Genomic DNA, 72,089 nt, shown 5'->3' on the forward strand with positions numbered 1-72,089 from the left:
AAAGGTGGTGTTTGGGCAACCCCTGATCCCTACATGGGGAAAAAGGCGAATGCCGAAGACGTGGGGGTTGCAATTGAGTACTACACACGCGACGACCTCGCATGCTCTGTTCAGAGCCCCGACAAAAAGGACGCCGTCAAAGCCATGATCAACGACATGTTCAAAGTCGTAAAACGGTTTATGACCCGCTCTATTAAGGAAGCTTACCAGCTGTTTAGGAAGGACCATCCCCATTCCGAACTAGGCATCTCCAAATTTTATTCCCTACGGCCAAAATGGGTAAAAAAAAAAGTCCCGAGAACGAGGTGTGCGCATGCATATATTGCGTCAATTTTCGGTTGCTTTTAACGGCAATAACAAATGCCCCAAAGAAGACATTTACTGAAGACGACCTCAAGCGCATCTACCTCTTCTGCGCTCCACAGAACGATTGCTTTCTGCGCCGTTGCGAAAAGTGCCCAAAAATGCAGAGCATCTCGCTGCAGTCGCTTCATCTCGACGAAGATGAAGAGATGTTCTGTTTCGCGTTATGGGACGCTCGCGAACTCGTCAAAAAGGAGTTTTCATTGAAAAAAAACTCAAGTGTCTCTCTCCACCAGTGTGGTTACGTCCACGCAAGGCACGCAAAGCTTTGCCGTTGTCACCGATGGTACACGACACATGACACATCTCACGCTCTTCTAGCCACATAGGCCATAAAAGAGTATGTTAATGTTCATTTCCCAGTCTTTTCTGAACTAATTTTTGTATCAGACGGAGCGGCGGCGCATTTCAAGAATCGCTTCCAATTCCACGAATTCTCTCGGAAGCCGCACTCTTCGGCAATATGGATCTTTTCAGCCACTGGACACGGAGAAAGCGCTTGTGATGAAGTAGGTGGAAGAACCAACGCTCACCAAGTTGAGATCTTCGCTCAACTCAACGATTGCCACCGCTAAAGACTTTGTGGAAGTGCTACGTAAAAAAGTAACAAATCTCTGCATGTTCCACCTGTCTGTGGAACGGGTTCGATAGTTTCGTGCGGTAAAGCAAGCAGAGTGGACCACCATAAAACCTGTGAGAGGAATCCAGGCTTCTCATCTGTGGAAGTCATCATATGCCGAGAGGCCGGATGTATACATGGCCACTCGCATAACTGAGAGTTTTAAGCTTATCTATGCATAGTTAGCGAATTCGCACAGTGGGGCCGTTTTGTTCCTGTGAATTGTAAGCTAATTAATGGTATTCCAGCTCAAAGTCCATTTTCGCGTCACTAATACTCAGCCCTTATGAAAAAAAGAAGTTTAATAATATAAAATACATGCCATAACTAACGCTCAAAACGTTTGGTGCTGTGCGGCAAAGCCGCTATGACGAAGACGTCGGCTCGCTCCGAGTGAAGGTTTGTCGTAGCTTTTCCCGCTTGGAGGTCATATGTTACTCAATCTTTTGCCATCACTGGTTAGTTCAAGTCACTGCAAAGTGCCAAGGGGAGTTTAAAGGGGTAGTGAAACGAAAGTTTAGCGCCGATCTTGTTGCATAAATATGGGCTAGGGACAGGCACCACCTCGGAAATATAAATATTGCGCTGTAAAACACAGGAGAACTAATTTTAAACATAATTAAACGATTTCAAATTCTCATCTGGTGGATGGGGGGAAGTTCTCGTGACATCACTTGTGCCAAAATAGCAGCGCCGTTCTGCGGCAATACGGCGTGCCGGCAGAATTCGCCTAGGCCTGAACGCGTTTGCAAAGCCTTGGCGGAGAAAGCCAAAGCGTAGTTGGCCACAGTGAGCTCGTTCTCGTTGCGGCTCTTTGCACGACACGGCCCGAGCATGCTTCTGGCACGGCCGGTATTAGTTGCTGCGAGTCGCGAGCTGCAAGCCGACGTTAAAAAGGATATGTTTGAACTACGAGGGTGTCAGCAAGAGCCACGCAAATGCCAAATACCTGTTCACACTCGGAGCGGACACGCGCGTTTGATCGAAGTGCTGGATTCGCTCTGTTAGACCACGTTTCGGTAAGCGCTTCTGGACCGATCTTTTACGATTGCAACTCGATACTGACATGACACTCGGCAAAGAAAGGTTAGACCGACATCGCGTAGCTCCCACGAACTGCTATAGCTCGACACTGACGTAGCGTCGAGTCAGAATAAAAATGGCATACTAATAACAGAGTGTACATACCGAGTTGCCAAGGTAATCCGTATGGCGTTTATTTGAGCTCTATATCACACAAAACAAGGAGATAGAATCAATGAGAGTCCCTTTTCGACGACAGCGTTCGTCACCGCTGTCTCGGAAAACAAGGAGATCGAGATGACAAGGGGAAAATATTGACCTCTGAAATTTAGTTCAGGGATCAAACTACTCATCCGGTAAGGGTCCACAAGGGTCGAGCGGGCATATTCCATTCAGCAGGCCAGACGGTCTTGGCCAAGGACCGTCGGAGCAACGGTGCGCCGAGTCGATGTTGCTGCTAGGCCTACTATAATCTGCCGAGCTCGCTCGGTCGGCACAATCGTGGCTGTTGTAGCTCTTCTCGTGTGTTTGTGGATCCTGCGTTCTTGATCGTCGTGGTCTTTTTGAAGTACTCCTTCCTTTTTTCTTGCTGGTTGAAGTCGGGACTCACGAGAAGAGCACGATGAAAAATAAATGTCCGTTGGTGGCCGATACCAAGTAACTGAGCGACGCCGTCGGCCTTGTTGATTTGATCGTAAAAAGTGCGTAAGACAGCTTCGGAGCTGTCGTAGGATTCTGTCGTAACCTGCGCAAAGGTTACGACTATTTCGTTTCGAGAGCACGGGTTTTCTCTCAAATTTGTCGTACGCACTTTTTTCGTCGTGATTTCGCTTTGAGAATCCGGCCTCAGAGCTGGTTTTGTCAGTGCTGCCGTGGTTGCCGACTTGCCGTGGTCCCGTCGTCCCGTGGTGCAGCGTGCGTGCAGCCCTTGCACATCTCAAACGGCCACGTTGTCACAGGTCGAAAATCGTCGACGCGCCACCAAGTGGCAACGCTCGTAACCACAACATTCACGCCGTAGCCTTTCCCGACTGGCACAAGTGACGTCACGAATGCCCCCAATATCCCAAGACGCATCGCGCTCTCCGATGGCCGATTTTTGAGCGCGCGCCCAATCGGGCCCATTAGGGTGAAAAATATAGCCATCCGTTCAAAATGCAAACGCGCGATTATGATTTATGAATATCATTGATCATATTGAACCTATTTCTGACCATAATAGGTGTATTTCAAGTTTCGCTTCAGTATCCCTTTAAAGAAAATAAAAGATGGAGTTTTTTAAATATCGACGCCCAATCTTGCCACATTTTGAGAAGTCAGCCGAATTTCCGCGTTGATAACAAAAATATGTTTAAGGGTGGGCATATTATCTTTATATATTCGTAAAAAATATTTAAATACGCGCATTTTGATATGTTTTGTGAAGTATTATGAAATATGGTTTATTTGCAAAAAAATTGTGAATATGTCTCTAAAACGCGTTTTTGTGCCATGTTTGATATTTTTGTTTGCATTGAAATATTTTATGTATATTTTTAATTTTTTATGTATGTGTTGTATAACCTTTGTAAAACCTATTAAAAAAGTTATGGTGCCGTGAAGGGTTCCATAAGGAAATGACGACTGTGCAAAGTAGCATTGTGAAATCTTCTCAATTTCCACGCCTCAAGCTTCCTTATTTTATATCTCAGCGAAACAAATTGTTACGGCGTTCATATCTAGCTGAATGTTCCTCCCAAAAACATGGCCTTCATATATATTTTTAACAAAAATATCTAAAATATGACCCGGACCATCATTGCATGAATTGACGTGGAATCACCCTGATATTCACGCCATTCTCGCCTCAATTCGATTCTCCCGTGCGTGATCCGTACTACGACTACGAGGAGCCGTGGACGATCCTGGTGACTGGGACACCCTATATATAGGATGTCCCTAGTTACCACACTGTTAGCAAGTCCCGTGTATTTGGCGAATATTTGGGGTGGAAAACACGCTATTTACACAAATTACCATAAATTTACACGATGAGTAACGGATAATTCGTTCAGAAATCATGCGAGGTTGTAAAAAACGGGTTTTGGTTCGGTCATACACGCATGACCGTGTAGCCGATCTCGATAACACGCGTCGCCCCCGGCGACGACCGCGGCATTGCCGGCTATCGGAGCACCGGAATGCTTGGGGATACACTTAGAAAGGACCGTCGAGACAAATGCCGCGGAAAGAAACATGTCTCGGAGACAGATATGCACCAAAAGCAATTGCGCCATGTCGCAGGACGTTGGCGAAACCCACGCTTACGACGCTTACCGTGCTCGCCGCCATCTTCTGGTCGATGGCAATGCGGCTTCCCTCATGTCGCCTAGAGCACTATATAGCTCCTACGGAGCAGAGTAGCGCAATCCTTTGAACCCCGTGTTTTGCCGACAACATGGCCGACAGAGCGGCTCGGCGCGAGTCACGTGGTACTCAGGGTTCCAGGAGGCGGCCCGCCCTATGGGATAATACATGGAGATCGACATAACGCGGCTGATTAAAAAACTAACGGCGAGTTCACATTTTTCAAAACTAGCCTGTCGTGAAGTTAGTAAAGCGCTAAACACTTTATCAAAGTTTTAATAATATCGGATGCGTGTGCAAATTTTGAGAAGGCAATTTCCAAGGCAATGGCGTTTGGAGCAGACGATTTTTGCTCGCAGCGGAGATGGGCTTTTCGGATTGGCCGGAGCGGGTCACGTGAATGGTGTGACGTCGCCGTGTCGTCTGCTGCATGACGCCGCTCGGGCAATTTTTTAAAAAAAGTTACGTCTTTGTATGGCACGAAACTTATCGCATATTATTCTAAAATGTTTCATTATTATGTCAAAAATGATTTCCATTCCGCATATCCCCACAAAACTGAAGAAACAACGATTTTCTCACGTTCTCCATGCATTTCTGACCGCAGTTGGAACCTCCGGGCGTTCGCCGCTAGTCGCCGAGAGACGGCGTTCTAGATTGCGCTACTCTGCTCCGAAGGAGCTATATGGTGCTCTAATGTCGCCCATGTTTGTATTTAGTTTAGGGGTCCTGATAACAGTTTCTTAGACACCACAAATAAAGTTATGGGTCTAATTATTCGTTCCAAACAGTTCAAATGGATATAAAAAGCGTGTCCTCGATGTGAACACGTGACATTGCAGTTGGTTTCGTTTTTGCTTTAACCTTCAACTGCAAGCGATCTGGCCACGGCGCAAGCGCGACGCCTATGTACGCTGGAAGCAAGCGCCGGTTGGCTTTCGTTGTTTTTGTTTGACCGGAGAAAATCTGGCAAGTACGCATGGCGCCGCTACTGTTTTGGTTTGACGGGACGCGAGAAGCTTCGCATAGAGCTTCGGAGTTTGCGAGCACATAGTGAAGACGTGACCGGAGAAGTGCCCCTGTGATGTTCCTGGAAGACAGAAAGTAGCATTCGTAATCGGCGTGTGTGCTTTCAAAGCGAAGGGAGTCACAGGGTCCACGAGTTCGCAACCACAAGCCAAGGTTCACGACAGCGCGGCGTTGACTTCGGCGATCTCGTTCTGTTTGGTGCAACCCGGCGATGCGAAAAAGAGCTGAAACATTCGTCGTGTGTGGTGCGGTGCTTTGTATTCCGGGTCTGTTTGAACCACGTTTTTAACACGGAGCGCAAATTGTTTGTTGCGTGGTGGAGGTTCAACAGTCCCGTCGTCGTCGGCTGATCCGGTCCAGCTGGTCCGGGAGGACGCAGCGAACGTTTTTAAAAGTAAATCTTCCTTCGTTCCGTTTCAAACTGTGGAAGTATCCCGACACAAACCGTGAGTAAGAAGCAGCGGGCGTTTTCAACAAAATTACGTTGTTTTAATTGAATAATGAACTCCGGATTGTTGTCTTAAATCTGCCGTTAATTTATGCTTCGTGTTGGACTGCGTTTGCATAGCGACGCACACCGCTCGAGTAGATGATTCGGTCCTGCAACGAGTTTGTTGCGCCAATCATGCGGCGTGAATAAATTAGGGAAAGGTTTCCTACCTGCCCACAGATGCATGTACTGGGACCATTTTTTATGTTGTGAACGTAGTGCTCTTTCTTTATTTTGGAAGACGCGTTGGTGCATTTATTATGGTACAATCACTTGAGAGTTGAGAAATTGGAGAGCGAGCAAGCTTTCTCAACTTTGTCTCTTTCTCTCTGGCACTGCCCTGTTTCAATTTCAGTAGGCATATCTACTAGCAGGTACAAACTGCTCTAAAGCAGGTAAAAAACGGGAAGCTTAGGACGGTGCGGACTCCGTGTTTCGCGCTTTTCGCAAGGTGACAGGGTAAATGCTTTTGTGAGATATGCGGAATATGCAAGCGATTTTGTTATGCCCGTCGTTTGCGTCTCTCCAGCAAAACGAATAAGATGATCTACTACAAAGGCGCATTCACAAGCCAAGATTTAAGATAGCAGTCGTTTGCTTCGGTGATCCGTGTAGCTGTATTTTACCCTGCTCTCTGCAACACCGTGTAATGACGAAGAGCTGGAACGGTCACGGTTTGTGCTGGCCTCCCGGTTGACAGAAACCCGCGTCGCCCGCATCGGCACCGAGTGCGCTTGGGCTGTTGATGCTCAAGCCTTTCATCCGCGGCTTGTCGCCAGCTCATCCTGCTGCTCAACGGTGAGGAAGCGGCAAAAGTAACCTCGGAAGTGAATGTAAATTCTCGTTCATTCAGTTATCCGGTGTCAAAGTGTGGAAGATGTCCAACGTGTACTGAGGGCGGGAACTACGAGCGTTTTGCCTTGCTTTTATAACCGAAACCACACCAACGAGATAACTGCCTTGCGTACTCTAAAATGACGGAAGCAATAAGTTTCAACAGGTCGAGTACGTCACCGGGGATGTAGGCGAGACGGTGCACACTGTTTAAACGCTTGCAGTATCCACGAGTGGTACCAGGAAAGCGACGTCAACAGAGAAGGAGCTCGCGATTCAGCATAATGCACTGCTGCGGGCCCGTGTATCTTCAAAGTTCGGGGTGGTGGCAGTATAAAAAAAGACGAATCAGCACCCCACACCAGTGTTCACGAATAACACCGGTCACAAACTCCCAAGCCCCACCGCTCTTCTCGACACCGACACGACATACGACAACAAACTGCATCAAAACGCCCCAAAAGTGAAAGCGTCTGCTCCCGTACTGCAACTGCTGCAACTAGCGGAAGTGAAGTGTTGGGCGGATGTCCGGATGTCCTTCACAAAAATATATAAAAAATGCTTTGCGCAAGGATCATTTTCATTTATTATTGTATACGTAATGACAAAATCCCAATAATTTGTTTTCCTATCTGATTCAAGCTAGTCGGACTGCTCATAACACTGGTCAAGCAAGACAATAACAAAAATTTGAACTTTTTCATGACCGGTTTAAGATTTATTGTTAACATATCGTTATTTATTGCAACGGACTAACATTATAGATTTTGCCTCCATACTTTTTAAATGCAAACAGTTCTAACACACGACTGTCCATTGCGCCGTGTTTTGTGTATTCTTCTATAAATCTGTAATGGTCAGCGACCAAAGAGCTCACCCGCACATGTCAAGCTTATATGCGCCGCGGGGAGAAATAGATATCGAGTAGGAAGTGTCGGGCGTAGTGTCGGTTGTTGTGTTTGTGTACATGTCGGTGCTATGTAGCTGTGTGCTGTGTTGCCTGCGTTGTATGTAGGGTTGCTGTGTAGTCGTGGTCGTTCGCAGTGTTAATAGACTATAGTCGGATGCAACCTAAGAACAATCTTTTAGCTCCACCCACAAGCGCATTGCGCCCATCTGAAGTGCGTCCGCCGTCGAGAAAGTAGTTCGCTAGCAACGTTGCTTCTTCTTCCTCCAGGAAACGTGTCTTAAACTACTACAATATTTATTTAATTCATTCAAGACATTTAAATAATTTAGAATACGTTTTTGTCAACGAAATAGCTGTTTAGTAAAGAAAGAAAGTCATGTCCAATGTACCGTCTTCCCAATTCATTTTCTGTCCAAGATACTGTCTAACATACCGTCTAACATACCTCTCAGCAGTGCTAAGCCTCGCGCCCGCTTCGAAATTTTCGTTGGCGATAGCGTCGCTGGATTCTCACGTTGTCGCGCAAAAACTGCTGCAAACGCAAGCCGATACCATTAAGATTTCGTGGCGTAACCTCGGGCACGTAAAACACGGTGCAAAAAAGCAGAATAATTGTCATGAGAAACTAGCGTCGCGTTGCTAAGGCCAGCAGCCATGTTGGGCTTTTCTTTTTTTTTTCAAAAGGATCGCGATTGGTCCACGGAATCGTGACGTCATGAAAACGATTGGCTGGCGTTTCTCGGCGTAGGATTACATTTTCCTCTGAGAGGCATTTCCGGTTTTTTGTTAGCTTGCAACCGACTATAGTCTTTTTTTTTTAAACAGGCTGCTAGAAATCTCGATAGGTGGCGCAAGTTACGATTCTAAATAGTTTGCTCAAGTTATTTATCCATGTACGTTCGGCATTCGTTTTTTTTTTTTTTTTTTTTTTTTTTTTTGTCTAGCGGCTTGTTGAAGTTACCGACGCCGCCGACCGCCGACAACGCACGTACGTACCTGTGGCTACGTTTCCATGGATGCGACCATGGCGCATCGAATCGAGATGTGACCAGTCACGCGCCCGCAATCCTCCTTTCCCTTCCTCGTCTACCCAATCATAGGCGGTTAATCTCGATTCGATTCGCTACGATCGCATCCATGTAAACTCAGCCTTTGCAAGTAGCTGCGTCCGCCGCTTGGAGACTTTACTGTGTATAAAAGACATCGAACGAGAACTAACGCGCCCTGTGTGATTTCAATTCGGCTGAAAGGCGCGCGGCTCGCTGGGCTCGTCTCTCGCCTGTTCTCGGCCGCTGGCCGCCATGTTTCATAAGGAGCACGCTCGAAACGGTTTTGCGGAAGGCAGACACGGTGTAGCGTGTTAAGTTTACACAGCACCTCATGTGTAGACGAAAAACACAGATGGCCTCGTGTAAAACGAACACGTTTCGACGTGTCCGCTATGGGACAACGGTTTACACGTCTGGGCGTGTTATTTTTGCTAACAGTGTAGCTAAGCATGCATTCTCTCACTATGGGTCGGTCGAGCAGCAGTCATTTCCCGAGGCAATCGTCCTGTCGTGGCCGACGTAATCGGATTTGTTCTATACACCAACTCATGTTTACAAACAAACCGGAGCGCCCGGAGCGCCCCTAGCGGACGCCACCGGCGCCGCTAGGGGCGGTGGCTCGCCGTCGCCCATAAACAAACCATTGAAATGTGGTGTTTTCGGTGTCGGTGCGAGTCCCCGCGCTCTTTTTGGCGTTGGAATTGTTGATTCTACGTCCTCCTACCGATATCTGACTACTTGAGCGGCGTCAGCGAAATCACAGAGGCTCGTTACACCGGAAAACTTCGCGTGAATCATCTGACATGCGGCGATTCATTCCGCGTGGACGCCGCAGAATGTACGCTAAAGCCTGATTCACATGGTGAGATTTCGCTCGCAATTTTCAGTAGCGACGTCGCTCATACTTCAAAAGCGTGAACCGTAGCTGAGATGTCGACGTCTATACTGAAAATCGCAAGCAGAATCTAACCAAGTGAATCAGGCATAACAAGTCGGTGATGGCCACTGGTAACAATGATCAACATTTCCTTGTATCTACTGTTTGCGTCCAGCCTGCTTACCAACCTTCAAACTTAACTTTTTTTAGGCCTGCGCTTACTTCTTATCGCAAGTACCAGGCCCACGTTTGGTCTACGGGCCGGTGCCCTCTAAAAGAGCAGACGACAAGGAGAAACGTTCGAAAAAGCAGACGACAGTTCGAACGATCAGGCGGCCGTTCGAACTTGAAGACGCACTGAACGTAGTCCCCAGGTGGTCCGTACAACTTGACGGTTGTCCGGCGTTCATTTTGGAACAAAACATAAATTTGATGATCAGAAGTATCCATGAATTCAACCCAAAATGCTTCCCGCCCACGCAATCGTGGTCCGACGGCCAGTGCCGGCCCTACATCAAGCGCCCTGGGCAAACTGCGACCGTGGCGCCCCCCCCCCCCCCCCCCCCAACTCCCTCTTTATACACCCCTAGCTATCGACATCACGCTGTTCGTAAACATGTGAGTATGGCCCACCGTGGTATGGCCAACACGAGCATTTTGTCAGACGAGAACCGATTCCCAAAAACGAACGACGACGGAGCATATAGCGTCCTTTCGGGCGCCATGTTCAAATAAATCAGAAAAAAAAGGTTCGAAAAAAGGGGGGGGGGGGGGCGGCGGCGCCCCCCTTTTGATGGCACCCTGGGCGACCGCCCAGGTCGCCCATCCCTAAGGCCGGCCCTGCCGACGGCGTCTGGTTTTCTCTTTTCACGGCACATATCCACGTTCTCGGACGAACCGAGCACATGAAAACTGACCTTCAAACCTTTATCGACACTTTTGGTACAGCCCCAGTCGCAGCATTTTGACCAGAAGGCAGGGTTTTGTCTGGTTCCTTTCAAAACAACGAAGGAATACACGTCTCACATGGGCACTTCCGCCCACAGCCCCGGACCGGAAGTGCGTCCGACGCGCCACCACCGCGGCGTGACGTAGCAGAGATGAGTTCGTGTATAGGAGCGAAGTCCGAAAGTACAAGGACGGTACGTTCGTCCCACGAAGCGGCCGCCATCCCGGCGGCGCGAAAAACCACTCGCTTTGTCCGTGCACCTACGATTAGCAGCTCTCGTCGCCCGACAGTCCCCGGGCTGTAAATCGTCTCACTTCACAGAAGAAACAGGCACCACTCCTCCAGAGGCCCTTGCCGTACCGCCATGCCAAGCGTCTTTTACCCAAAGAGGATAGAAGGGTAGGAGAGGGCATGACGTCGGCCGCGTAGCCTCCACAAGCCAAGCTCCCTTGACGCCTCGCCTCTTTCTCATTTTCCTTCTTACTCTCCTCACTTACCATGCCAACGTGACCACATTACGTGACCGTAGCTATACTCTGTTTCACCTTATGATGTACCGCAGGAAAGGCTACAAGCGCGAGCTCCTTGCTCTAGGGCACACCTCGGCGGCACAAGCTCTCGTGCGTTAAAGGGGCACTGACACCCCAAAGGTCGTATTTATTTTTATTGTCTAAAACGATGCAAGTTGCAGTCATAGACACGCAAAAAAAACCGCATCGCAAAAAAAAAATTTCCCGCGCGCGCGCGCGCCTTTTTATTTTTGGCGTTTGATTTTCCCGCGTCTCGCCTCCTCGCTTCTTTTGATCGGTGACGTCAAAAATCAGGAAATTTAGAAGCTTTGTAGGCGACATCTCTATAACATTTAATTACGGCAATCCTAAAACATGTTTTTTAACGCAATTGCGAACGCACTACGGCCCTTCTTTTTGAAATACCAAAAACCGGGAGTTCGTTGTGGTGCCGTCTCCTGGATTTGTATCCTCCAACGGAAAACAGGCGACACCGCTCAAAACCGGTCCGCCGCAACGCCGGGCGCTCGCTCCTTTCCTCCTCGCTTTGGGTCGCCATGGCAACAGCAGGGAGTGGTGAAAGGAAGTCGACTCTCAGGTCTCCGCGATTTTTGACGTCAAGGCACCGGCGCCGATCGCGCGGGAACTTCGAATTCGGCATTTGGAAATTGTTTTTTTACTTCACGGATACTGAATTCCCAAATCTCAAATTTTGAGGGTAATGTCCCGGCATCGTTTTCAATCGTTTCGGATAATAAAAAAAAATATGATTTTGATGTGTCAGTGCCCCTTTAAGAGCAGCCCCCAACGCTATGAGCTCGCGCTTCTAGCCTTCTCTGCGGTACAACATAAGGTAAAACGGAGTATATCCTTCGGCTTCCTATAGGGTACTAGAATACACCACAGTCTAGCCTTCGATCTGATAAAACCTACCGGACGGAGCGCGCGCACGTGACATGTCTCGCGCACCAATCACCAGAGAGATCTGCGGTCACGCTGGGCACAAAATCGTTTAAACTTTTTATGACTAGGCTTTACCAATATTGCAACGTGCCCCATCCTAGTACTTATAACCTCCTTGCTACAGTGTTTCCTTGCTTTTACCACTTTTGAATGAACGAATGGAGATATCAACTAGAAAAAGCTTGCCGCACGGCGTCGCTAGAAGTACGGTTACCATGGCAACCTCCCACGCCCAAGATGGCCATCACCAGGGTATTGAACCGAACCGTGAACCGAAAACCGGAAAAAAAAAACCTATTTTCGTTCGAACCGGAGTTGAACCGGAACGAAATAATATTTTTCGCTCCGGAGAGGAACCGATGTGTTTTTCATGCGGTTTTCGGTTCATACGCGAAGTCAGGTCGCGTGAAAAGTGCGTGGCGAAAAGCACAGTAGCCGAAAAAAATAAACCAAAAGTGTAAAGAAAAAAAAATCTTATTTTCGCGCAAACCGGGGAAAGCGGTGCGCTTGTTTAGAGACTACGTGTCCAATGTGTTCTGCCCCTGATCAGAAATCTATAGTTTTGCAGAAACCAATGCTTGATTGTCGAACGCGGTGGATGTCCACGCTGCATATGCCTGCAGGCTACTTGAACTAGGAGGCTTCGCTGGAGGGTTGCTCTCAAAAGAAGAAAGCTCCGGGTCGACTGAAGACGTATGGGCGGAAGTCGAAAAACTCGCAGTATCGCTTCGCCCGGCAGAAGTGGCGACGACGACATCGCAGAAGGAACAGATCTCTGATTTCTACGGAGAATGGCTGACATATTCTATGGACACATCCAAGATATCCTCGCCGTTAGGAAAGGCCTTCGTCCAGTCAATGAAAAAGAGGGAGCGACTGCTATTGACGCAGATGTCTTCTGTGCTGCACTGTACATGGATCCCCGCTATCGCCTTCGTCTCACCCCTGAGCAAAAGTACCGGGCCATGTTCCATTTGACAAAGACTTGGACGCGGATCACAGCTCTGCAATGCGAGCAAGATTCTACCCTGTCTTCTGAAACTGCGGCGGCTTCAGACGATCCGGAAGACGGAAGTGCTCCTCAAGGAAAGAAAGGTTCAGGCTGGCGTGCACATTCGCGGTACCAGTAGCCTACTTAATAGCTCTTGTCCTGTATACTTCTTGTTCTTGTCTTTTTTGCGTTATTTTATATGTTTAACTAAGCTGAACCACTTGATATTGCATAGCTCCTGGAAATGCTAGACAAGGAGCCGCGGCTTTCAAGGCACGCAACGTGTTACAGTTTTCGAAGGAATGACGGGAACGCCATCCAGAACTCTGCGGATTGGAGCAAGTAGCCCTGGGAGCGCCGGCTACCCAGGTCAGCGTGGAGCGAGCCTTTTCTGCACTGAAGTTCAATCTATCGTCTCGAAATTGCCGTCTTTCCCTGGATATGCTCGACGACGTCCTGCTTCTTCGGTCGGTTGCCTGACATTGAACTGCGCTTTTACCTACCGTCCCGAAATGCCCCAGCACTAGCGCGTTCGTTCCACACAGTAATGTGAGCCTTTGCTTTTTATATGTAACACTTGTATCAAATATTCATAGTTTATCGTTTGCTGCCGTCGAATGTTTTTGTAGCATAGGAGTACGAACCGGTTCGAACCCGTTTTAACCTTTATTTTTTCACTCCGGAGTGTAACCGGAGCTGAACCGTTTTTCCTGAACCGGGACGAAAACCGGAACAAAAAGCATTTCGGTTCGACACCCTGGCCATCACTATAGGTGCTTCTGACGTAGTGCATCTAGATAATTTTTCGTCGTGTCGCTACTCTGGCAGCTAGGCTGCCATATACTGTAGGGTGGAGATGTGTCCTTCTGTTTAGAGTGATGCCACCCTTTGTAGTACCCGATGCCGACAGCACGCGCTCACGGGGAAAATACAAAGGAATTGACGAAACCAAAATGTCGCCGTAGCATAGTTACCGCCACACACGCGTGCAGGGACACGTCCTTTCACGCGCTTCTGAAGAAAAAATAAAAATAAAAGTTAGGAACAAAATGGCGAGATGTCTCCACCCTAAGCAAAGCGCACATGAAGGCACCTATAATATACAATGGCTCAAGTGTGCGCTAGCCCACTCGGCCACCGATCCCCCTATTTTATTGGAGTGTTCACAAGACTCTCGATACAAAGAGATTGCGCCGCAAATATACTTACAAACATACACGCGTGCGCCCCGCAGTAACAGTCTCTACTGGCGAATACAATGACCTGAGGAGCGCGGCCAGCGCGCGAAAAATCTCTGGGGCCATTTCTAAAGATGCTTTGCGCGACACTATGCCGCTAAGGTCGCTTCGATCTTGCAAGAGGTTTATTGGGGTTTTGACGAAAATCCAACAGAGGACGACCCGGCGAATATGCTCCACGCGCGTCACGTGTGTCACGTGCACATGGATAACATATGGATCGATTTTCATGGCGACTTGCAGCTGCTGTTTTCTCTTCGTAGCTCACAAATCGGACCGGTTTATTATGAACATCTCAACCAACAGAAAAGTGCCAGCCACTGCTGAAACCGTCGAGAACAGTCGAATTTTGAGCGTCACCGTGATAGCGTGCCTGATAATGGCGTTTGCTTGCCTGACTCTCGCCTTAGTGATTCTCGTCGTGATGACCGACAGAAAAGGGACTGCCTCGAGAAACGACACCAGCTACTGCTGTCCCGACGTGGCATCACAGCTCATCGTGGCCGCCAATTTCACCTTGGACCCTTGTGGAGCTTACACCAAATACGCTTGCCACAACATGGACGCCCTCAGCAGAAAGAAAGTAGACAACCAATCCTTAGAGGTGCTTCATATATCCGCCAACATTGGTCTATTTCGAAGTCCCGCCGGAAAATATATCGCCACGTTTCATCGAAGCTGCCTGTTTACCCTAGGCCAGGGCTCCGATCTGCCCGAGAAAGCCATGACTGCACTCGTAGAGACCACCGGAGTTACGAAAACCATGAGTCCGACGGACGTTCTTCGCGTTCTGATTCAGCTGTCCGTGCTGCACGGCCTTCACACACTGGTCAATATAATGGTGATCCAACTTTACGAAGAAAGCAACGTTTTCACCATGACCCCCGATGTGCACTCAACCTTCGCCGGAGGTAGATACGATTACGTGCAACAAAAAGTGCTCACTGCGTACAACGAAATATTGCGAGTCAACGTGTCGAAAGAAGACATTTTGAAACTGCACTGGTCGTCACCAAAAAACGAAGCTAGGGAGTATGACGTGTATTGATAGCTTTCAAGTCTTGCACACACTCGTTTCAGGCGTTTCTCAGCAAAAGTGGATCGCCATGGCAGCTCCATTTCACGTCGGGCCAACACCGAGTGTTATGTGTTACTCGGACATCGACTTCATCAGGGAAATATTGCACGCCCTAACCTCGGAATCCGAACGTCGGGAAGTTCAGCTTGCTCTTCTCTTGGTCTTGTGCAGCGTCGACCTCGTCTTGCGTCCATACGCGCATGAACCGAACACCAAGTCTCTAATTTCGAGGTGCGAGAGTTGGACCAACCAACTGACGCCCCTTTAAAGAATCATCGCCCTCGAACAACTAACGGATTCACAGAGGGACCGCGATGTGCGGGGCATTTTCATCGCCACGAAGAAGGCCGTCATTGGTGACGTGCTGGAGCTTTTGCATCCTGCAGACGCGTCATACGCTGAACACCTCCAGTCCACAGTACGCCTCGTTCTACCAAAGCAGCTCATCCCCGATAATCTGCCGTTCCCAGAAGCCGAACCCAACTACTATCTGAACGCCCTTACAAGGAAGCTCTACCGAGTCACTGTAGAGAAGCGGCTTGAGGCGTTTGTCCTAGATCCGCATGAGTTCAACCACGCGTCGCTGGAGACGACCATCAGGCGTCTCCATAACGACGTCATTCTGGTGCCTTCCTTAGCCTACCCCTTGTTCAGGTTCGGCGACGACGTGAATCCCGCCATCAACGCGGCTACGGTGGCGTGGAGATGGCTTTCGAGATGTAGAGTCTCGTGTTTGACTTCGGCAACTGGTCCGAGGAAAGTGCTTCCAGAATACGAGAGCACGTCGCTTGTTCTTCCGTCGGGATCTCGCGAGGCCACCCTTTGCACGCCAAAGCCCGCCTGTCCATCAAATCGGCGTCCGCATCCGTGCGAGCAGTTGGCAGACCCTGGCACCTGCCTCAATACGTCTGGGGCCACAACCGTCTGTCCAGGGCACAGATGTTCTACATGAAGTTCGCCACGCAAAACTGCGCCGGGTGGAGGGGAACGAATTCGGTAGACGACGTGCTTACGAGCCTTCGCGACTTCAGAGAAACCTACAACTGCCCTTTTTCTGCGAGCAAGGCCGTCAACTGTTCTTTCGATTACTAATTTTAGGGATTGCGTCCAACCTTTCAGTATGCATTTCCGATTGATCTGTTCGCTATACACCCATCTTGTTTGATGCAACGCTTCGGTTGTCTACTCTTGCCTAATGTACTTTCAAGAAAAACTCTGAAATCAAAATACTTGAATTTGAACGAAAGCTGGGAGTTTTACGCACACCAGCCAACGCAGCCGATGCTACGATCAATAGGGCCACTCAAACAGCTTCAGAAGTCAATCATCTGTGCTAATAATTTTTGTGCGTTTAAAACACAATTATAATCCATTCTATTATTTGAATATTTTTATAAGTGCTCCTATGTGTGTGTATGTGTGTTTTTTGTCTTTTGCGTTCAAGTGCCATGTTCTTAGTTATATAATATTTTTCCATAAGTCCGACAATTACAGTCTGTTTCATCATAAGTAAGAACCGCATAATCAAAGATGTAGACAAAAAAAAATGAACGCAAACACGTGAACACACATTAAAAATGCAATGTAACGGCGCATTCAAAATTAGTCGTTAGTTTTTTAGAGACCCAGAGTTTCGCAGGGCAACATTGTTACCCGTTGTAGATTATAAAAAATGAAGTACAATTGTTAGTTCAGGGTCTTTAACGTGCATTGCGCAGTATATGTGGTACACGATCGCACAACGGTAGGATGCAGATGGGCCACAGAACCCAGGGCCCCTGCTAAAGCCCCTTGAGACAGGCGTTTCTTACGATTACCCCCAACCATTGTATTGGAAACGCGGAAGACACGTGCCACGAGCGGGTGCTCTGCCGCCATTCGCTTTCAAGGGCCAGTTATTTTAGTGCTGCGCCGCCATTTATCTCCAAGGGCCCCTCGAAACACGAGCCTCGTGCACTGGCATATTTAAGGTTACTTGAAAGAGCAACGCAAACACATCGAGGGGATTTAGTCCCCACAGGCTCTGCAGGGTGAGCTTCGTGCTTTGAACGGAGCTTGCACTCGCGCATTTCTCAACGTGCTCTGGTCTGCGGTGCCACGACCCACCCGGCCAGCGATCCCCCGCACTTGGTTTAGCCTGTGAGCTACACCAAATGAGCTACATGTAAAGTATCGCTACCCTTTACCCTGATATTGTTGTGGGCGCTGCCATCTTGGAGGTTAGTAACAAATCAAACGCAACTGCCGATCGTCATGATTCAAAAGTGTGACTTCTTCAGCATTAGTTTCGATGTCAGGAAGCTCGCGTAATATGGCTTTGCTTTGTTGCGAACTGTTTAAACATTTGTGGAGGACGGGAAAGCGTTTCCTGTGATTTCAGATATATAGCTTCAGATAACTGACAATCATCGTTTTAAGCACAAATTTGTGTATGAAGCGTAGCTTATTTAGTGGCTCTAGTTTAGCCAGACCACGCAGGCGGAGAGAGAGAACGAACGGCTTGACCTGGCGCTCTTGGCGCTGCTTCAGTTGCTTCCTCAACCCGCAGCGTTGGCTGCGCTTCGAATTAAGGCAAAGTGAAACAAATATTTATATCTTAGGGTTTTACAAGCCAAATCAACAAAAATCAAGTAACACACCAAAAAAAAAAAAAAAAATTGCAGGTTTATTTTGATTAACTGGAGATCTTTTGATGTGCAGCCGAAATCTCAGATTGGCCTCTGTCAGATTGCGGGCCCAAATATGGATTCATGGGCTAGCGCGTTGGCTCAGAGACACCGAGTCGTTTTAATGTTTTGTTTTAATATCATTTCCAGTTAAAAGCCACCGAGGTGGTTTTTGAAACAAAATATAGTCGAACCATTCCGACAAATATAGTGGCGGAATGGTTCGGATACGTGGCGAAATCCGAAATGGTGGAATCAGTTTCATGGCACCTATTTCATTTGGATCAAGTCAAGGCCGGTTCACACCTTTGCAACGGTTGCGTTCGCATGCAACCGAAACGACCGTAACTGCCAAAACACCGTAAAAACCTGACTGATGGATGGCTTCGCGAAGCTACTAGGGTGCCTTCAAGTGCGCTTTGCTTAATGTGGAGCCATCTGGCCATTTTGTTCCCACTATTACATTTATTTTTTTGTTCAGAAGCGCATGAAAGAGCGTGTCCCTGCACGCGGCTGTGGCGCTGACTGTGCTATGGCGACATTTTGTTTTCGTCGATTTCTCTGGAGATATGGTGCTACCACTATGGGACTTGCATTCTTTTTCTTTGTTGTTCGCTCGATGCCTTCCTGTCCGCGCTTCAACTTCTGGGAGATCTTTTCACATATTGATACTAGTAGCGTTTCCGGATACCCAGCATTAAGTAGCCTGGATATCTGAGTGTCAAAACTCTTTTGGATCTGGTGTTCGCAAGACTTCTCCCATATCTCCATGGCATCACTCACCGGCTGAAAAAGATCGCAGGCCGGCAAGGGGTCCAAGTGATAAGCTCCGCGCCAAACAAAGTGTATTCAATGTGCGGCAGGGTAAACGAAAACCAACGTAGGCACGAAGAGGAATGTAACATCGCACACGAAACAAGGTACGCCCAATGTCAAAAAGAGGTCATTTATAACATTCCATTAACATGTGGAAGGTGTTATATTGGGCAGACAGGGCGCTGTATCAATGGCAGAACCAGAGAACATGCCACATCTCTACGAAACGTGACAGCAGCAGGACACCTTGCAGCCCATTGTCGCGCATGCTAATGCGGGGCAACCTTGTGCAACGTAAGCATCGTGGGGCGACATAAAAATCAACTCGCCCGTGAACTACTGGAAGCCCTAGCCATCGAAGAAAAAGGCGAGGACTGTGTTAGTGCCCCTTCCGTCGCACTACACAACTCCGAGAAGATTTTCCTGCGGAGTGACATGAGGTCCAGGCAAAGGTAGCAGAAGAGGAAGACCGTTTAAGGGAGACAGAAGAAAAGGGATGAGAACATTCCGAAGGCAGAAAGGACAATGCGTTTATGGAAGAGAAATTCCGAATTAAGTGTAAAAAAAAAGAAAACGTAAATCAAGTGCAAAGAATTTAAAAAAAATCTAAGTGTAAAGAAAAAGGAAACCGGAATCAAGGATTAGCAGAAAAGGAAAAAGAGGCATCATTAAATGTTGCTAGTCCATCGGTGCGAATGTTATATATTTTCTCTGTGTGTTTTCTATGTTCAGCTGGCCCCATTCACAAGCCCACGGGTCGACGAGTCATTTGCCGGCGCCGCTTGAAAGCATTGTGAGAAAGAGAGGAAAAAGCGAACTTTATCTGCACTGCTCGAGGGGCGCGGTGTCCTCACCTGAAGAGTGTTATCTTACACCGTGGTACCAGCGCACAGTAGAACGCCCGCAAAAGCAGCTGTGATGCACCCGCAGCCTCGTGCTTGTTGTTCTGTCATCTCAAAAATTTGCATATCGGGATATCTATTGGCGACGTGCGCGACCGAAAGCGTCGCTGTGGTCGGCCTTGCACGATTGCCCCAAAAGCTGACTATGACGTCGGAAAGATTATACCATCGACGGAAATAAGAGGAATGAAAGAACTGTAATTTCGACGGGGTTGGCAGTTTTGCTTTGAGAGCGCAATGATTTCAGGCTTCCACCATGCGGTTTACAAACACCGTCAAAATTGTTGTTCGCAAGGTAATGACGTCACAAGGGGGAACCATAGGAGGGCGCCACCAAAACATCTCGCCGCTAATACAGCGTGTGGTTGGTCAGCCATTAAGGTTACGACGAGTCACACGCTGTAGATGAGCAATTTAGCCAGTGCAGTACAACCGCTAGCCTGGGGTCTTTAACGTGCACCACGCAGTAGTGATACCCGACCGCACGCCGGTACGATGCTCATCCAGATCGAAACGGGCAGGGGTGGGGCTCGAACCCACGATCCCTGGGTTCGGCAGCGCGAGCTTTCGCTCCATGCGCGTCGAGCTGGGTGTGCGCTTTAGCCCACTCGGCCACCGATCCCCCTTCTGGCAGCCATGATGAAATGTAAGATTCTCACCTCTTTGCGACTGTCTTTTGGGTGGTTTGTCGAACAAATGAACACAAGAATGAGTGACTAGTGAAACGAGCTGATTAAGGTCAGAAAGAAGACGAGAAGAAAAGAAAAAAAAGAGAAGTTAACATACTAAAACAACCTCGGGCCTTAGTATATGCCTTTCGTTCCACAAAAAAAAAAAAAAAAAAAAAAAAAAAAAAGCTTGTTTTTGGGGTTTATGTTTTCCATCCTGTGACGAGCCGCAAAAGACGACTCGCGCGGCTCGTGCGAGCTCCGGTGCCGCGCGTGCGAGCGCGAGGAAGGAGATCAAAACAATAAAGAAAAAGAAGTTCTGCATGGTATCTCGGAGGTTGACGTGTCTTTCCTGAGCTCGGAGCCCTTTTCTCTTGACGACCAGAACGAATCGTCAAACCGCCAAATATCTAATGTTTGGCCCTTTGGTACGAAGGAAATGGGCATTTCATTTAAAGTGCTCACCAATCGATGAACTGAAAGCCGCAGCGAATTTTACGCTAAAACAGCTTGCAATCCGGTTCCTTAAAGTCGCAAATGTTTTGATGTGAAGGCAGAGTAATGTAGCTTGTACCGTCCTATACATTGAAGCATCATGTTGCCAACGGTCGTGCCGCAGCGTAATTGATGCCGCGGTACGACCGCTGGCAGGTCGTAGCTGTATCAGAAATCCCATATACACTCTCCTAAAGCGGCACCAAAAATTCATATTTTCGCGCCTGCAGCCACGCACGCCCACACCTCCTGGGTAATACGCCGGTGCCGACACTTGTCACGCCTCAGGCGAGCCGCTCCGATCCCAACACTACCCACGTATTCTCCGGATCGAAACGGGCAAGGGTGGGGATTGAACCCAGGATCCCTGGGTTCTCTAGCGCGAGCTTTCTCTCCACGTGCTCCGAGCTGGTGCGCGCTAGCCCACTCGTCCACCGATCCCTGCTCCACCGCCGGAGGACCAGAGTGACGTCATCCGCGGTACGAGTTGTCGCAAACCACGTGAACTTACCGCCGCGGTTGAGGGTTTTCGTACCCGTCGGGGTCGACGAGACTTTCTGCGGCGACGTTCTGCTCGAAGGAAGCCTCCAGTTTCTTCTATGAACAGGGATCGGCATCGCAAGAGGCGTCGCGGAGCTCCAAGACGGACACACAGTCGCACTTGTAACGAACTTCCGACAGGAGGCCCAGAGCCTTACGAAAGGCACCGCCGTGGGTCACGCCGAGGAACTCCCGGAGTCAGCCGCAATCGCCGGAATATCAGAAGACCTCTCTTCGTGGCCACCGAAGACAACGCCGCCTTCGCAGTTTGACATCGACCCAACCCTGCCTACCCCACAACGACGACAACTCTGTGACCTTCTCGCCGAGTTCAATGAGTGCTTCTCCACGTCGCCAAAGGTGCGCCAAACGAACGTTGCGGAACACCGAATTGTCACTGAAGACAACGAGCTTCTTGTTCATCGGTCGCCGTACCGTGTCTCTGTGAAAGAGAGATAAGTAATCCAGAGGCAGGTCCAAGAAGTGCTTGATGACGACATTGTCCAGCCCTCAAGCAGTCCGTGGGCTTCACCAGTAGTCCTGGAGAGAAAGAAAGTCGGGACTTTTCGGTTCTGTGTTGACTATCGCCGACTGAACGCCGTAACGAAAGAGGACGTCTTCCCGCTATCATGCATCGACGACACTCTGGACCGGCTGCGCCACGCCCAATACTTTTCGTCGATGGGCCTGAAGAGTGGGTACTGGCAGATTAAGGTGGACGAACGAGATCGTGAAAAAACTGCCGTTGTCACGCCGGACGGGCTGTACGGATTTAAAGTGATGCCGTTCGGACTGTGCACAGCACCGGCGACGTTCCAGCCCGTAATGGACACCCTTCTTTCCGGCTTGAAATAGCAAAGTTGTCTCGTCTATCTCGACGACGTCGTGGTATTCGCAAGCAACTTTGACGAGCACCTGACGCGTTTGCGAGCCGTGCTACAGGCTATCCAGGATGCCGGACTGACACTGAAGCCGTCAAAATGTCGGTTCGCTTACGGCGAGCTCAAATTCCTGGGCCATGTCATGAGTGCTCAAGGTGTAAGTCCTGACCCTGCAAAGACATCCGCTGTCGCCGAATCTCCGTAGCCATCAGACAAGAAAGCCGTACCAAGATTTCTTGGGCTGTGCGCCTATATACAGACGTTTCGTTTGCGATTTTGCCAAGATTTCTTCATTTCTCACGCATCTGACGAAGGACGAAGTGAACTTCCACTGGGGGAAGGAGCAAGAACAAGCGTTCAATGAATTGAAGGGAAGACTCCAGTCTCCCCCTATCATCCGCCACTTCGATCCATCAGCGGAAATGGAAGTTCACACAGACGCCAGCAACGCCGGGCTAGGCGCGGTGCTCGTCCAAACAGAAGACGGAGCAGAGAGGGTGATTGCTTACGCAAGCCGGGCACTGTCCAAGGCAGACAAAGTTACTTAACAACCGACAAGGAATGTCACGCTGTCGTCTGGGTGTTAACGAAGTTCCGCCCGTACCTTTACGGGATCCCGTTCCTCGTAGTCACGGACCACCACGCTCTCTGTTGGCTCGCCAACCTCAAGGACCCGTCAGGACGCCTTGCTCGCTGGAGCCTTCGACTGCAAGAATTCGACTTGATCATTGTGTACAAATCTGGCCTCAAGCAAAATGACGCCGATTGTTTGTCTAGGGCCCCAGTCGAAGCTCCTCCCGACAGCACCGACGACGACGATGACGCCCGTTTTCTTGGAGCTATTAGAGATACCGACATAGGAGCACTTCAACGAGACGACCCCGAACTTCGCGCCGTGATCGACCACCTCGAAGGTCAAGGAAGTTCCGTTCCACGATTCTTGGCCAGAGACTTTTCAAGCTTCGTTCTGCGGCGAGGCGTGCTCTTCAAGAACAACTTCGAAACCAGCAACCCTGCCTGGCTGCTCGTTGTTCCTGCCAGCCTGCGAGATGAAATCTTTCAAGCATGCCACGACGACCAGACGGCTGGGCACCTTGGCTATAGCAGGACGCTCGCCCGGATTCGTGAAAATTACTATTGGCCGAGACTCCCGAAAACCGTCCATTTGTGTACATGGTCGTGCCATGAGTGCCAGCGACGTAAGAAGCTTCCGACGAAGCCAGCAGGACTCCTGTAGACGATATCTGCTTCGACTACGCGCTTCCAGCAGGTTGGAATGGATTTACTTGGACCGTTCCCACATCGACGCAAAGAAACCGTTGGATTATCGTCGCGACCGATTATCTTACACGATACGCCGAGACGAAAGCCCTTCCGTCGGGAACAGCGGTGGAAGTTGCCAAGTTTTTCGTCGAATCTATTCTCCTTCGACATGGCGCCCCCGAAGTCTTGATAACCGACCGAGGGTCATCGTTGTTGGCTCAGCTCACGCAAGAGATCCTTTGGCTCAGCTACACCAACCACCGTCGGACCACCGCGTACCATCCGCAGACCAACGGGCTAACGGAACGGCTCAACAAGACGATCGCCGACATGATCTCCATGTACGTCAACGTAGAGCGCAAAACGTGGGACGTGCACACACGCCTTCCTCCGCGACGACACCGTCCGCATGCCTTTTCAGCCGCCTTACAACGGACCCTACCGGGTTACCCGTCGCGACGAGAAAGATTTCACTCTACACGTAAACGGGAAGGACATCCTGGTTTCTATCGACCGGCTGAAGCCAGCTGTAGTAATCTCCTCTACACGGCGGTACGAAAGGAGAGGACGCTAACAGCACTCATATGATGTGGCCGGGTAGGGAGCCGCGGCCCCGCGCGTTCGGGGCTTACGAAGAATGAGACAAAGACATGTTGCCTGCTGGGTGTCCCGTAGTTCTCTGACGTCGCTAACGGACGGCGGCTCTTTTATTAACATATGTCACGTGACATCATAGATGCATAAACACACATAACAACAAGGTAAGACAACCCGATAAACTCACCATCAAAGCATACTAAACAGAACACACGTTGCGCCATCTGGTGGCAAAATCACTCATCACAGATCACTATACACTTCCCTCCTTAAAATTTTTAAAAAGAAACGGAGGGAAACAAAGCACAAAACACAATTCGAATTTCACCACAATAAAGACAACGCTCTCCCCTTGTCTGTTAAAAAAATTGTAACATATGGAACCGGGTATCGGATCACAGCGGCGTTCCTGGCAATGAGACGGCAGATCGTCTGGTCGAAGCTGAGCAGTACCGTAGCTCTTTTCATCCATGTCACCACAGTATGACAAAAACCATAGACAGTTTCTACATCAGATACAAACACAGTCTCCGATTCCCTATAGCCTACTTCGAGTTGCTACAGATTTGGAGTGAAGTTTGTTTGCCTTTGTTTTCCTGTTTTGATGTCCATGACACAGGTATAGTGTATGTTAGTAATTGTTAGTGGTTAGGTGTTGTCAAGGGTTGGTGTTTGTCATGGACATCTTTTTACCTTGGCCAAGGATACCTAAAGCATTTTCATTATTACATGCTATGACATAGTGCTATGTAAGGATGCAAAACAAAGACTCATTGAAGACATTTGGAGGAATATAAGAAACACATGGAAAGACATCTCCAAAAACAAGCTCTTGGACCCGAAGTCTACACTCCACACGGGAACTCCAAACAGTCTCCAAAACAACAACTATGCGTTAAACAATGTCGATAAATGAATTCTGTTCACTTTCCATATTTGAGTCATCTGAAGAAATGAAAGACATGACATTGTCTTTCAACTTTGCTGGGAGACGTTTCTTTCGTTGTGGTCATAGGGGAGTACTAGTAGCCAATTGGGTTGCCAAAGTCACTGACGGCTGGGATACGAAAAAAAAAATCACGGCTTGAAGGGTCGCACTGCACAACCACTGGGTCACAGGGTGCCTTTACCTGCTGGGGAGCCCCACTTGGTTCGCCAGGACTTGGTTCCTCTGGGGAAGCAGGCTGCACGGAATCTCCGAGCGCAGCCGGAGGCTCGGTGTCGGGCCACAGGGAACATCCAGGTTGCCCAGGCGTCGGCCCAGACTCGCCAGCCAGTGGAGATTGAGGAGGCCCAGGGTCAAAAGCACCGGGGACGAGCAGTGGCCCCGGATCAGGAACTGTATGACTTTCAGGTATACTGTGTGGAATACTATCATTTTGATCTATATATGGTGCGAGGACATTTGGAAGTGGAAGTGAAGGAATACAATTGGAGAGTTCACGAAAATCTTCCTCGTCCGAGTAGATGTCGGAATCTCCCTCACGAGGCCGTGCAGACGCCTTCGTCAATTTACTGGCATTCCAGGTCCTTCCATCATCGAGCCTGTACGTGGCTGATCCCAGCTGTGCTTCAACCCTTTTCGACTGTGTATACCTTGATTGAAGTTTGCCACGATGTGTGGGCTTGAACACGCGCACGGCTTGACCGGCGGAGAACTGTGGCCGTTTGGCAGCCTTCCGGTGATCCCAATATGACTTCATGTTTTGTTGATAACTTTGAACCCTCTCGGGAAGAAGAGCACGTTGTTGTAAAACGAAATCAGGAACCTGCCTTGTAGGCATCCCTTGGAGGTTTAGTTTAGACCGGTGGATCCGGCCATGCAATAAAAGTGAAGGGGCAAACCCCGTCGCAGGATGTACCGTACGGCGGTACACTTCGAGATGGTCTCGAACAGCGTCTATAAGAGGACGGCCTTGAACTATAGCTGCCTGAAGGCACGTCTTGACAACACGGTTAAATCTCTCCACCTGACCGTTACATTGTGGATGATACAAGGACGTTTTCAAATGTTTTATGCCATTTTCACTAAGGAAGTCTTGAAATTCTTTGGACATAAACTGTACCCCGTTGTCTGTAACAAGCTCACAGGGAAGTCCTTCATGAGCAAACACATTTCTCAAAAAGGAAATGACAGTTGAAGACGTTACTGCTGCGGCAGATTGCACCTCAGGCCACTTCGAATGATAATCTATCAAGACAATGAAAAACCGTTGACTCTGTGGCGCCCTGTCGATAGGGCCTACGATATCGACAGCAAGTTTTTCCCAAGGCTGGTCGGGGAACTTTATGGGCTGCAACGGAGCGGGTGCGGCCTTTACAGGTTTATCAGTCGAATGACACACCGTACAATTTTCCACTTTTGTTTTGATCTCCTGGTTCATGCGGGGCCACCAATAGTGTTCACGTATGAGGCTTGTTGTTCGTGATATTCCTTGGTGTGTCTCGTGTGCAAAATGGATGATGTTGTCACGGAGTGTTGATGGCGGCACGAGCCTTTCTCCACGATACAAGATACCTTCATACAGTGAAAGTTGCTCACGCACTTGAAACAACGGTCGCAAGTCGGTGTGGATGTCATTACCCTCCGGCCAGGACGTGGTAGTGTACCGGATTACAGATGGAAGGATAGTGTCATTAGCCGTAGCCTGTTGAAATGCGAGTTTGGACATGGGGACTGTGATAAGAGAAACGACCTCCTCGGTAAATTCCATACCATTCTCCGTGTCGTTAACGGGTAGCCGTGAAAAAGCATCGGCAACCAGGTTCGCAGATCCCTTCTGATATTCAATAGTGAAATTATAATTAAGCAGTCTGGCTGTCCACCGGGTGATCCTCAAAGGGCGGATCCCAGACCCCTTGCTAGAAAGCAGGGCGACTAGAGCTTGGTGGTCTGTTCGTATCACAAAGGACCGACCCCACAGATACACATGCCACCTCTCACAGGCTTACAAACAGGCCAGCGCCTCCTTTTCACCTGTTGAATACCTCCGCTCGGCATCAGTCAACGAGCGCGAAGCGAAAGCAACAGGACGCAGTTGACTTCCGTACTGTTGTTGTAACACAGCCCCAAGACCATAGTTACATGCATCCGTAGCCAAAACGATAGGAAGTGTTGGATCAAACATCGACAAAATCGGAGCACTTTTTATGGAAGCCTTTACATTTTGGAAACTGGCCTCGGCTTCCGGGGACCAGTGAAAGCGAACTCCTTTACGGAGAAGACGACGCATGGGCTCTACGACAGTTGAGCAATGAGGGATAAATTTACTGTAATATTCAACAAGTCCCAGAAATGCTTTCAGCTTTGCTGGTTCGGTAGGGGTTTCAAAATTCAGGACTGCATCTACCTTAGCGGAAAGGGGTGCTAGTCCTTCCGCGGAAAGATGGTGTCCCAGAAACGAAAGTTCTGTAACTCGAAAAACACCTTTACGAATTAGCTTCATCCCGGCTCGGGAGATACAAGAGAGGACCTGACGCAGATTCTCGTCGTGTTCTGCCTGCGTAGCACCGTAGACTATTATATCATCAAGGTAAAACTGGACTCCTTTGCAATCCTTCAGGATTATGAACATGATGTTTTGAAACGCTGCAGGTGCCGAAGCCAACCCGAAACAAAGCGCTTGAATCTGAACAGTCCCTCATGCGTGATAAAAGCGGTGAAATCACGACTCACCGGGTCGAGACGAACTTGGTGGTAAGCGGACGCCAGGTCCAGCTTGGAGAAGCAACTGGCACCACGCAAGGAACCCAGTAGTTCATCGATGTGGGGTAGCGGGAAAAAATCGATGACTGCCGCTTGATTTGGCGTACGGAGGTCAACACACATCCGGATACGTCCGTCAGTCCGCCGAACGACGACGATAGGTGAAACCCACTCGGAGGCATCCACTCTCTCGATCACACCTTCTCTCTCTAGTCTGAAAATCTCTTCCGAGACAGTATTCCTCAGGGTCATCGGAAGACGGCGCAGCTTGGACTGTACCGGTGGCACGTTGCAACGCTGCTTGATAGTATGGGTGGAATTCTTGACCAAACCCAAACCTGGACTAAAGAGATGTTCAAATTCTTCGAAACCTTTGGGCAACTTGGACTGATCTGGAAGGAAAGGACTTGAAACTTGAGATGCATTTGTATTTTCATGATGTAGCAGTTGTGCTGTGATTTCATGGCTTGTATTCTCAGGACTTGTGTTTTCAGGAAGATGTGGTTGATGGAGCCCATGGCTCTCAGGATGGCGTCGCGGAATCGCGGCTGTCGACGAATCGTGGTCAAAGTCCGCGGGAACTTTCGGAGTGGTCTCTTCCGAGACCGATGACGATGTAGACACGTTGGCACCCGAAGGTACAAAAGAAGATGACCGGGACCTTGCATCTCTGGATCCGGCCGGTTGGCGGTTTTGGCAGGACGTGATGGTGAACGGCCGTCGCTGCAGGGGGACCGCCGACTTCACATACTGCCGTGGAACTCCTCCTCCCTGAGCTGCATCAACATGCGAACAAACATAATCATTTTCATCTCCTGATAATCTCATGCGCAACGCTCGGACGGCGTCGACGCCAAGTAGCGATCGTCCAGTCCGGGTGACAAAAAACTCCAACGGTGCATAACGATCCTTAAAAACAACTTGAGCGGTGAAGCATCCAAGCACAGGGATAGTGTCTTGCATGTAGTGAACAAGAGTTTTCGAGGGCGGACATAGTAGAATGTCGGAACTCCGTTGTACTTCATTAAACTTTCGTTCATTCAGAATGGACACAAAAGAGCCAGTGTCGACAAGGAGACGAAGAGGGGTTGTATTTACCTTGATGTCGGCCATGAAGGCATCCCGACGATAAACACCTCTTGCTGCTTGCTCGGCCGACTCAACGGGGACGCTCGGCAGCATCTCCGGCACCAGGGATGGCCCAACAATGTTCACAGGATCGTTACCTCCTGACGGCACATTCCGTGAAAACGGTCGGGCAGCGAAGTAACGGCCGGAGCCTTGGCCACGGCTCGGGAACGACGTTCGCCGCGGGTCACTGACGAAGGCCGCCGACGGTGGGCGGCGGCTCTGACAAACCACCGCAAAGTGGCCCGTCTTTCCACACAAAAAACATGCCACACCAGACGCTGGACACTCGTTGCGGTTGTGGCCGCGTCGACCACAGAAGTTGCAGGGAACACCGACTCCTTCATCTCCGTGCCTTGAAGGAGGAGGGTAGCGCAGACGCTGGGGTGGGTGGTGTTGTAAAGTCCGGGGCACGTGACTGGAAGTGACGCCGGACCGGCCATCTTGCCACCGACTTCGGGAAGGAGCCGGCCATGGACCTCCATCTTGGACGTCCGGCGTTCCAATGGGCACGTGCGCAAAGACGCGCTCAACGGCTGCCGGCGCCGCACCGCTAGCACTGGGAGCTCGCAGGTGGAAGCTTTCTGTGGTGCGCGCAAGATGCTCGTACTGCAGCGCGAGCTGAACGACACGGGTTAAAGTGGGTACCCCCGTCCCCACACACTCTCGAAGGATGCGGTCTTGGACCCGCTCAGAGTCCAACCCCTCCAAAAAGACCTCAGCAAGCCTATCTTCCAAAGCGTCTCCATAAGAACAAAAAGACCCTTGGCGTCGCAGAGCGGTTAAGTACTCCGAGACGGTTTCTCCCGGGCGTTGGACGCGAGCGCGAAGCTTTTGGCGTTCCAGCGCGATAAACCCAGAAAACTCAAAGTGCTTCTCGATAGCACTCAAAAAGACTTCAAAAACATCGCCTTCCTCGGAAGCGGGAGTCTCATCGAGCTGAAAAGCGTCAACAATTCTCTGGCCCTCAGCCCCAAGCATGGAAAACAAGATCGCCTTTTTTCGACTAGGCGCAACACTGTCCAAGCCGGACGCCTCAAGGAACACCAAGAAAGCACGTTTCCACGCGGGCCATGCACGCTCGGGCTTGCCCGGAACTGGCAAGAAGTCGGGCGGTGATGGAACCGGCGCGAGCGCTGACGTGCCGGCAGCTATAGGAGGCTGTGTTCCATTATCCATTATATATATGTTGTAGAAGGTTGTAGGAAACGATGCAAAAACAGTGCAAACTCACATCTTACGTTGTCACGAGACGCATGCTGAAGGGAAGCAGCTGTCAGGGCCCATTCTGACTAGCCATGGAACGTGTTCCAAGTGAAACGAAATGGATCGAAGAAGAAAAAAAAATCGCGTCGGCTCTCACGGCCAGTGCACCGAGACGCGGAGAGAACTACGGTTAACCACCTCGTCGCCAAAATTTGTAGTAATCTCCTCTACACGGCGGTACGAAAGGAGAGGACGCTAACAGCACTCACATGATGTGGCCGGGTAGGAAGCCGCGGCCCCGCGCGTTCGGGGCTTACGAAGAATGAGACAAAGACATGTTGCCTGCTGGGTGTCCCGTAGTTCTCTGACGTCGCTAACGGACGGCGGCTCTTTTATTAACTGATGTCACGTGACATCATAGATGCATAAACACATATAACAACAAGATAAGACAACCCGATAAACTCACCATCAAAGCATACTAAACAGAACACACGTTGCGCCATCTGGTGGCAAAATCACTTATCACAGATCACTACACCATCATATATCCTTTCTGACGAATAAAAAAACCCGAGTGCATCCTGAAGCGTCCAGCCACAACCCCCGACACCGCAGCCCGCGCCAGTTACTACACGTTGTGGACGTCAAATACGCTTCCCGGATTTTTACAAGCCCTGGGGGCTCTCCACTCCGCGAGGGGGTTATGTGGCGACGCACAATCACCAACATTTTGGCGCACTACAACCTCGTCGTCGATGCTTCGGGGCAGCACGGCCGCGCGCGACACAGGCACGCGGGGCAAAGGAACGTCCGTCGACCGCCGCCGCCGAGGAAATAAAACCGCCGTTCCTTTTTCTATGTTGGGATTCGCTCGTCACCACGACACAGCACGACACGTCACGTTCGCCTACAATATACCGCAGCTCAAGATACAACCGGGTTTACAGCATTCGAGCTGGTGCATGGCACAAAAGTGACGACCATGCTGGACACGATGCTGCCCCATGAGCCAGTGGATGACGGATGCGACGATGCCCATGCAGTCAAGCGTGTTTCACATGTAGCGGTTTTGGCCCTAGAGCGGCGCGATTTCTGCCGTCGCGGCGCTCTGACTAGCAGCAGCGGTTGAGCGGCACGAGCGCCGCGACGGCAGAAATCGAGCCGCTCTAGGGCCAAAATCGGTGCATGTGAAACACGTGTACTTATTATGTTTACGGCCGTCTTTCATTCAGAGATGGCACCACCTACAATGCGCCGATTGCACGTGTCACGTGTTGTATAAAACCACGGGCCGCGTGGCGGCGAGACATGATTCGGCCACCAAAAATATGATAAATAAATCTGCTCGACGCGCTCGCCTCAGATCTGCCCTCGTCACCGTCAAGATCGGTTGCCTGTCGTCTCGTTCTCCAGCAGTCAACCATGTACTGCGGCCGCAAGCGCGAGTGGGTCCTCAACAGCGTCGTGACGTTCCTCCTTCACGAATGGGCAAACGAGCAGGCGGCCCCGACCTCTGCTGGTTTTGTGGACGTTGCAACCATGCGCGTAACGTCTGTCCGGCACTCCACGCCCAGTGCTTCCGTTGCTTGAAGATGGGCCACTTCGCCGCTGTTTGTAGGAGTCGCCAACCACCGTCAGATTCCTTCGTATATGATCAACGACAGGCGTCCCTTTCATCCCGGGGCCACGCCCATGGACGTCAACACGGCCCTTCACCTCCGTGGAGATCCGGCCCAGTCACGGTTGGAGTGCACGGCGACTGCGACTACCAGTATAACGTCACGTCCGTCGACGACTCCCCTGTGCGGACCTTGGAGGGACCTGTAGTCGACCGAAGCCGACTAAATGCCTTCATCGCTGATGTACAGGTAAATGGACTACCTTTAAAGCTCCTGATTGACACCGGATCCCACGTCTCGATTTTAAACGCGAGAATTTTTAATGAAGTTAATCGCTCCGGACATATTCAGTTACATCCACCTGCACGTAGACTTGTTCACTACATGCATAAAACCATTCCTGTCCTTGGAAGCTTCACTGGCCAAGTCTTTTTTAAGAACCGTTTTGCACCACTGGAGTTCTATGTCTGTCAAAATGGACGTTCCTTACTCGGCATCGATGCTGTGCGCGAGTTGCAAATTACCCTGTCGGGAGCTGATCACAGCTGCTCTTATGTCAACGCAGCTGACGGAAGACCGGACCCCCAGCAGGATGTGACGTCGGTTAAAGTTCCACAGCGCCGGCCGTTCACTGTTTCGTCCCGCCAACCACCGCACCAGCCAAGTTCGTCAGATGTCCCCGGCATCCTGTTGTCTTCACAACCGGGTGTTAACCTATCACAGGCACATATGTCACCCGAAAAGCAAGTGGACCCAGAAGTTTCATCAAGAACCTCACAGTCGACAGCTGTTGCGCACTCCGCATCTTCGACTTCGCGGGACGTATCGCGGCTTCCTCCCGGGTTCGAAGACTTCCAGCATCTTTTTAGCCGGAGCTGGGTTTGGTGCACAATCACACCCATACCGTCAAGGTGCGGTACAACGTGCCACCTGTTCAATCTAAATTACGTCGGTTGCCCATCACGTTGCGTGATGCGGTATCTGAAGAAATTTTCAGGCTGGAACATCAAGCAATCATTGAGCGGGTCAATGCGTCTGAGTGGGTCTCGCCCATTGTTGTGGTTAGGAAACAAGATGGCAGTATTCGTCTGTGCGTGGACCTACGTGCGCCGAACCAGGCCATCGTTTTCGACTCTTTTGCTTTACCACATATCGAAGAACTATTGAACTCCTTGCAAGGAGCCTCCCACTTTTCTAAGTAGGACCTGGCCTCAGCTTACCACCAAATCCGGCTTGCCCCGAAAAGGAGGGATTTGACCGCTTTCATCACTCATGAAGGCCTTTTTCGATTTAAAAGAGTCTGTTTTGGACTGGGTTCAGCACCTGCGGCCTTTCAAGACATCATGTCCAAGGTTTTGAGGAACTTCAAAGGTGTCCGATTTTATCTCGATGACATCATAGTGTATGGCTCGTCGCAGAGAGAACATGACGAAAACCTACGAGAGGTATTGTCCTGCATCTCACGCGCAGAGATGAAGCTGAACCGTAATGGTGTTTTCAGGGTTCAAGAACTATCGTACTTAGGACACCGTCTTTCCACGGAAGGGCTAGCTCCTCTCCCGTCTAAGGTAGACGATGTTCAAAACTTTGAGTCTCCTTCTGATCCATCGAAGCTTAAGGCTTTCTTAGGACTTGTGGAGTACTACAACAAGTTTATTCCGCATTGTTCCACTCTAGTAGAGCCGCTTCGTCGATTACTTCGCAAGGACGTTCCTTTTGTCTGGTCCCCAGAAGTAGAAGCCAGCTTCCGGAAAGTAAAGGGGTGCCTTAAAAACGCACCAATTCTCTCTCTTTTTGATCCGACGCTTCCAGTCGTGGTATCCACTGACGCTTCCATGTATGGGTTGGCTGCCGTGTTGCAACAGCAGATAGGAAACCAACTACGGACAATAGCTTTTGCCTCACGCTCAACTACTAACGCTGAGCGCATGTATTCCACCGCAGAAAAAGAGGCACTGGCATGCCTCTGGGCCTGCGAAAAATGGCATGTTTACCTTTGGGGTCTTTGCCCGCGAGGGTCTTCCTCGCGAAATAGTTTCGGACAACGGCGTCCAGTTTGTTTCACACGAGTTTCAAGGATTTCTACACCAGCATGGAATTAAGCATACCAAAACATCTTATATCACCCTCAAGCAAATAGCCAAGTGGAACGGTTTAATCGAGTATTAAAGTCATGTCTTCAGCTAGCCGTCGTACAAGGACGCCCTCTGCCGGATGCTGTCCGGGACTACCTGGAAGCTTACCGACGAACTCCCCACTCGGCAACAGGCCAAGCACCTTCCCTACTGCTTCATGGACGGACCCATAGGTCCAAGTTAGACATTCAAGGGATGTCGACCCCCGAAGCTCCGGCTGTCTCGTCAAGCCGGACTGATCTTCATGCGAGAGCGCGTAGTTACCAACAGAACATGAAGTCGTACTCGGACCCTCGAAGGGCTGTTCGGTGGCCGAGGTTAGTCGCTGGCCAAGCAGTCCGGATTTATCTACCACAACACAATAATAAATTGCAAACTAAGTATTCAACACCACAAGTTATTCAAACTCAAGTGGGCCCGGCCACTAACAAATTCGCTGACGGGCGAATATGGAACGCCGACAAATTAACAAGAGCGTTCATTCCACCAGAGCAGCAGGATGCAGATCTTTCCTGGGATGATGAAGATGAAAACGAACCTGCTCCGATAACACACCATTCTCCGTTGGGCAACCCTACTGTCACGGCTCCACCCGATCCTGTCTGCAGTCCAGCTACAAGTAGGGCTAGTTGCAGCTCTGAACCTGCTGTGCCAGGTTCATCCCCGCAGGTGCGTTCGTCTAACTCTCAATTGAGCAGTCCTGTGTTCCCAAGTCTCGAGGTTCAAGATCCTCTTCAACCGTTCATCCCGATGGCGACCAGCAGCCCCGCTGTATCTAATCCGGGAACACCTTCCTCAATGCCTCCCCTTGAAGAGAGCGTGAACGGTAGTAGTACTCACCCCTGCGGCCCGGAAGCAACCGTGACTACGCCAACTCAACTCTAAAGTCGGCCAGTTCGTGAAAGAAGACTTCCACAGCGACTGAAGGACTACGTGTTTTCATTTTGTGGAAACAGTAATCTGTTTTCTTCATCTGGCAATTATCATGTGCAATGAACTGAAGCGACTTTTTTATTTTTAATGTCGCCTCTCACGAACTGACTATTTTGCACTGTAGTGGGACTTTCCACGCGGTTGTGCCTGAACTGAACAGTTTTGTGCCCAGCTTAATGTAGTAACGATGCCTGTTTTTTTTGTTTGTTTGTTTGTTTTTTCTTGTCTAGTGTATCATAGACAATTTACTAAGTGTGTCGGTTTTGAACAGTTGGAATTGTCTGTGTTACCGCTGCACTGTTTTTTTTTCATGGAGGGGAGATTGATTAATTATTCATATACGCTCTAAAAAATATTTTTTTTTTATATACTATGTGCAGGTATTTTTGTTACTACGATTCTGTAAATATGTCGTCTTCCTTTTAGGTTTCTTTTTTTATAAGGGGAGGAGAATGTAGTGATTATGTTTACGGCCGTTTTTCATTCAGAGATGGCACCACCTACAAAGCGCCGATTGCACGTGTCACGTATTGTATAAAACAACGGGCCGCGTGGCGGCAAGACACGATTCGGCCACCAAAAATATGGTAAATAAATCTGCTCGAGGCGCTCGCCTCAGATCTGCCCTCGTCACCGTCGAGATCGGTTGCCTGTCGTCTCGTTCTCATCGGCAGGTTCTGCCCCGGAGCCGGCCGACACCATCCATGTAAGCGCGCATCTAGTGAGGTCCAAGGCATGCAAGGCTTGTTCGACCCCACAGCACCGGAGAATTACAAAAACCCGCTTCATTCAGAGAGCAGAAGAGGCTCGCGAACTAGCTCGCCTTCGAATCCATGGACAATCAACAGCGAGTCGACGCACGCCGGTATGACCTTCGTCGCCGGGACCTCCACTTCCAACCCGGAGACCGGGTATAGGTGTGGACACCGATACATCGCCGCGGGCTCAGAGAGAAGCTTCTCAAACGCTATTTCGGACCCTACAGAATCTTTCGATGCCTCGGCGATCTGAACTACGAAGTTCTACCCGACAGAACGCGCCCATCTGCAAGACGCCAGCCACGACCCGAGGTGGTGCACGTCGTCGGGCTCAAGCCGTATTACGAACGACAGAACTTGGGACTTTCGTCAAAGAGTGAACTGTGGACTCTGGCTCGCGTCTCTGCTATCCTTTTGCTTTGAATCTGTGTTCTCGTTTTGTGCTGCATCGGGACGATGCACCGGTCTTAAGGCCACGGTCCCACTGAATGTGGCAGTTTAGGCGCTTTTTGGCAGGTCATTACTCATCTCCTTTTAAATACTGTTTTGTGGGATTTATGTCATTCAAAAGGCAATGCAATCCTCTTTCATTTGATATTATGTGTGTGTTGGTTTTTACTGTTCATGCGCGTTTGTAGCGTTGCGAATATGATGGCGCGGACCCTCACTTGCTCCGCTAGTTCATGTTTTATTAACGATCCATTAAAGATAGCACGGTTCCAATATAGCAGTTTTGTTAAGATGCTGTCGGAACAGAATGTAACGATACACTTTTTTGGTATTTGCACTACTTTGTTTTTTTTCATCCCTCCAAATATTGCCCTAAAATTGACATTTTTCAGCACAAATATGTTTTTAATGACACGCGCTAGGGCAATGAATATAGCTACAGATGTAGTGCTTATAATTTGTAATATGCAGAAAAAAATTTAATGTCGTGTAAAATTTTTTTGTTTAGATATTTTATAGCAAACGTAGCACTTTTTTGTGCTTCGAGTCATGGTACTTCATATTCCGCTGAGGAAATAATTAAACTGTGATAAAATCTTTATGACATTTAGAGCTACAATGGTTGCCCAAGAGGTGGACGATGGCTTTTTATTCATTTTCAAAGTCATAACACTCCAGGAGCCCTTCAAACTTACCTGTTTTTGACGCATATTTTTTTTGGAAATATTAACAGATTTATTGGCATCTAATAACATTTATTGTTTGGAATAGATATACATTGCGATGTATTAAATTTTCACAATGGTCTTGCTTTGGTTTCTTAATAGGTGTAGAGCTTAGCTAATTTAAAAAAAAACAATTAAAAACTGTTTGGGTGTTTTGTTGCGCTACGTAACTGGCGGATGGCAGACAAACTGCTGATTTCTAGTGTTCGAAAAATTTCCGAGGGCGGCGTTGGCGTCTGTATCATCATCAATCTCCGTGTCTTTTTACATTCGCATTTAAAAAATATATTGGAAGATTTACTATCGATAAATGAATGGTTTAAGTACTGGGTCAGGTTAATAAATCTAAGACAAATAATTACACACGCGTAGCGTGACATAATGTGTTCATTATTTGATATGATTGAAATCAATAAACAATAAAGACGAAGAGGAAAATAATACACCCGAGTTCGCTTCATGCCTAGAGTAACTAAATGAGCTTTGAAGTATCGGCACTCCGTTCCCCAAAATTGTTTTGGGCGTCGCCATTTTTGGTCTTGTTCAGAGCAAGCGCAACTGCCGATCGTCATGATCCGAAAGTACGACTTCCTTAGCATTAGATGAGATGCTAGGAAGCTGATGCAATATTGCGGCTCTGTCGCAGGTTGTTTAAATATTTGTGGGGGACGGAAAAGCGTTTCCTGTAATTTTAGGTAAAGCTTCAGGTAACTGGCAACCATGATTTTAAGCCACAATATGGCCAAGTGCCGTTACTCTGAACCGTAGCTAATTTACTGGCACAAGCGGGAACAATGAGGAAGAGGCAGGTGTCAAAAGGTAGTGGCTTGTGGAATCCACGGGACTTACGTCATGGCCCCTCGAGATATTACAAGCCTCTTAAACAAGGGTATGAATAGTGTCATTAATAAGATACGCGTCAGAGTAGCGACACTTGGCCATATTGTGGCTTAAAATCATGGTTGCCAGTTATTTGAAGCTTTATCTGAAATCACGAGAAACGCTTTTCCGTCTTCAACTTTAAACAGTGTGCGACAAAGCAAAGCAACATTACATGAGCTTCCTAACACCGAATCTAATGCTGAGGATGTCGCACTTTTGAATCATGACGATCGGCAGTTGCGCCTGCTCTGCACAAGCACCAGAATGGCGGCGTTCACAACACTGTCGGGGAAGAGAGTGCCGATACTCTAAGCGCAGCTAATTTATTTGCTCTATTTCCCGCGAAACTCCTTTTCCCTGACTGAAACTGAAAATAAATATGAATAATACACCATTATTATAGCTTATTTAGTTATAACCAACCACGCATAATGAGAGGAGGAAGCGGCCGGGTAAGAGAAACGCGGGTTTTATGTGCGACCGTTCTAACCGTTTCAAAAGAGAGAACGCGCGAGCTTGCGCTGGTTTAAAAAAAAATGAAAGCCGTTTACAACTCCCTGTAACGCCGAATTGGAGCGGAGCTCTTGAGGAGGAGTAGGGAAGGGTACTGAGGAGGGTCACGTCACCTGCGGGTAGTCGCGTGACCCCGGAGGGGTCACGCGATCTCAGGGTAGGGGGGTCACGTGACCCCCCCCCCCCCCCCGGTTACGCCGACGCCGACGGCGACGCCGACGCCGCTCAGGCTGGAAACGGGCCCCTAAGAGCTGCGCTCTAAAAGAAAAGAGGCGGCGAGCTGTGCTCTTTGTTATTATGCGTCTAATTGCAAATTGTTGTGTGTATGTTTATACAGCCGGAAGTTAGTCCGCCTTAGTGGGCGTCTGACTCTCAGCTGTAGATGAGCAATTTGACCAGTGCGGTACAACCGCAAACCTGGGGTCCTTAACGTGCACCACGCAGCAGTGATACACGACCGCACGCCGGTACCATGCTCTTCCAGGGCCCGTTTGCTCGAAGCACTAACCGTTGACTAACCGCGGCTAAAGTTAGCCGCAGTACCTAGGAGAGGGATTTTGAGATCACGTGACTGGGCTCGGTAGGGATGCGGGGAAACATGGCGGTGCCCCAGTGAGTGAGCGCCGCTCGCTCACTCCCTTCCGACGTAGAAAAAACAGATCCAGTTCCTTTTTCTTTATGGTGGTATGGCATTCATCCCGGTGCTTTTTCCCCGAAGGAAAAAGCACCGGCAATTGTTTACCGGATCCCTTGCTTAAAATGTCCTGCATCTTATATCGGCGAAACAAAGAACTTTAAGGAAAGGATACGCCAGCTCAAGAACGATGTTTGCAAATACGACCGAGAACGCAGTGCTCTTCCGGAGCACTGTGACACTTTTGACCATCCGATAGACTTCGCGAACGCGTCCGTTCTTGGTGTTGAAACAAATCTCCGAATAAGACATGGCACATCCAAAATACACCAGGAAATATTAACAGATCCATGGGTACCTTACCATCTGTTTATGTGAGTGGACTACGACACGTGATTAGAGAGAGACTGAAGGGCAAGGCGGAAGCGCAATTAGAAGATATTCGTGCCACCAAAGAAGACGAGGCTGCTCCCACGCACGAGATCAATCGCCCCTGAAGAAGAAACCGAACTGGTTTTGAAACGTTGAGTCAAATATTTTTTCATTATCACTTCCCGACCAGACAGACGTCGGTCGAAGATGTTTACCTTCAAGAGCATAGTTTTGTGCCGATAGCCACTGATGAATGAGAAAGAAGAAGAGACGTAGACAGCCGCCTTTTGTCTGTCTCTCCACATTTTTAAAGTGTGCACATGTGTAACGGAGCCCGCGATGCCTAAACACGGTTGCGTTCCGCGTTGTAAGTCAAATGCTGCGAGAAATCCGGAAATCTGCTATCACGAGCTGCCGTCTGGGGAGAACTTCCGGGATACCTGGTTGAAGAACATTTCGCGACAAGGCAGCGAGAAGGGCAGCCAGTGGCATCCAAGCTCCAGGAACGTCGTGTGCTCCCTTCATTTTAAGGAGCTGGGGGTCAAAGTTAGGGATGAAGGGAAAGTTTCTGCGACCGACAGCGGTGCCGACTCATTCCACTTGTATCCGTTGTACATGCAACCAGCAGTTTAAAAGAAGCGAAGAACGCTTGTTCGTGTGCCACCTGACGCTTCCAAGTCGCATGCGAGCGGTAAAAGTCAACAACGCAAAACGCAGTCCCCTGCAGAAAGAAGACCAACTGTTGATGAGTGCGGGGCCATTGAACCTAGCCTGCAAAAAGACTTGTGACGGCTTGAGGCTGCAAAAAGAGTTTAAAGTGGAAGAATGCAAGACATCATTCAATTTGACAAGCTTCATGGAAGATGCCAAGAAAAACGCGCACCTCCCTCAAATCCAAGCCAAATAACTTAAGGAGTAAATGGAAAAGCTGAGACAAACCTGCAACGAATTTTAAGAGAGATTAAAGCAGTATGAAGAGAACAGAGCTGTGCAAGCATTGATGAATGTTTCAAAAGCTGCATCGGAAGGTGACAAGACTGCAAAATTTGTCATGGAAAAAGTAGTGACTTTTGACAAGGCAAGAGCAGCATGGCAAGAACCAACGCTGAGAGAATGCGTACTATGGAAAGCGATATCATGTAAAGGATATGACCCAACGCGCATAGAAACCCCTTAAGCTGCTGTGCCGAAGTACGTTGCAGAAGTCTGTCGAGTCGCCTACGGGCGTGATCAGGTTCACGAGCCTCGTCAAAGAACGGCTGCAGGTAGAGAGATAAGGACTGCGCTCAGAGAAGGAGCCCTACTGCAGCCTCATCATTAACGTAATGTCGATCCAGCAGCAAACTTATTTATGATCGACAATTTGAAAGAATTTTTGGGCTTGTTGACATCAGATGTGAAGCTCGATCAAGAGCCACTGAAGTAGCCAAGTGGCTCCTTTGCTTCGTGCTACGTGGGCTTTCCACAGCTTACATGATTTCAGTCGGCTATGTCTTTAAAAGGAATTTGAAGGACGACCAGCTCCGGATTATTACGCTCGGTGTCATGAAGACGGTTGAAGAGGCACAATTTTGGATAGATCGCATCGTCACTGACAACAACTAGACCAACACCGCTATGTTTCGACAGATGTATGACGACAACACGCTCCAGCATGTTGTGCCGAATCCGGTACCTGAAGGTGAACCGTTGTTGCACTGTTTTGACCAAAACCACTTCAGCAAAAACATCATAATGAATCTGCTAGAAAGAGATATATTTAATGCAGCACGGATGCTCAAAGTTGGCTTTTTTTTTTTTAAAGCCCTCTTCAACATTCAAGAGAATCTGTTGGTCAAACCAGTGCGACTTCTGTGCCGAGCTCATGTGGAACCAAACAATCTAGAGAAGATGAAAGTGTGCCGCGCAAAGTTAATATTTTCACCTGTAGTAATTAGTACCCACAAATACCTGCAGAAGAATCCTCAGTCCCACAAGAGGGCTCCAGAATTCCAGGATATTACCTCAACCACCACATTTACGAAAACGGCTAGAATGTGGTACGACCTCCATGATATCTCTGACTGGAAATCAGATAAACGCCTTTCGTCTGATCAGAAGGCGATCGGCTCTCATGGCTTGAAGTTGATTTCACCAGCTACCTCGAGGATATTAAACTCGAAAGTTGGGTCAAGTCCCTCATGAAAGAGACCCTTGAGGCAACCGTAATGACAACCAGGCCAACGGTCGCCGTCATTGAGTATCTCCTGACTGACCTCTAGAGAGAACAAACTTTTGAAGCAAAATAGGGTTTTTGTGAGACAAAAACTTGCTTCTAGAATGTATTCTTTCGCTCACTTTTTTTTTTAAATTTCAGATTTAAGTACGTTCTGACGCGACCTCTCAACAGCGACCCGGTTGAGTCTCTGTTCAGCCGCGTCCGCCAATTCAACGAAGGTAACGACCGAGTTGATGCCAGAACAGCAGTTTTCACGGCAGAAAAGTTGCTCAAGTTTCGTTCGTTATATGGCAATCTAACTGATCTTCTGTCCGGCGCACCTTTTCTCGAGACCAGTGTCAGTGCACACTGATCAAGTTTCTTAAATAATCCCAATATCGGCGCACAGGTTGGCATTTTGTAGGCTTCCAGAAGTGGAAATGTGCCCTTTAGTTTGGAGTGCCAGACGGCGCTGAAATGTGCAAGCTCCGCTCGTGAAACAGGAAATCCTGCAGTTACTGGGACAGCTGTTGGTGTGCTTTGGAAAATTCAGCACTTGATGAAGTACAATTCAAGTCCCTTCTGAACTTGAGTTCGCACCGCTGACTTACATGGCCGGCTAATTGGCCTTTTTTTCCGGACAAAAGGTGACCATTTTTATTTGTAGAAATTGTCGTAGTTTGAAAATGATTAGCTGAAACATTCAGCTTAGCAAAGCAATAGAAATGTCTGAATGGAAGCAAGGAAGGCTAATGTGTAGAACTTCCTCAACTTTGCAGGTGACCTTCCCTGAATGCAAGCTGCAACTTAAGGGAATTGCATCACGTGACGGGGCATATCAGTTCGTGTTTAGCCTTGACCAAGGAGGACTCAGCTATCAACGGCCTTAAGCTGTCTGGCTGTGCGAGCTCACCTGCACCTTTGTCGAGAGGGCTCTATAATCGGCAGAGATTCTTCGTTGTGGACGATTTTGCAAGATCCCCTCGAGCGCTGTGCTTCCACACCTTATCGACTGCCCGCTGATGTGGTGCACTAACTGCAGAGACCCGTACCGCAGCGAAGAGCTCTGCGAGCTCTTTCTCCTAAGACCTCTTTTGGCAAACTAGACTGGTGACCTGAACAGTTCTCTAGAGAATATATTAAGGCTTTCGCGGAAGCCTTTTTCCCGAAAGGTACACCGCTTGTGAACTATATGACTTTCTTGACCTGTTTGCGAGCAATGAAGTTTACATTGCTGAGGAGTCCGTTTTTTAGAGCGCAGCTCTTAGGGGCCCGTTCCCGGCTTGAGCGGCGTCGGCGTCGCCGTCGCCGTCGCCGTCGGCGTCGGCGTAACCAAGGTCATTCCAAGGTCACGTGACCCCCAAGGTCATGTGACCCCCAAGGTCACGTGACCCCTCCAGGTCACGTGACCCCCCAAGGTCATCTCAAGGTCACGTGACCCCCAAGTCACGTGACCCCCGAGGTCACGTGGTCTCCTCCCCAAGGTCACGTGACCCCCGAGGTCACGTGACCCCCAAGGTCACGTGACCCCTCCCAAGGTCATATCAAGGTCACGTGACCCCAAGGTGACCCCCACGTGAACCCCGAGGTCACGTGACCCCTCTGAGGTCACGTGACCCCCCGAGGTCACGTGACCCCTCCAGGTCACGTGGGGGTCACCTTGGGGGTCACGTGACCTTGAGGTGACCCCCATGTGACACCCAAGGTCACGTGACCCCCAGGTCACGCCTCCCCGAGGTCACGTGACCCCCCTCCCCGAAGTCACGTGACACCCCCCCCCCCCGAGGTCACGTGACCCCCCGCGGAGCAGGAGCATATTAAAGAATGAGGGGAGGAGGAGGAGAAGGAGGAGGGGTCTACCCTCCCCTCAGTATCCTTCACTCCTCCTCCTCAAGAGCTGCGCTCCAATTCGGCGTTACAGGGATTTGTAAACGGCTTTCACTTTTTTGACCGTCAAATCTAAAATATACAACATGATTTCTTTACGCGATCTATTGGTTACTACTACACTTTCTAGGTGGCGCAAGCTGCCACCCAATTCAATAAGCGAAGAGTTGAGCAGTCGTGTAACTTTTTGAAGTACGGACTGCTGGTCCCGGCAATCCACTGCCCTCCCTAGCTGTCGTTCGTTAACAATCGTGATAATTGTGCCCCCAGCATAATGGGTGCTCCATGCGCTGAATAGCGCGAAGTGCGTGCACAGTGCGGTGCAGATAACCAGGGACTTGAAAGTGAATAACGAATGCTAACCGGTGAGCAGGAGTGTTGAACGGTGGGAACCGACGCCGCTTGAATCTGTGATGCCTCGCCTCGCCGCGGTCAACCGAAAACGCCGGATCACTTAGGGCAAGCACACCAAGCAGATACTACGTTTAATAAAGACGGCATTCCATTTGTCACTATACGATTCCTTCTTTGATTGCTGTCTGGCTGCGAAGCAAAGCCAGCCGGCCGCGCGAAAGCAGTTGCGGAAAAACCCCGCGAATCCCCCCCACCCCCCCTCATATTGTCGCCCCTACTCGTAATTGGTGCGGCGCCGGTGCTTCGAGGCGCGTTTTGGAGTGCTTTAGTGCGCGCGGAAGACAGCGAACGGGCGTACGCACGTGAGAATTGTATTTTAGAAAAAAAACAAAAAAAACAGTCCAGCTGCTTAAGCTTTACTCGTATTGCTCCACTGTCGCTTGCCAGCCGCCATGTTGCTTTTGGGGGTGGTCACCGTGACTACCTGTTGATTGCGATGATGACCTGATGACTACCAATGGGGTCGTTAGTACAACTAAGCGATATCTGTGACGGCTTCTGACTACCCAAAAGGTGGTACGCTACGACTATCCTTTTGTTGAGATTACATAATGGCGTACAGGTGTCGCCTATATTTAAGAACATACACCCAGATCTTCATGCAGGGTGAAGAAATGCAAGGATCCGGGTCTTAAGGAAAGTCTAGGGCTGAGACCCATAGACATAGCACACGGATACAGCTCTCCACAGAGAGACAGAAGAGAGGCATCCATCGGAGTAACGCACAGGGCTGGCGCCTGCTACAACACAGGATCCTCCTTACACATCGCATCTATTCAGGAAGGGGGGGGGGGGGGGGGGGGGGCAGACAGCCATGGCGATCTCGCAAGCAATCTCATTGCGGGAAAGCGCTGAGCTCAAGCACGGCATCACCATCGCCAAAGACTTGCAGGCAGCGTGTTAAACATAACAGCATCTCGCGACTGGAAGAAAGCACCTTCGAGGAAAAGAAAGATCTCGTACCATTTAAAGGGGCTGTGCAACGATATTCAGTTGGAATGTTTTTCACTAACACGAGCTTACTGGCACTAATGGGAGGCAAGGATACTCGCACGCAACTCCGCTGGCCAAGAAACTCCTTTGTTGCGGTGTAATTTCAAGGACAAAAGCGATCATTTTCACTCGATCTCTCCTTTGCAAAATTTCATGACGTAACTCGGGGATCGCAGTACACCCAAGTGACGATATTTGAATGCTGTTCATAGATTGGACCCGAGCATTGCGTGGGCACTCGATTTGGGCTCGTGATAATTGCTAGCTCGAGAAGCATTCGGGTAGTGACCCGTGTCCAATCGCTGCAACGACGACAACAGCCGAGCCATAACAATGTCTGGAACTCAGCTCGTGTCCTGTGCTTTGCCAACCCCAGCGCGAGGCGATGATCCACATTGGCGGCATATAATCGGCTCCAGATCACGTGGCCGCTTGTTTGGCTGCGAGTTGAGGGGGTGAACGCTGCTCGTATTTCTTTAATTTTTTTTCTGGGACTTCTATTGCGTGGGGTGAAAAACGAATGTGTGTTTCATAGGTCATTAATGTCAAGGATTCGTTCTAAGCGGTATTTGCGCAAAGTACAAAAATTGTTGCATCGCCCCTTTAAGGACCGGGCATGCAGCAAACAATTTTTTAGAGCGCAGCTCTTAGGGGACCGTTTTCGGCTTGAGCGGCGTCGGCGTCGCCGTCGCCGTCGGCGTAACCGCGAGGTCACGTGACCCCCCCGAGGCCACGTGACCCACCCAGGTCACGTGACACCCCTAGGTCACGTGACCCCCAGAAGTCACGTGACCGCCTGAGGTCACGTGACCCCCTGAAGTCACGTGACCCCCCTAAGGTCACGTAACCCCCTGAAGTCACGTGACCCCCTTGAGGTCACGTGACCCTCCTAAGGTCATGTGACCCCATGAGGTCACGTGTCCCCTTAGGTCACGTGACCCCCTGAAGTCACGTGAGCCCCTTCAGGTCACGTGACCTCAAGGAGTCACATATCCCTCAGAACGCTTTTATCTTCGTCCTCAAGAGCTGCGCTCTAACCGGCGTTACAGGGAATTGTAAACGGCTTTCATTTTTATTTTCCTTCACAGATAAATAAAAGGCACAGCTCGAGCGTGCTCCAGCGTTGCTTAAAACTTGAAATTATATGGTCTAGCTAAATCTAACTATAACTAATATCACAGATGTAACAGAAAGAAGGCAACACTTACGGGAACAATTAAACGACTATTCGCTCATACTGCCAGCTGATTGGGCTCTAACGCGCAGCCTAGCTCCTCGCAGAAAGAATCGCGTGCTTTTATTCTACAGATTAGTCACATTATTCATGCAATCTGGCATAGACCGATCTCCCTAGGCGTTCGGCGCATGCGTGTCGCTGCATTTCCATAGGAGCTAAGCCTATTTCTTTCTTTACTTTTTCCTCAAGTAAGTTCGCTTTTTGGAAATTTTACAAAAAAAGAAAAAAAAAAGCAACATCTGTGTGCAACGCTGCGCAAAGTCGTAGCGTGATAGGTTAAGAAACCGAATTTTGCGATCGATTTAAAGAGCCTGCCGTCTCCTTGTTTCACCCTGTAGATACACTCCAGCACGCACCTCTCGTAGGGCCGAGTTTCAGCGGCGCGTCGGTGGCGGGGCCTGGAACTCGGTATTCTTTTTTGCCTTTTTCCGCGCTGCACCAGATTATGTTGGCCTCTCAGGCGTTGGCTGCGCAAACTAAAAAAAAACAACAACAAAACAAACAAACTAAGTAACGTATTGGACTCCTTCCTTTACATAGAGAAAAACATTTTACAGCGTGAACGCGTTGAAACCGGAAAGCGCGATCAGCTGGCACGCACACACGGATGACAAGAAGCTGACGAGGTAGGAGGGCCGATTTTTGGTGCCGAGAACGCCTCTCACTAGGCGGCGCTAAAATTCGGCCCTCAGCCTGGAGCAGGCTCTTCGATAGGGAGCGCGCAGATAAAGTGGTCGTAAGTATAGAGTTGGTCGTGCTCGATACAAAAAGATTACGCCGCAAATATACATACAAATATACAAGCGTGCGCCCCGCAGTAACAGTCTCTATCGGCGAATGCAAAGGCCTAAGGAACGCAGCCAGTGCGCGAAAAATCTCGGAGGCCATTTCGAAAGATGCTTTGCGCGACACTATGCCGCTAGGATCGCTTCGATTTTGCAAGAGGTCTATTGGGGTTTTGACAAAAATCCACCAGAGAACTACCCCGGCGAATATGCTCCACGCGGGTCACGTGCGTCACGTGCCCGTGGATAACATATGGTTCGATTTTCATGGCGACTTGCAGCTGCTCCTTTCTCTTCGTAGCTCAGAGACCAGGCCGGTTTACTATGAACGTCTCAACCAACAGAAAAGTGCCAGCGACTGGTGGAACCATAGACAGCAGTCGAATCTTGAGCGTCACCGTGATAGCGTGCCTGATAATGGCGTTTGCTTCCCTGACTCTCGCCTTAGTGATCCTCGTCGTGATGACAGACACAAAAGGAACTGCCCCGAGAAACGACACCAGCTACTGCTGTCCCGACGTGGCATCACAGCTCATCGTGGCTGCCAATTTCACCTTGGACCCTTGTGGAGCTTACACCAAGTACGCTTGCCACAACATGGACGCCCTCAGCAGAAAGAAAGTAGACAACCAGTCCTTAAAGGCGCTTCGTATATCCGCCACCATTGGTCTATTTCGAAGTCCCGCCGGAAAATATATCGCCGCGTTTCATCGAAGCTGCCTGTTTACTCTAGGCCAGGGCTCCGATCTGCCCGAGAAAGCCATGACCGCACTTCTAGAGACGACCGGAGTTTCGAAAACCATGAGTCGGACGGACGTTCTTCGCGTTCTGATTCAGCTGTCCGTGCTGCACGGCCTTCACACACCGGTCGCTATAAAAGTGCTCCCACTTTACGAAGGAAACAACGTTTTCACCATGGCCCCCGATGTGCAGTCAACCTTCGCCGGAGGTAGATACAATTACGTGCGTCAAAAAGTGCTCACCGTGTACAACCAAATATTGCGAGTCAACGTGTCAAAAGAGGACATGTCAAAACTGCACTCGTCGTCACCAAAAACGAAGCTAGGGAGTATGACGTGTAATGATAGCTTTCAGGTCTTGCACACACTCATTTCAGGCGTTTCTCAGCAAGAGTGGATCGCCATGGCAGCTCGATTTCACCTCGGGCCAACACCGAGTGCTATGTGTTACAAGGACATCGACTTCATTTCGGAAATATTGCACGCCCTGACCTCGGAATCCGAACGTCGGGAAGTTCAGCTTGCTCTTCTCTTGGTCATGTGCAGCGTCGACCTCATCTTGCGTCGCTACGCGCATCAACCGAACATCAATTCTCTATTTTCGAGATGCCAGAGTTTGACCAACAAACTAACGCCCCTCTGGAGAATAATCGCCCTCGAACAACTAACGGATTCACAGAGGGACCGCGATGTATGGGGCATTTTCATCGCCACGAAGAAGGCCGTCATTGGTGACGTGCTGGAGCTTTTGCATCCTGCAGACGCGAAGGAAGCTGAACGCCTCCTGTCCACAGTACGCCTTGTTCTACCAAAACAGCTGATCCCCGATGATCTGCCGCTCCCAGAAGCCGCAACCAACTACTTTATAAACGCCTTTAGATTGAAGCTGTACCGAGTCACTGTAGACAAGCGGCTTGAGGCGTTTGTCCTAGACCCGTATGAGTTACACCACGCGTTGCTGGAGACGACCATCAGGCGTCTCCATAACGACGTCATTCTGGTGCCTTCCTTAGCCTACCCCTCGTTCAGGTTCGGCAACGACGTGGATCCCGCCATCAACGCGGCTACGGTGGGCGTGGAGATGGCTTTCGAGATGTGGAGTCTCGTGTTCGACTTCGACAACTGGTCCGAGGAAAGTGCTTCCAGAATACGAGAGCACATCGCTTGTTCTTCCGTCGGGATCTCGCAAGGCCGCACTTTGCACACCAAGGCCCGCCTGTCCATCAAATCGGCGTCCGCATCTGTGCGAGCAGTTGGCAGACCCTGGCACCTGCCTCAGTACGTCTGGGGCCACAACCGTCTCTCCAGGGCACAGATGTTCTACATGAAGTTCGCCACGCAATACTGCGCCGGGTGGAGGGGAACGAATTCTTTAGACGAAGTGCTTACGAGCCTTCGCGACTTCAGAGAAACCTACAGCTGCCCCCTTTCTGCGAGCAAGGCCGTCAACTGTTCTTTCGATTACTAATTTTAGGGATTGCGTCCAACCTTTCAGTATGCATTTCCGATTGATCTGTTCGCTCCTCACCCATCTTGTTTGATGCAACGCATCGGTTATCTAGTCTTGCCTATTGTGCTTTGAAGAAAAACTCTGAAATCGAAATACTTGAATTTGAACGAAAGCTGGGAGTTTTACGCACAGCAGCCAACGCAGCCGATGCTGCGATCAATAGGGCCACTCAAACAGCTTCAAAAGTCAATCATCTGTGCTAATAATTTCTGTGCGTTTAAAACACAATTATAATCCATTCTATTATTTGAATTTTTTTATAAGTGCTCCTATGTGTGTGTATATGTGTTTTTTTGTCTTTTGCGTTCAAGTGCCATGTTCTTAGTTATATAATATTTTGCCATAAGTCCGACAACTACAGTCTGTTTCATCATAAGTAAGAACCGCATAATCAAAGATTTAGACAAAAAAAAAAGTGAACGCAAACACGTGAACACACATTAAAAATGCAATGTAACGGCGCATTCTAAATTAGTCGTTAGTTTTTTTAGGGACGAAGAGCTTCGCAGGGGGACGTTGTTACCCGTTGTAGATTATAAAAAAGTGAAGTACAACTGTTAGCTCAGGGTCTTTAACGTGCATTGCGCTGTATATCTGGTACACGATCGCACAACGGTAGGATGCAGATGGGCCACAGAACCCAGGGCCCCTGGTAAAGCCCCTTGAGAAAGGCGTTTCTTACAAGTACCGCCAACCATTTTTGTGGAAACGCGGAAGACACGTGCCACGAGCGGGTGCTCCGCCGCATTCGCTTTCAAGGACCAGTCATTTTAGTGCTGCGCCGCCATTTGTCTCCAAGGGCCCCTCGAAACACGAGCCTCGTGCCCTGGCATATATAAGGTTACTTGAAAGAACAACGCAAGCACATCGAGGGGATTTAGCCCCTACAGGTTCTGCAGTGTGAGCTCCGCGGTTTGAACGGAACTCGCACTCGCGCATTTCAAAATGTGCTCGGTCTATCTATGCTTGAACGCAAATTGAATGATGTAGATAACTCCATCGGGCGCTGATTGGCTCTTCTCTCGGGTCACGTGACATGACATTGAAATGTAGTTTTTCCCTATGCAGTTCGAGCTATGCTCGTAAAATGATGCAGTTGGCGGTGACGTCAAAATGTCGTCACGATGCACTTTGACGATGCAGTTAACTGAGTGGTCGATGCGAAGCCGAAGATCAATCTGCATCGTAAAAAATGGCGGCCCTAACATATGCGTCTCTACTGTTGGGTTCGCCAGCGGATCGAGTTTTTAGAGATCACAGGGATGCTTTAGAGACGAGCGATGTGAGGTTTGTGGGCGAATAACCGGCTGACCAAAGGGGTGACTCGCTGGCTGTGTGAACAGCTTCCCGGAAAGCTCCAGCGTTGCCTTGAAGGGCCCCGTGTGCTGACGGTCGAACAACAAGTCCTCGCAGCTCTACGCTTTTACGCCGCTGGCGGCTTCCAGGGAACCGCCGGGAGCGACGAAAACGTTGGTGTTCTCCAGTGCTCTGTGAGTCGCGTACGTGGTGATGTCACCAACGCTATCATCGATTGCCTCGGATCGAAGTGGCTGTGTTTCCAACAAATTCAAGCGCAGAAGGCGCTCACAAAAAGGAAGTTCTTCGCGCAATGCAAGTTCAGCGGCGTTATCGATAAATATTCTAAATACTCTTACACGATTTAACACGATTGTGTTTTCATTTGAGTGCATTCCATATAAGCGATTTGGCTGAGCGAAAAGCCAAGCAAGGAACGGTAGCAGGCTTAAGTTGAGCTAGTTCGTTGATACTTCAGGTAGAGAGAGAGATATATATGCTTTATTTTAAAGCAACTACTTCAGGTCAGGCCAGCTGAACTAGAATAAATACACACATAAAGAAAAGACCATACACACCGTGGGACTAACAAGTGATTTTCTTCTTCCCCGTCTTCTACGACGAACCCAACTTGAGGGAAATATTCTCTTTTCTTCTTTTTTGCTTCCTACTTATCCGCAAATTTAACCCCCGAAGGAACATTTCTTCTTTCTCGTGCAGCACGAGAGAAGTTGCATTAACGCAGTCAAACATAGTCAAAAAGTAAAATTGGTCGTTAGTTGTTTATAGAGAACGAGGTTAGTCTGCCTGAACATGGCGACATTGTTACCCACTGTAGATAAGCAATTTAGCCAGTGCAGTACGACTGCTAGCCCGGGTTCTTTAACGTGCATCGCGCAGTACACGACCGTACGCCGGTACGATACTCATCCAGCAGATCAAAACGGGCAGGAGCGGGGATTGAACCCACGATCCCTGGGTTCTGCAGCGCGAGCTTTCGCTCCACGTGCTCCGAGCTGGTGTGCGCTAGCCTACTCGGCGATTCTCCGAAATTCCCTGTAGGGAAAAAAAAGAACGATGTAGTTTCAACTCAATCGCCGCTGTTCGACGACGTCACCGGACACGTCACGGTGCAGTTCTCTTCCTATGTAGTTTCTTGGCGATGGAGATTAAGCTCCTCCCATCAGCGACGTCACGATGCAGTTTCTCCACCGCTTTTTCCAGCATAGACAGACTGGTCTGCGGTGCCACGACACACTCGGCCAGCGATCCCCCGCACTTGGTTTAGCCTGTGAGCTACACCAAATGAGCTACACTTAAAGTATCGGTACTCTTTACTCCGATATTGCTGTGGGCCCTGCCATCTTGGTGGTTATTAACAAATCAAACGCAACTGCCGATCGTCATGATTCAAAAGTGCGACTTCTTCAGCATTAGTTTCGATGTCAGGAAGCTCGCGTAACGAGTTTTAGTTGAGCTAGTTGGTACATGCTGCTGGCAATCAGGTCAACTCAACAAAAAAAAACAAAAAAAACAACAACAACAACAACAAGAACATGATGGAAAGGACTGGACAATCACACAGCGGTGTTATTGTCCAGTCCTTTCCTTCGTGTTCTTGTTTTTTTTCCGTGTTCAGCTGACGTGATTGCCAACAGCTCGCGTAATATTGCTTTGCTTTGTTGCAAACTGTTTAGACATTTGTGGAGGACGGGAAAGCGCTTCTTGTGATTTCAGATATAGTTTCAGATAACTGACAATCATCGTTTTAAGATCACATTTGTGTATCAAGCGTAGCTTATTTAGTGGCTCTAGTTTAGCCCGACCACGCAGGCGGAGAGAGAGAACGAACGGCTTGACCTGGCGCTCTTGGCGCTGCTTCAGTTGCTTCCTCAACCCGCAGCGTTGGCTGCGCTTCGAACTAAGGCAAAGGGAAACAAATATTTATATCTTAGGGTTTTACAAGCCAAATCAACAGAAATCAATAAACGCACTCCCAACAAAAAGAATTGCAGGTTTATTTTGACTAACTGGAGATCTTTTGATGTGCAGCCGAAATCTCAGATTGGCCTCTGTCAGATTGCGGGCACAAATATGGATTCATGGGCGAGCGCGTTGGCTCAGAGACACTGAGTCGTTTTAATGTTTTGCGTTTTGTTTTAATATCATTGCCACTTAAAAGCCACTGAGGTGGTTTTTGAAACGAAATATAGTCGAACCATTCCGAGAAACATAGTAGCGGAATGGTTCGCATACGTGGCGGAATCCGAAATGGTGGAATCACTTTCATGGCACCTATTTCATTTGAATCGAGTCAAGGCTGGTTCACACATTTGCAACGGTTGCGTTCGTATGCAACCGAAACGACAGTAACGACCGAAACACCGTAAAAACCGTGACTCATGGATGGCTTCGCGAAGCTACCTCTTGCATCGCTTGCCATGATGTGTACGGCGAACACTTGTCCCGGTGACTTTGTCGTTACAGTCGTTTCGGTTGCATGCGAACGCAACCGTTGCAAATGAGTGAACCAGCCTCCGGCGCTGAGCAGAACGCGCACAAAAGCAGCTGTGGTGCACTCGCAGCCTCGCGCTTGTTGTTCTGGCATCTGAGAAATTGGGTTATGGGGATATTTATAAAGCGTGTAGTTGGTCAGCCATTAAAGTTGCGACGAGTCACACGCTGTAGATGAGCAATTTAGCCAGTGCAGTACAACTGCTAGCCTGGGGTCTTTAACATGCACCACGCAGTAGTGATACACGACCGCACGCCGGTACGATGCTCATCCAGATCGCGCTGCCGAACCCAGGATCCCTGGGTTCGGCAGCGCGAGCTTTCGCTCCACGCGCGTCGAGCTGGGTGTGCGCCACTGATCTCTAGTGGAGATCAGTGGTGTGCGCTTTAGACAACTCGGCCACCGATCCCTGCTCCACCGGGCGGAGGACCCCAGAGCGACGTCATCCGCGGTACGAGTTGTCGCAAACCACGTGAACTTACCGCCGCGGTTGAGTCTTTTCGGCTGTACAACACTAGAGCGCACGACACTTGAGCGCCGACATTAGAGCGCCGACAGTAGAGCGCCACGACGTTAGCGCGCGCGACACTAGAGCGCCGCGACGTTAGAGCGCGCGACTCGAGAGCGCGGTGACGTTAGCGCGCGCAGAGGTCGCATCGCATTTTGGAACGGGGAAGATTATGGGAAGGCGCTCGCTGCGGAAGCTAGTGAACAGCTGAAAACATGGTGGCGGCCAACCTCGTCGGCTGCGCGGAGAGCGGTTCCGTATGGTCGCCCGCAATTTTTTTCTGAGAACAAACACGAGCTTTTATTGCGATCATAAGTAAGCGGAATATCGCGGAGCTGCTCGATGAGGGCGGCCCCCGTCCAAGCCTTGCGAAGTACGACTTGTGCGTCCGAAGGGGTCCCAAAGGCTTCGGCGCAAGCACGAACGACACCGAGAGCTCCGAGCACTTTAGAGCACTGCATGGTAGCGCAGAACGAGCAGCTCCTACTTCGGTGCCGTTCCTAGCTGCGCAGGAGCCTTTCGGACTCGGGGTCCGGTTGGTCCGGTCGCGGCGAGGTCTGGCGCGGCGAAGCGCGGAGGCTGCGGAAGCTTCCTCAAGGCGAGCGCACACACGTCGCCTTTGGTCCTGAGTGACCCGGTGGCGCGGCCTCGAGCCCGAAACGCTTGGGTTTTGATGTCTCTTCCATCTCGTAATCTTTTCCCCAGCACCGAAGACAGCGGGCACGATCTTTACGTTCACTGAACGCGTCCAAAAGCCTCCAGTGCGATGGACCGAAAAACGTAGTGCGGCTGGTGCCGGAACTGCATAACTTCGAGCTTTGACACGGCGTGCGCCACCTTCGTGTATTTATTCATTTATTTAGTACATACTGCGGACCTGTCGAGGTCCAAGCAGGGTGGGCGGTAAACATAAATAACGCTACAAAAAACAATGGTTGCACATAAAACAAGAAAACAATGGTGGAAAAAGTGCTGCGCAGTAATACAAGATATAAAAAATATACATATATCAAAATCTAGTAAATCACAAAGTTATAACATTGACCCATGAAAATATACTCGTTGCGCATTCATGTAAACGTTGCCGCGTCGGCTTCGTTCAAATATGGTGCCTGGAACGCGTCTCCCACTGGTGTGCTTACCCCCTCCAAAAAAGTGGTCCCTCGATTTCCGCCTGATGACGTCATAGTAGTGTCATGCTGTCGCCGATCCCGATCCTGGCGGCGTCTCAATAGTTGTGGTATGTAAGGCAAACGCCTGTTCTGCTGTAGGTCGCTCTCCACTGTGACAGTCCACGGAAGTTAAAGCAGCCGGAAGTTGGGACGCCATGACGACAGCGACACTCACGTTCGCTCGTGCTTTTCGCCAGCATTTCTACGTCCAACCGCCAGGATCGCGACAAGCAATAGCATGACACTCCGGCTTCTCAGAGCCTTTTATACTGGGAGAGTTCGGCGGGTGGGAGGGGCTTACGGCCCGCTAGGTCTAGCGGACTCAGCGGGCGCCGCTTCCGCCATGATGTGCCTCCCGGCGAGTGGATCCCCATTGACATGCGATGTATACGGGTGTAGGTTTTGCCGTTTGCGCTTTTGTTGGCGTAAGGAGAAAGCCGAAAGATCAAGCATTTTGTTACGTTAATCATAAACTTACCTCGCACAATCGAGAACTCGGCTTCCAGTCAGCCCTTCTTGGTTTCCCAGATCTTGTGCCTCGCGCGGTTTTCTTTTTCTTGCGGGAACCGGTACATCCTGAACCCCTTTTCTGCGTTGTTCGAGCACCCAACGGCACTCCAGCCCCCCTTTTCTTTTTCATCTAACGTCTGGCAGAGCGCAGAGCAGAAAGATCATTTTCATCGTCGTCTCTCGCTCCATGGACTCTAGCGAGCCGACTGCCGGCTCGAGTCAGTAGGGCAAACGGGTTTTATCCATACATGGGTAAATTACTTTCAAAATGTAATTTAATTACAATTACAATTACTTAGCTCCAAAAGTAGTTTAACTACAATTACAATTACTACTACGCAAAAGTAGTTCATTGCAATTACAAATTACTTTTTAAAAGTAATGCAATTACTTTACAATTACTTATTTCTGAGAGTTACCCCCCACATTGGGCCATATAACTGTAAACGAGTTATATGACCGCTGTATAAATGTCACGCATTGTATTTTCCTTTTATGAAATTTGTTAAATGGATTATAGAACTTAATAGTTTGGAGTAATGAACTCCTGCGTTCATATATTCTCAAAACATAAAAAATGGCGACAAATTCACGGGTGCAAGGTGAATCTCCTTAGAGCTTATGCAAATGGTATCGAAGTCAAACCAAGAAAAAATAAACTTAAAAATAATACAAGGGAACAAATATGCGGCAGTACTGGTATCATAAAACTCACGTAAAAATGGCTAATAAGAGAAACTTGTAAACGACGTCAAACATTTAAAGGATACAAAAACTTACGAAAACATTTCAGCCACGATGATTCGCTGCCTCTCCCTGTCTTTGGACTTGTAACATGCCGGATGTGGGTAACCGTAGCACACGAACTGTGGTCGCTTCCACAAAACTAGTGTCACAATAGCAGCAACTCTAGCAACTCTATTACCAGGGATCCTGGGTTAATTCAGTGCACGGTAACACCCAAAAAGCTCCTGAGATAAATAATAAATTTAGGATCGTCATGTAGCTAATCATTAGGATAGCAATGATTGTATCGATGTTATGCGTCTCATAAAGAAGACCGATTTGAATTTAGCATGGCAAGAACAACCTCGGAAAATTCATGATACACTGCAAACGACTTTATTTTCGCGAATTTCGCGAATCGCCTACAATTCGCGAAAAAAAATGTAGACACATTGGATTCTATATCGCGACCGCACCGCGTCGCGAAAATTAGAATCCGCGAATTATTCCACAACTGCGGCCTCTTGGACGCCTCGATTTCACGATTTACTTGAGCGTGTTTCAGCTGGAAGATATAGACGAGCTATTATTATTTTTTTTTATAACTGTAAGTATTATTCAAAGTAACAAGAAAGTTGCCTACCTGCAAGTGTTCCCGCAAATTGGAGGTCGCCTTTCGGTTTATTGAATTTGTTTTCAGAAACGGTGCGGAGAGTTTGCTCCTCACGATTATAGTTTTTTTCATTGGTGCTAATCTGTTTAGAGAATTTTTCGCAACAAGGCCCCGGCAGCCTTTCCTTTTTCATTGTAGGTAAGACTGTTGCAGCTTCTCAATGCAAAGCAGCACTGCGCGCTTCGGGACGGTTCCACATTCCAAGACGAGATGACAACGCGTGGAGGGTCGCGATAGAGGTGTAAAAACAAAGTGCCAAGCACTCAATAAAAAAAGAAGCCTTCAACGAACAACACATGCAAAAACAAGCTCCCTACAGCTAAAGCCGCGGTTTGTAAGTTTTGGAATCTCGTTCAATCAGGCTGACAAACGGTTGAAAGGGTTGGGTAGAACGAACAATAAATAATGAAGATTTATACAAAATGGTGGACGAGGATTGGGAGAAGGAAGAGCAGTGTAGCAACAACAGTTGGAAGTAAGGCAGGGTGAGTCGGTGTTAATGAGACCTGCTGCTTCTTTGCTTCTTCGCCTCGATGTTAGAGTAGCACGACTTACTGTTAGTGGTATCAACATACGAGATAGAGGAGAAGGACGTGAAAAACTCATAAAGAAAATCGAATAATTTCATGAACAAAAAAGGTCCAAACTTGACTGAAATATGTAAGCGAATATGCTAGCGGCGAAGACGCGTAAGGAGAACCTCGAACCTCCCCGCCTCGACCGGATGATGTGATCGGAGCCAACCAGCTCGACTTGGACCTCCGTGTGGGAATGAGAAATAAGAAAAACCCCTAGAAGCAGGAGCAACAGGGAGCGAACGAGACGAAGAGTCAGATTCAACTACGACAGGAACGAAAACGGACGCGAATGTAGCCCTCATTTATCAAATTATTTTTCAAATTCTTCATTAAATCGTTTTACAGTCTACAAAATCTTTCATTCCGTTCTATCCCAGCCTCTCTTTCCCCTCCCTCTTTTCCATTCGTTTTAGCAGGTTGGGAGACGCTCTCTCCCCTGTCGCTTTGGCTGTGCTGTCGTCTCCGTGGCCAGGGGGGAAAAGCGCCGCCGCCACAAAATCTTGCAAAAGTAATTGTAATTGTGCCTGAAATCTAGCAATTACTGATGCTAGAAAGTAATTAAATTACAATTACAATTCCTTTTAGCCAAAAGTAATTATTATAATTACAAATTACCAGGAAAAGTAATTAAATTACAGTAATTTAATTACTGTAATTGAATTACTACCCAAGTATGGTTTTATCAGCCGCCACCAGCCTTACACCAAAAAAGGGTGAAGCTTGCAATTTAAGGTTATAATTATAATGCAATTAAATGCAAAGGTGCAATCAAGCTAGACGGCAAGGCACATCATGGCGGATGCGCACAGTTGCCAGACTGTTTGATCAGTGCTGCCAGACTGGCGGCTGGATCAAAGAACCGCCGAACTCTCCCAGTATAAAAGGCTCTGCGGCTTCTGTGACGCCATTTGTTGCCACTTTGGGACCACTTTTGATGTATGGGCGGGATAGGACGCTAAACACACCAGTCGGAGACGCGCTCCAGGCACCATAGTTCGAAGAACGAGTGAAGTCGATGCGCTGAAGTCGCTTTCATGTAAACGAGGCTATATCTGCAGTGCTTGCACTCGTCGCGACTGTTGATGAATCTGCACCGCGCCACCAACCCGTACAGCTAAAGCGCCGTTACCTGCAACCGAGCAGGAACAATACTCGTCACCCGTACGCACCGCTTCTCCGGTTGTCGGTCGCCGTGTTCGCTTTTTTTCTTTCGGCTTTGGCTCGGATACGGAATCGGCCGAAAATCAGACTCCTCCAAAAGCTCGCTCCTCCTCGAAGGTCAGACGTCATAGCGAAGTCAAGCGGCCATTGGCGGCGTCCGCGTTTCTTCTTCGGGTGATTGACAGGCCTCGGTGAGGTTTCAGCGAAAAATTGCTCCAGAAGCGAGGACCACGCGCCACTTATTTCGAAGGCGCGCCACTTTTTCGGTCGCGTTCAGACGGGGAATCTGTTTCCCGAAACCTAGTTTCGCGACAAGATTCGCCAATAAGGTGCATCGCGTGAATAGACCTTTAGAGCGCCCGTCACGAGAGCGCAGAACCAGTCTAGCGCGAGAGGCCCGACCGGACCGACCACTTCTTCGGGCATCGCGTGTTTTATGTATGTACAATTGGCAGGGATGTATGCCGCGGAATTCAGCAATGACATTGCGAAATGAGTCGACGAAATGTTTGCATGTGACAAACCAAAATCTGTTACAAAACGCTAACAGAAAAAAAAAGAATATCTGTAGCGTGCATTTTTGCAAAAAAAAAAAAACAACCAAAAAACATTGCCGGTGAACTAGCCAAGGTCAGCTGTCATGTCTTTCTCTAATTTTTTTTTGGTTTTTCTCTAACGTTTTCTAAATCAAAGAACTAATGAAGGCTTCAATAGTTCTTTGATTTTGTATATCACAAATTTTCAGGGGAGGTCTTCCTGCATCTGTTAAAAGGCTGGAAATATCTGAATGCGATAAAATTGCGCTGAGCTTTTCTTTGATGAGTTCTTTACAGATACTTTTTTAGCGGTGATCTTTCTTCATTACGGACATCGACGTCAGAATACCATTTAAGCTTATGCGAGAGGTGTCTAAATAGCCACCAAATAGATCGGAGCCCAAATACATGTCAAGAATAGACAGAATATTGGAAAAAGTGAACTATTTATAGAATATCCGAGAGGCGCACCGCGCACCGCAGCACTACACTCAACTGCAACCTTTCCCGGTTCATAAATGGCTCAGCTTACTCCCCTGCCCCCTTTTCTCTCCAGTCTCAGTAAACAATTGGTTAGAAAGAGTCGTACCCTTTTCATTTTTATTAAAGGCATACTTAATGAATCAAAAATCATCAATGCTTCAATCCGATGATCGCACCATTTTGTTCTGTCTGTGGAGCTGCGGGTACATCATATATTTTCGGTGTTTGCTCAAATGGGGTGCGCTCTCGCGTCGCGCGCTCAACTGGTCGTCCGCTATCGTGTCGTGCGCTCAACTGGTCTTGCGCTCTCGTGTCGTGCGCTCTAGTGTCAAGCGCGCTACTGTCGCAGCGCCCTCGTGTCGTGCGCTCTAACGTCGGCGCTCTAGTGTCGCGCGCTCTAAAGGCGCTATCCCAGTGTTTTCGTACCCGTTGGGGTCGACGAGACTTTCTGTGGCGACGTTCTGCTCGAAGGAAGCCTCCAGTTTCTTCTAGGAAGAGGGATCGGCATCGCAAGAGGCGTCGCGGAGCTCCAAGACGGGCACACAGTCTCACTTTTAACGAACTTCCGACAGGAGGCCCAGCACCTTACGAAAGGCACCGCCGTGGGTCACGCCGAAGAACTCCCGGAGTCAGCTGCAATCGCCGGAATATCAGAAGACCTCTCTTCGTGGCCACCGAAGACAACGCCACCATCACAGTTTGACATCGACTCAACCCTGCCTACCCCACAGCGACGACAACTCAGTGACCTTCTCGCTGAGTTCAATGAGTGCTTCTCCACGTCGTCAAAGGTGCGCCAAACGAACGTTGCGGAACACCTAATTGTCACTGAAGACAACGAGCCTCTTGTTCATCGGTCGCCGTACCGTGTCTCTGTGAAAGAGAGAGAAGTCATCCAGAGGCAGGTCCAAGAAATGCTCGATGACGACATTGTCCAGCCCTCAAGCAGTCCGTGGGCTTCATAGGTAGTCCTGGAGAAATGGAAAGTTGGGGCTTTTCGGTTCTGCGTGGACAAACGCCGACTGAACGCCGTAGCGAAAAAGGACGTCTACCCGCTATCACGCATCGACGGCACTCTTGACCGGCTGCGCCAAGCCCGATACTTTTCGTCGATGGACCTGAAGAGTGGGTACTGGCAGATTGAGGTGGACGAACGTGATAGTGAAAAGACTTCCGTTGTCACGCCGGACGGGCCGTACGGATTTAAAGTGATGCCGTTCGGACTGTGCACAGCACCGGCGACGTTCCAGCCCGTAATGAACACCGTTCTTTCCGGCATGAAATGGCAAAGTTGTCTCGTCTATCTCGACGACGTCGTGGTAGTCGCAAACAACTTTGACGAGCACCTGAGATGTTTGCAAGCCGTGCTACAGGCTATCCAGAATGCCGTACTGACGCTGAAGCCGTCAAAATGTCGGTTCGCTTACGGGTGAGCTCAAATTACTGGGCCGTGTCTTGGGTGCTCAAAATGTAAGTCCTGTCCCTGCAAAGACATCCGGTGTCGCCAAATTTCCGAAGCCATCAGACAAGAAAGCCGTACGAAGATTTTTTTGGCTGGGCGCTTATATACAGACGTTTCATTTGCGATTTTGCCAAGATTTCTTCACCTCTCACTCATCTGACGAAGGACGAAGTGAACTTCCAGTGGGGGAAGGAGCAAGAACAAGCGTTTAATGAACTGAAGGAAAGACTCCAGTCGCCCCCTATCCTCGGACACTTCGATCCATCAGCGGAAACGGAAGTTCACACAGACGCCAGCAACGCCGGGCTAGGCGCGGTGCTCGTCCAAACAAAAGACGGAGCAGAGAGGGTGATTGCTTACGCAAGCCGGGCACTGTCCAAGGCAGACTAAAATTACTTAACAACCGACAAGGAATGTCACGCTGTCGTCTGGGTGTTAACGAAGTTCCGCCCCTACCTGTACGGGATCCCGTTCCGCGTAGTCACGGACAACCACGCTCTCTGTTGGCTCGCCAGCCTCAAGGACCCGTCCGGACGCCTTGCTTGCTGGAGCCTTCGACTGCAAGAATTCGACTTGACCATTGTGTACAAGTCTGGCCGCAAGCAAAATGACGCCGATTGTTTGTCTAGGGCCCCAGTCGAAGCGCCTCCCGACAGCACCGACGACGACGATGACGCCCGTTTTCTCGGAGCAATTACAGATACCGACATGGGAGCACTTCAACGAGACGACCCCGAACTTCGCGCCGTGATCGACCACCTCGAAGGTCAAGGAAGTTCCGTTCCACGATTCTTGGCCAGAGACTTTTCAAGCTTCGTTCTGCGGCGAGGCGTGCTCTTCAAGAACAACTTCGGAACCAGCAACCCTGCCTGACTGCTGGTTGTTCCTGCCAGCCTGCGAGAAGAAATCTTTCAAGCATGCCACGACGACCCGACGGCTGGGCACCTTGGCTATAGCAGGACGCTCGCCCGGATTCGTGCGAAGTACTAGTGGCCGAGACTCCCGAAAACCGTCCATTTGTGTACATGGTCGTGCCATGAGTGCCAACGACGTAAGAAGCTTCCGACGAAGCCAGCAGGACTCCTGCAGACAATATCTGCCCCGATTACGCGCTTCCAGCAGGTTGGAATGGATTTACTTGGACCGTTCCCACATCGACGCAAGGAAACCGTTGGATTATCGTCGTGACCGATTATCTTACACGATACGCCGAGACGAAAGCCCTTCCGTCGGGAACAGCGGTGGATGTCGCCAAGTTTTTCGTCGAATCTATTCTCCTTCGACATGGCGCCCCCGAAGTCTTCATAACCGACCGAGGGTCATCGTTGTTGGCTCAGCTCACGCAAGAGATCCTTTGGCTCAGCTACACCAGCCACCGTCGGACCACCGCGTACCATCCGCAGACCAACGGGCTAACAGAGCGGCTCAACAAGACGATCGCCGACACGATCTCCATGTACGTCGACGTAGAGCACAAAAAGTGGGACGTGCACACACGCCTTCCTCCCCGACGACACCGTCCGCATGCCTTTTCAGCCGCCTTACAACGGACCGTACCGGGTTACCCGTCGCGACGAGAAAGATTTCACTCTACACGCGAACGGGAATTTATAATAATTTATAATACTAAATATGTTCTTTTTAGCAGCAGTGACTTTAATTTCATCTTTCTTTTCTTCCTTTTCTTTTTTCACTTCCACCTTGTCGTTCTCAAGATGCTCTATTAAATTTGACAGTTGTAAGTAAGCGCTCTGTCCTGTCCCCTCCTTCTCTTCTCAGTCTTTTGCGCTTTCAAATCCACCGTCTAGATAAGGTATTACAACCGGTCTACACCTCGGCTTCTTTCCTACAGCACCACATACTCCCCGTAGTTTCTTTATCAGGCCCTCTGCCAGACCCACAAAAAGCGTAGGTGGAAAGCCTCCATCCTCTAGTTTCAATATCTGCAAACTAAAGCTGTCTTCTTTTAGTTTGCAGATATTGAAACTAGAGGATGGAGGCTTTCCACCTACGCTTCTTGTGAGAACGCCTCCTACCTCGTCAGCTTCAAGAAGCTGACGAGCTAGGAGGGCCGAGTTTTTGGGCCGAGAACGACTCTCACTAGGCGGCGCTAAAATTCGGTCCTCAGCCTTGAGCAGGCTCTTCGATAGGGAGCGCTCAGATAAAGTGGTCGTAAGTATAGAGTTGGTCGTGCTCGATACAAAAAGATTACGCCGCAAATATACATACAAATATACAAGCGTGCGCCCCGCAGTAACACTCTCTATCGGCGAATGCAATGGCCTCAGGAACGCAGCCAGCACCCTAAAAATGTCGGAGGCCATTTCGGAAGATGCTTTGCGCGACACTATGCCGCTAGGATCGCTTCGATTTTGCAAGAGGTCTATTGGGGTTTTGACAAAAATCCACCAGAAGACGACCCCGGCGAATATGCTCCACGCGGGTCACGTGCGTCACGTGCCCATGGATAACATATGGTTCGATTTTCATGGCGACTTGCAGCTGCTCCTTTCTCTTCGTAGCTCAGAGACCAGGCCGGTTCACTATGAACGTCTCAACCAACAGAAAAGTGCCAGCCACTGCTGGAACCATAGACAGCAGTCGAATCTTGAGCGTCACCGTGATAGCGTGCCTGATAATGGCGTTTGCTTCCCTGACTCTCGCCTTAGTGATTCTCGTCGTGATGACCGACACAAAAGGAACTGCCCCGAGAAACGACACCAGCTACTGTTGTCCCGACGTGGCATCACAGCTCATCGCGGCCGCCAATTTCACCTTGGACCCTTGCGGAGCTTATACCAAGTACGTTTGCCACAACATGGACGCCCTCAGCAGAAAGAAAGGAGACAACCAATCCTTAGAGGCGCTTCGTATATCCGCAACTATCGGTCTATTCCGAAGTTCTGCCGGGAAATATATCGCCGCGTTTCATCGAAGCTGCCTGTTTACCCTAGGCCAGGACTCCGATCTGCCCGAGAAAGCCATGACAGCACTTCTAGAGACGACCGGAGTTTCGAAAACCATGAGTCGGACGGACGTTCTTCGCGTTCTGATTCAGCTGTCCGTGCTGCACGGCCTTCACACACCGGTCGCTATAACAGTGCTCCCACTTTACGAAGGAAACAACGTTTTCACCATGGCCCCCCATGTGCAGTCAACCTTCGCCGGAGGTAGATACGATTACGTGCGTCAAAAAGTGCTCACTGCGTACAACGAAATATTGCGAGTCAACGTGTCAAAAGAGGACATGTCGAAACTGCACTCGTCGTCACCAAAAACGAAGCTAGGGAGTGTGACATGTAAAGATGGCTTTCAGGTCTTGCACACACTCGTTTCAGGCGTTTCTCAGCAAGAGTGGATCGCCATGGCAGCTCCGTTTCACATCGGGCCGACACCGAGTGTTGTGTGTTACACGGACATCGACTTCATTTCGGAAATATTGCACGCCTTGACCTCGGAATCCGAACGTCGGGAAGTTCAGCTTGCTCTTCTCTTGGTCATGTGCAGCGTCGACCTCGTCTTGCGTCGCTACGCGCATCAACCGAACACCAATTCTCTATTTTCGAGGTGTGAGAGTTGGACCAACCAACTGACGCCCCTTTGGAGAATAATCGCCCTCGAACAACTAACGGATTCACAGAAGGACCGCGATGTGCGGGGCATTTTCATCGCCACGAAGAAGGCCGTCATTCGTGACGTGCTGGAGCTTTTGCATCCTGCAGACGCGAAGGAAGCTAAACGCCTCCTGTCCACAGTACGCCTTGTTCTACCAAAACAGCTGATCCCCGATGATCTGCCGCTCCCAGAAGCCGAACCCAACTACTATCTGAACGTCCTTACAATGAAGCTGTACCGAGTCACTGTAGACAAGCGGCTTGAGGCGTTTGTCCTAGACCCGTATGAGTTACACCACGCGTGGCTGGAGACGACCATCAGGCGTCTCCATAACGACGTCATTCTGGTGCCTTCCTTAGCCTACCCCTCGTTCAGGTTCGGCAACGACGTGGATCCCGCCATCAACGCGGCTACGGTGGGCGTGGAGATGGCTTTCGAGATGTGGAGTCTCGTGTTCGAGTTCGACAACTGGTCCGAGGAAAGTGCCTCCAGAATACGAGAGCACATCGCTTGTTCTTCCGTCGGGATCTCGCGGGGCCGCACTTTGCACACCAAGGCCCGCCTGTCCATCAAATCGGCGTCCGCATCCGTGCGCGCAGTTGGCAGACCCTGGCACCTGCCTCAGTATGTCTGGGGCCACAACCGTCTGTCCAGGGCACAGATGTTCTACATGAAGTTCGCCACACAAAACTGCGCCGGGTGGATGGGAACGAAATCGGGAGACAACGTGCTTGCGAGCCTTCGCGACTTCAGAGAAACCTACAACTGCCCCCTTTCTGCGAGCAAGGAGCAAGCTGTTCTTTCGATTACTAATTTTAGGGAATACGTCCAACCTTTCAGTATGCATTTCCGATTGATCTGTCCGCTACACACCCATCTTGTTTGATGCAACGCATCGGTTATCTAGTCTTCCCTAATGTACTATAAAGAAGAACTCTGCGATCGAAATACTTGAATTTGAACGAAAGCTGCGAGTTTTACGCACAGCACCCGACGCAGCCGATGCTACGATCAATAGGGCCAATCAAACAGCTTCAAAAGTCAATCATCTGTGCTAATCATTTTATGCGTTTGCCATTACCAACTAAACCAATGACGCAGAGTAAATGCGCCGTGATATTGCACTTTTGTTTCCATCCGTGTTGGGGTTTAGCCTGCAATTGTAAACCCACAAGGAAACGAGAAAAAAAAGAAACGAGCGCAGTGACTATGCACTTCAGGCACTGCTTGATCGGGTCTATCCGATGGTAGCGTCAGCTGCACTCGGGTAGAATGTGGAACGGAGTATAGGGCCTCTAAACTCGTCACACACAAAGTTGGGGCTTAAGTTGACGGAGCCCACCGATTGGCCTATTGCGGCGACGACTTCGCGCTTTTTTCGCCGACGTCCATTCGACACGCTCCGCGAACTTTCGGCTCCAACTTTGTGTTTTACGAGTTTAGGGCCCAATGTAACTTTGTGTTGTTTGTCTGTACAATTCCAGACAAGATATAATTAATATTATTTTATTTTGACGAAATGTGTTTTTTCTTACAACCAGAAGCCGAGGCAAGGAAAGTAATTTCACGCCTCTTTCTAAAACCAAATTTTTAAAGATGATCTAGGCGGAAAAATAAGCTAAATAATTTGTGTGTAAATTTTTATTAAGGCAAAGTCGTATTTTTTTGTCTTTAGTCGGTGACAGGTTAAGTGCAAAGTGGAAGGTCCTCCCCCCCCTTTCCAATTTACTCAACCTCTCACCGACCAAAGAAATATTTATGTGGAGGGTTGTTTCGATCCTAGTACAGTTTTGTTCTCCCAAAACTGTACTGAGACAATAATTGGGGCTGTTTGGATATTTATACTGCGTGTATTCGGTCAGCCATTTCAAAGTGGCGAGGAGTCACTCGCTGTATATGAGCAATTTAGCCAGTGCGGTACAACCGCTAGCCTGGGGTCTAACGTAAACCACGCAGTAGTGATACACTGTAGTAGTGATACATAGGGATGCCGCGAACTCTTTTCGAACGGAAGGTTTGATGATCGAATCAAGCGCTTCGAAAGGTTCAAAAGATTTTGAATTTTCGAACTTTTTATATCAAGAAGTTTGACGGAACACGAATTTTCGAAGTTGTTAAACTAAGAAGTTCGATACTTTTCGAAATTATAAACTTTGCACGTTCAGAAATGCCATTTTTTTTTCGAACCTTTGATCTTATTACTCTAAAACGTTCGATCCCTTTCGAATTTTCGTAGTTATTATGCTGCAAAATTCGATGCTTGTCGAACTTTTGACCTTGATATAGTTAAAAATCGATGATTTTCGAAGTTACGAATTTCTTGCACTAAAAGTTCGAAGCTTTTCGAACTTTCCTACTTCCTATGCTAAGAAATTCGATAATTTGCAAACTTCGAAACTTATTTATCTAAAGAAATCAATAAATTTCGAACTTTCGAATCCTGAGAAGTCAAAAGTTTGACGAACTCGAAGTTTTAGATAAAAGTTTTAAGTTTGTCGAACTTCAAAAGACCGGTGGCGGTTTCATTTGGATTCACGCAGGGAGGTACATTCGTATTTTTTTTTCGCCATTTTTTACATGCGGTGCCGCATTCCTTGCGAAAGACAATGCCGTTTATTTCAATCTTGTGGCATGCTTACTTTTGAAGAAATGAATTCCCGAAGGAGCAAGGAGGGACAAAGGGTTTTTGACAGTTGTCGTTTGTGCCATATTTGAAGCGCGCTATAGCCGAAGCTTTTCATGGTAAAGATGCTAAACTTTTTAACAATTACCTTTGTATAGCCTAGGTAATAGTCGTCTTAATCAAGGTGTGATTATTGTTGTTCAAGACGAGTTTCGAAGAAATGTCCAAACATGTATCTACGGGTAATTATGCCCTAAACTTGGTCATTTGTTTGTCTAAATTGTTTGAGGTATTGCATTAAAATTAACACCACAGACAGTATATATCATTACCATCTGCAGAATAGAAAATAATGTATTTATTGTTATTCTCACGTTGATGAAAAAATTAACTCATGGTGGAAGATTTCTAATATTGTTCAAAATCCGCACGTAAAAAAAAAAAAAAAAAAGGACATTTTTAATTTTTGTTTGTCTCATTTTACGTTCCTGGGACGTGTTTCTTGTAGCCTGAACACATTTTGGTAGGAAAAACTTGTTTCGAAGTTCTGGGCCTCTGAATATGCGAGAATACAACACTTCCGGCGGGTTCATGCAATAGTTTTTTTTTTTCTCCAGCTTTTCATCCCCGGATTTATTGTTTTGTTTATTTTTTCTTTTTTTTTTTTTTACCAATGAAATAGTTATTTGGGTTGAAAAGACAGCTTTGAGCTTCCGAATTACTAAGCATGTGACGAGTAGTGCCTTCTGACAACGAGTTTCTAACAATGACCATCTACGCGATCTTTTATGCAGTGAAGAGCGACAGTATATAGCTATACAAATGCATAAATAATTTCAAAATAAAGAAGCTCGACCACGCCCTCTTTTCCCGTACTGTTTTCTTTAACTGTCGAAAATATCGAAATCTTTCGAATTCGAACCTTAGTTCGGTTCGAAAATATGGAAACCTTTCGGAATTCGAACCTCGGGTGATTCGCGGCATCCCTAGTGGTACACGACCGCACGCCGTTTCGGCGCTCATTCAGATCGAAGCAGCGGGCAGGGGTGGGGATTGAAAGCAGGATCCCTGGTTTCAATGAAATGAAAAGACAAACAGGGTTCTGCAGTGCGAGCTTTCGCTACACGTGCTCCGAGCTGGTGCGTGCTAGCCCACTCGCTGAAGACGGGGCAATAAACCGATCTCGCCAAGCGTTCCACGCATGCGTGACGCCGCCATAACTGTAGTTCGCGGGAGGCAGACGCCAGCTCACGTGACAGCTCATGCTGCCTCGTGGTCTGCCCGTGCAGACCTCCAGCAGGGTTGTCGCGCGTGCAGAAAGACTACAGCTCCCACGATGCATATCAGTAGCGGTGGCGTACTCAAACTAGCTGGTGAGATTGGTCTGTTGAAGTTCTTCCCCGCTGTTCTTACCTTGTTAGCGACTGTCTGGCTGCCCGTGCTGAGCGTCGGATGTGCTTAACTCGTCGTGTCTGAACAGTAGGTGTTAAAGTGTCGAGCTGCATCACCATCCATACTTTTTTTTTTTTTTTTTACATTTGTGTAGTAATACGCCATGTTCCTGAGAAAACCGAGCTTGCGTAAGCAGGACAAATTCTTCAAACACATTTTGACTTTCTTTAAAACATTATTGATCTTTGTCTTCGTTCTTTTTCCTATCTTTTCTCGGAGCACAAAAGGGTGTCTCTCTCGGGGGTTTCTTTTGGCGCTTTCTTTCTTTTGGAGACATCGTGATTCAAATCTGAGGCTCAAGAAAAGGGTCAAATAAACCCCCTCTCCATGAAGTACTCTATCAAAAGCGTCGCGCATGTGCGAAACCCTCACTAGGTCGTCTTTCTTTCGATTAGTTTTTTTTTTTTTTTTTTATTTATTCAAATACGAACAATGTCAGACGATCAACTTTGACGGTGATGGTTTAAAAGGCAACGACTCCATGGAAGCTTTCACTTTGCGCTTTACACCAATCACGACTCTTGTCCTTTGTAACTAATTATTAGCAGCCAGGTACGACTTGCTAGAAACAGCGTCTCAGCTGAGCCTGTGGCAAAGAAAGAAATGCCAAAGCTAGCGCTCAAGCTGAGTGAGACTCAAGCCGCGTCTCAAGACAGTCGCGCGCCCCACCCTTTGCACTGCTTTCTTTCACTCAGTCTCAACTGAGACGCCGTTCTAGCAAGCCGGCCCAAGATCACAGCTCGTGAAGTTTCCTCGCGCTTCTCTTTCGTTTTTCAGAGTCCCCGCAATAAATGATGCGAAATAAAATCAAGCCAGATGATCAGTGCTGCCCTGCCATGTTCTTCCATGACCAGGCTAGAGAGTGGTTTCCTTGTGGACTTCACTCTCACCGAGGAGCAATGGGGCTTCTTTAGCCGCGTAGGGGTGCGACCACGCAACCATGCTCAACGCCGTCTGAGCCATCCTGAACAACTGTTCCCCGACCACTGCGATTAAAAAAAGTGTGCTATTATACTTGCTTGAAATAACTGTAGTGAGCCGATTGAAATAAGTTTCGGCTTACAATAATTAAATGCTTGTCTATACAAACTTGCTTCTTAAGGAGACGACGAGGAACACGTGTTCTGCGTAAGTCCCTGAAGGCAGCCGGCCTCACGACCCGTAGGTCTAATTACTCTAGAAACTTATCTAACTCAACCCCGGAGTAAAGAGGACAGTACGGTGGGGAAAACGTGCCTCTCAGAAGGAACTAGAGCGCTGTAGGAGCGGTAGGGTTACAGTGACCCCTCCAAGCTGCCGCCGCAGGGAGCAACTTCTCCCGGTGCAATGGCCGTAAGAGATCGCGCATCGTCACTCCAGCCCGGCCATTGCTCTTCAAACTGCTGAACGAGGCAATGTCCACTCACACAAGGGTGTTTGCTCATGTTTTCCTACGTTGCGTTATAGCTAGGTATGGGCACTTGATCTAATAACCTACCGATGAATCAATTAATGATTTAATCGCGCTTAAATGTTTAACCAGTTAATCCGTTAAATTTTGACAACGAAAAAAGTAAGAATTCAACGCTTTCACCACGCAGACGTGTACGAGTGCTCCTGTATGAAGGCAAACTTTAGGTGAAAATTTGACCTAAAGTAAACTGTAGGGGCGAGATGTGTGACTCGAAAGAAGTAGAGTATAGGTTATATGTGCCCCCAGCCGCTTCAACGCCATGCGATTGTCCGTTTCCAACCATCAAAAAGAATGCAGGGAATGGTGTTCCACGCGCCGCACGTGCTGGCGCCTGCAGCAGTAATTGTCCTAAAGAAAAAGCCTACAACAAATGGCATCTTGCACGCGCGTTCGTCAACACTTTAGTTTGGTTATTTACTTCGAATCTTTTATACGGGAAAGGCGCGCGCGTGTGGCATTAGGAACACCAATCCCTGCATTCTCCTTGGTGCTTGGGTGATTTAGCAATAGGCCTATTGTGAACAGTCAAAGGAGTTCCCTATTTCTGGAAAATATTAACGAACTTGTTTGTTTCTTCGGCTGAAGTAATAATTTGTGAGTGTGGCTGTCTTTCGATTGTTTTTAAATACACATCAAAGTTAATTTAAAATCTGAAATGGGACATTTTGTCGTCTATCACAAATTTAACAAAGGCCAATTTTTGCTCTTTTAAAACTATGATGCATGGGAATGTACGAAACCTGCTAGATTACCCAAGCATCAAGGAGAATGCAGGGATTGGTGTTCTACGGGCCACACGTGCTGACGTCAGCCGTAGTAACTGTTCTAAAGAAAATACCTAAAAGAAATGGCACCTTGCACGCGCGTTCGTCAACGCTTTATTTTGGTTTCGCAACTTTCAGCGATGGTGGTACCGCGGTGTGAGAATCGCGCTCCCTAGTTCCTGGATGATCGGCTTCACAAAAAAGGTGCTTGGAAATATCTTCCTGACGTGAAAAAATAAACTAAGACTTTAATACAGCTCATGTATAGCAAAACTGGAATTACTCACACGTCGCAGACCCAACCTCGTACTGCTGTTCTACGACGATCATCCAGATGACAGCCATTTTGATGGGCACCAGTACTCCCCCTAGAGGTCTTGAAAGTTGTGAATTTACTTCGAATTTTTTATAAGGAAAAGGTGTGCGCGTGTGGCCCGTGGACCACTAATCCTTGCATTCTCATTGATGCTTGGGTAATATAGCAATCGCCCATTGATCAATTATTCAATTGAAATTGACGCCCAGTCTTAGTCCGTGGGACATCTGTGCTTCATATGTCGCATGTAAATCTGCTCTTTGATTGTATCCCGTGCCTCATTCGAACCACGAATGTCCCGTTGACTTTGACCTCTGCACGTGTTCTCGCGCAAACGAAACCATAAGTGAAGCCACGCGCCCGCGCCAGTAACGAAGTATACATCTTTTCATAAAAGCGTACGAGGCTGCGTTCGTTGTTGTGTTTGTGCCATTGGCTTCCAAAGGCAGCTCCAGACACATGTGGTCTCGTGCACTGGCGCCTTTGACGCTACTTGCAAAACAAATGCAAACACATTGAGGGGCTTCATGTCTCTGGCCGCCGCGCAAGACACGTGCCACGGGAGGGTGCTCCGCCACAATTCGCTTCCAAGGAAGGGCCGCTCATTTCAGTGCTGCGCCTGCCTTTGTTTTTAAGGGTCGTTCGAGACACGGGCCTCGTGCTCTAGCGTGTTTTATGCTACTTGAAAAACAAACGCAAACATATCCAGGGGCTTTAGGCGGATGTGAATCCCCCTGATAAAGGCGTTTTTTTTTTGTCAAGTACCATCAACCATTGTGGTGGAAACCCGCCAGACACGTGCCACGAGCGGCCATTCGCTCGAATGGGCCGTTCAATTCAGCGCTGCGCCGCCATTTGCTTCCAAGGGCCGCACGGGACACGGGTCTTGTCTATGCATGGTGTTGTACACTGGCGCATTTCACGTTACTTGCAAGACAAGCGTAAACAGATTGAGGGGATTTAGTAGGGTGAACATAGCGTTAGCTAGAATAAACGAATGTCCACCTGCCTTAATCATGATCACGATCATGAGCAGATTACGAGAGCGGCTTGCACGCGGAGCTGGCACGAGAGGCACTCCGGCGTCTCATCACTTCGTAACACAAATGTGCCCTAATTCGACCATCGCATAGGTTTTGTGAATGGCCTAAAGATTGCGAATGAGATTCTGCTCGCTATTGTCAGTTGCGAGGTCCCTCACGCTGCAAAATAATTGTAGACGGAAACTACGGTGCTCGACGCCGAAACTGATCACTTCAAGCAGAAGTCGATTATTTAAATAAGACAACAAATCGGTGTTTTCTATCAGTTACGATTTTCAGC

General features: G+C 48.9%; 1 protein-coding gene across 1 annotated transcript; it reads right to left on the bottom strand.

Moving 5' to 3' along the window:
- Nucleotides 1-28,248: 28,248 nt before the first annotated feature.
- On the bottom strand, nt 28,249-30,408 carry LOC115323961. Its single transcript, XM_029984435.3, has 2 exons — nt 28,901-30,408; nt 28,249-28,578 (listed from the first exon to the last, which is right to left on the bottom strand). The coding sequence occupies exons 1-2, from the start codon at nt 30,107-30,109 to the stop codon at nt 28,546-28,548; spliced, it is 1,242 nt and encodes a 413-aa protein (XP_029840295.2). The 5' UTR covers nt 30,110-30,408; the 3' UTR covers nt 28,249-28,545.
- Between the last annotated feature and the right edge of the window lie 41,681 nt (nt 30,409-72,089).

Source organism: Ixodes scapularis, unplaced genomic scaffold (genome assembly GCF_016920785.2).
Source record: "Ixodes scapularis isolate PalLabHiFi unplaced genomic scaffold, ASM1692078v2 ptg000058l_1__unscaffolded, whole genome shotgun sequence".
In the NCBI taxonomy this organism is placed as follows: Eukaryota; Metazoa; Arthropoda; class Arachnida; order Ixodida; family Ixodidae; genus Ixodes; species Ixodes scapularis.

What these genes read in the sequence shown, in the direction of transcription:
- LOC115323961 (XM_029984435.3), bottom strand. Translation starts at nt 30,109, where the DNA reads ATGGATAATGGAACACAGCCTCCTATAGCTGCCGGCACGTCAGCGCTC. An exon ending in CCTTCATGGCCGACATCAAG is followed by an intron (nt 28,579 to 28,900) that starts GTAAATACAACC and finishes ATGTTGATGCAG; the next exon opens with CTCAGGGAGGAGGAGTTCCA.